Here is a 72089-nt window from a genome sequence, read left to right as displayed (position 1 = left end):
AAAATGCCAAGAGCAAGACCAAACATGTTGTATGTGAAGCAGACGGAGACGGAGACGGTGACGCACAGCGGAAAGCGGAAAATGTGGAAAATGTGGAAACCCAAGCAGGCCACACGCTTGGCTGACTCTCCTAGAGGCGAGAAGAGTCGCGTTCCTGCCTGCCAGCTGCCTGGGGCTTTGGGACCATAGATGGCGACTCAGGTAGCAGCAAAGATCATCTCGCATGCAGGGAAGGCCCAGCCCCTCGGCAGTCGGTAGCCCAGTGCCCATAGCTCAGGTAGGTACGAGGAGGGTGTCCCTTCCCGGCATCGCAACACATCGTACCAACACACACCGTATCGCGATTCGTGAGCCCATCGCTGGCGGCAGTATTTGTAGCCACTAAAAGGTCTTCCATGTCCATTCACCAGGCCCAGGCGGAGGCCCAGGCCCAGGCCCAGGCCCGTGCCCGTTCCATTTGTTTTTCAAAACTCAAAGCGCGATCATAGCCAGCATACTAGGTGGCGTGAAAAGTAACCTCCAAGTGCCTTATAGTCCATTCCTTTTAGGCAGACATGTCAGATTTCAGCGCGATTTTTGTCTGCGTTTCGTTCGCTCATAAAAACTTATTTTTGAGAGACAAAACGTCGAAGGAAAAATAAATAAAATTTGTATAAGTCTTTAGGGCGCCTAATGCTTCTTCAGGTTACACCGGGAAATATTGCTATCGAAACTCCACTGCCAATGAAGTCCTACGTGGCAGGCCCTCCGATAAGGTAACACAGGAAAATGATTATCTCTTCCCAAACATCATAAGTTGGCGCATTAATAAATAATGTACCTCCGTATAGTCCCCGCCATCGGACAACCGACCCGACCAGGACACCAGAAATAACTCAGGACACCACTCCCAAAATAACACTGTGCAACATAGTTTAATACACACCAGTACGGGTAGCAAGACATTCGCAATTATAATCGAATCGATTCGATATTCGATATTCGGTTCGTTCCGTCAGTTAGAATCAGAGTCTCAGCTTTCCCATTGCATCGAATAATATATATATATATGTATATATACATATATATAAATACTTTAGTCGGTGCAAGTGGACCCAGTCAGACCCAGTCAAAGGAACTCGCCAGTTGTTTGGGGATTTCGCAGCTGCACAGTGCGTACAGCGCGGTGCATAACTGTAAGACTGCATTTGTGCAGTCACAGTTATACCTAGTACTACATTTAACAGTCAATTAAGTCAATCGACTCTCTTGAAGAGAATATCACACAAGGTTCAAACGTACTGAGAGTTGATTCTCTTTCTATCGGATGTCCATGGCATGTCCGGATCGGATGCCTCCTGCAGAAGATAGAAAATAGAGCGCGAGAAAATTCGGAAGATTTGAGAATTGCAGTGCACTTAATGACATTACCTCGTACTCCGCTCCCCGTTCGATACATATTTGAGGCATTCGCTTGGTTTCATATTAGGCCCAGACATATTATGGCATTCCAAGTTACTTAATTAGCCGAGTTAATGCCCTCCCCTGCCCCTGCCCCTACCCCTACCCCTACCCCGTATCTAACCTAACCTACCCCTACCCCTTCCCCACCCCCTCCCTACATAGCTACATAGCTAGCTCTGGCGTACGTCTCCCTTCCTCCTTGGGGACCTTATTTGGCTGTCACTTTTGGACTTATGATTTATTTCATGAGAATTCTCCTGCACACATACTACATACATACATACATACATACATATGTACACTTTATTTTAGCCAGGAATTTATTTGCATTTTGTATTTGTATTTGCTGACTACAAAGTTTTTCAGTTTTTCTCGATCCTTCCTTGTTGAGAACGTTCCGATATACAACAGATCCTTCGATCCACAGAAATACTCGCGTACATTTCCGATATATTGTGATATCAATGTAATTCCATGTAGATCACTTAACGGCAGCAGACCAAAGCAAACGAGAAGAAGTAGAATTGAAACAGAAATCGCCAAAAACAGCAACCAAAGCAATAAGCTAAATCGAATTCTTGGTGGGATTTTTATGCCACACTTGACCAAGGGTGACGCAGATAGTCCTGACTTCGTACTAAGTCGACTAGAAACTACGCACCTTCGTTCCTTCCGCTTTGATTATTATTCCTGATTATTCCTTGCATGAACCGTTTTGGGTCTTAGGCTCGGCTTGTAATTGCCTCTACCATGCTACATCGACTACTAATTTCCTTCCTTCCCCTTCTTCAAAATTCGAATAATAAAATAAGTTTCCGTTGATCAGTATAAGTATCTGAAGTATAGGTTTTGAATGCATACTTAGCCCTTTTAGTAGGGTTTAGCTATAATTTGTTGCTTGATTGGTAGTCTAACATCTAGCTATCTCTATCAAATTTGCGCGACCGGTTCGGTTACACGCGTCGCACGTCATACAGCAGCGCCCCTCGGTCGGTTGCTGTTATGCCGGGGATCCTCGCGGAACAGGCTGCAACTTGGTGTCCCCTGGTCCTCTTGATGACGCAGTCATTCCATATAAAGGTCCCAATGTGTTACAAAAGTTCAGCTAGTCCGGGGATAAGTCAAGGAAACGACACTTGACACTTGAATACAAGACATTCGCAATGAAAATAACTTTTAGCGAACCGAATCGTGGGAAAAACATGAAGGACGACCCAAAACTGATCTTTCTGTGACTTTCTTTGTAATCTAATCTAATCTGCGTGCAGCGACTCAAAATCGGTTAATAAATATAAATAAATCTGTAGAAAAAAATCTGTGTGTAAGGGGATATCTCCGCAACGCGTGCACCAAATTGCATGCGGTTTTTTTTAATGATATCCAGCGAATGTTCCCTGGTTTGCACAAACAAATTTGTACTTTTCTATGAATATGTTCCTCAAGAATTTAAAATGAATCAAAAAAATCATAAATTTGGTCCAAAAGTGTGTGTTTGAACGCCTATTCCGTTTCATTCCTCCGCAACGCGTGCACCAAATTGCACGCGAAAGACAGATGGAGAGAACGATAGCGAAGGAAGAGGAAAGAAAGAAGAAAGCTAGATGCACATATAGACCGCGATTCGTGTTTATATATGCGACGAAAGAAAAGTGCGAGGGATTGCAAAGTCATGCAAGTGCCCATTGCGAAGGTATGTTAGGGCCGACGGACCGAATTGCCCGTGCCCTACGCGATGCTACGAATAGGGGGTGCTCGAATAGAGAGCGAAAATGATCGATAGAACGAAAGAGCGACAGAGCGAAAATGATAGAAAATTAAAGGAGAAAGGCGCGAAACGAAGGGACGAAAGAACGGTTGCATAGGCTATTACAGTGAGGGGTACATTTAGATACATTTAGATTTTAGATGTAGATTACAATTAGGTACAGTAGGCAGTGCAAATAACGAACAAATAACAGGATTTACTTTACGGCTGCGCCACTGACTATAAATACCAAATAATGCTCGGCTGGGAGACCAAACACCAAACATTAAATGCATTTAGTAAGCAGCGAAGCGCGTGGGTCTGCTAGTTAAATATAAAATTGTACTCCAAGCTAGTGATAGAATAGTAAACCGTTTTATTTCGAAGACACATTAATGAACTGTATTTAATTAACAAAAAAGCAACCTCTGCTTTGCAACAGAGCAACCCCGTTGCATCGGGGACGAATAAATATGAATAAAAACATGGCTCGTAGCGAAAATGGATAGTTGAACAATTTTGTTTAAAGTAACTTAATAAAATATTTGACAAAAAAATGTTGGCGGTCTTTGTAATGAAAAAGAATTCAACCGCTATTTTTAGTGTAACGTATTAGTCACAGGTTATGAAAAGTTTTTGTTTGTTTTTTTCTTTAAGCATTTTTAGCCTACTTTTGAAATAAAACATTAAATCAGCATTATATTCATTTCTGTCTTTGTTCTGAGACGAATTATGGATTTTTTTTACTCAAAGATACTTCTCATGCTTAGATAAAAATAAACAAGGCTCAAAAGAATAAAAATTCGGTTATAAAATCGACTGGAACTATTTTGCGACTTCCCACGGGAAAGGTATTGGCGCAACTACCAAAATGATTATGGCGAAGCATATATTGTCTCGTGAATGCATAGTCAAATGTGCTTTAGACTTTGTAGCTACTTTAAATCGTTCAGTATCGAAAACCACCATCGAAAAGGCTACTGATTGTGACTTTTCTGATATGAATTACATTTTTAACACACCTGCGATGATAATAGCGCGAAAAGTGTCAATAATATAATCAATTAATGACTTTAATACTTTTAGTCAAGGATACAATCTATCATTTTATTTGTTTTTCAGTTTAAAAATAATTTTTCGTGAAGTTAATAAACGAAATTCGCACATATAACGTAAAAGTCTTTTTATGCAATGTAACAGTCCGGACCTTTTTGATTGTCAAAAAAGGAAAAAAAAAAAAAAAATAGTTTTTGGAATAAATAAAATGTAATTTCTTACTTCCATCCTTAAGCTACAAAATGTTGTAGTACTCCTTCAAAATAGTCAACCAGAAGAGCAGACTTTTTCGAAAGTGTTGCGCAACTTGAAGCCCTACTGCCAAATTTTTAACGTAACAGTAACATTTGATACGTTCATAACTCTTAAATAACAACGCGTACAGAAAATCTATATGAACATAACATCTCAATACAGGTTTCAAATTTTGAGTGCAAATACAATAAATATTAAAAATACACGGTTACATGTGTTTTTGCGACGATTTCCGTCAAAATATGCGTGCGAATGTAACGAAATAGTCGGCGATTTTTGCCATATCTACATACAAATTTACATATGCACGCCACCGATTGTTGGCCGACGGGGGGTGCTGGATGGAGGGTGGAGTTCGGTTTACGTTTCAGATCGGTTCGATGGCCAATGGGAATGGAGGCGGGGGTAATATAATTTCCCATAAATCTCTCCTTCAATTAAAACTTTTAATTGATTTACTCACACACATGCGCGCACTTGACTTGAGCCACGAGAAGAAGCCGTCCGTCAACCATTGTGGAGACCGTCGAGTCAGCATCCGCATACAAAAATCCATAAGCATAAGCCTGTTGGCCAACGAGTCAATCGCAGGTTATTTCTGCAGCAGAATCCCTGCACCCTGCACCCCTGCACCCTGCACCATGCACCCTGCAACATTTGATTTGATTTGATTTCAATTTCAATTTCAATTTTTTCGTTTGTTCGTCATGTTTAGTCCATCGAGGCATTAAATCATGGCAGACATTAGCCTACAGACCACAGCCCATACACACACACGCGCGTGGCTTAGCTAATCCCGACCGCAGTGAGGTGTGGGGTGGAGCCAGGAGCCAGGAGACAGGACCCACTTTTCCGGGTAACTATTCCGAAAGTCTCCATTCAATCTCCGCTCAAGCAATTGAGACGCCTCGGATAACCGAGCTGTTGGGGTGGGGCCGGGGCTGGGGGTCCGTGAGTCGGCGGATTCTTTCGCACATCATTAATCTTGCGGGGGATTGGAGGCAGGACGGGATGGGATGGGACGGGACACGCGCTCGGCTCGTTCATTAATTATTCGCTACCCCTGCCCCTGCCCCTGCCCCTGCCACTGCCACTGCCCCTGCCAAGGGGACAAACAATTCACTCGTGGAGCGACAATTGAAGCACCCGCCAGGGCAGGCCGCGCTGCGCTGCTGGCGTGATTAGAAGAGAGCCCTAAGGACAGCCCCACTCGTAGCGTAGCCCATGGCCCAACCCCCCTCCCATTCAGGCACTCCCAATAGCAGACGTGAAATGAAAGCGACAGCGACAGCGACAGCGGACAGGCGTTCCAAGTCCAAGACTGGACTGAGTGGACGTGCACTGTGGAGCGTAACTTGTGAGGGTTGGGGTTAGGGTGCATGTATACATACATACATACATACATACATACATACATACTGATGTACATACATCAGTTTGTGCATAAATGAAATCGTTTTAAACAATCCAAGTTTACGTCGAATGGGCCCACCGTGTCCACAGCGAAATCTCGTCGGCGATGAGCGCGTGACACGAGTGCCACAACACCCACCCACAAGCTATGTAGTCGCTAGTTTACTTAGCACGTGCCTCCATACTTGTGTGTGTGTGTGTGTGTGTGTGTGTGTGTGTGTATGTGCCTAATCGATCTGTTGCATGTTGCATGTTGCATTTGCTATCGAAACTGCTTATGTATGGGGTATATGATGTGGTACGTTAAAGTACGCCACACATACATATGTATGTATGTATGTATGTATGTATGTATGTATGTATGTATATATGACCCTGCCACCCATTGCTCTGGGGCAACCAGCGCCAGCCAGACGCCCAAGAAAAAAAGTATAGAGGAGAATGCCCGACAAGTCGTGCGTGGACGCAGCTGCATCTGGTGGATGCTTTCGGGCGTGAAAATGCAAAAACAAATTCACACAGGGACTGGCGCCAGAGCGCAAAAGTTGACTGCTCTTTGTTGTTGTCGTGGGACTCTGGACAGCTTTCAAATGCAAAAAGCATGTACATACATACATATGTACATATATGTACATGCATACATATGTATGTATGTATGTATGTATTTATGTATTTATATGGGATCCTCATTTCGTGTCACACACCCGTCTCGAACATACATATCGTTAGGCTCGGGACATGGGGGACCGGCCCGGACCGGCCCGGACCGGACCGTACCGTACCGTACCGGACCTGACCGGCAGCTAAGCGCCATGATAAATTGGCTGCGTGCTCCTTCGCTCCCGCTGGCAAAGACTCCCCACCAGAAGCAAACAGCTGATATCGTATGGTGGGAGTGGGAGTGGGAGAGGGAGAGACGCGCTCACACTCAAACATCTATGTATGTGTAGCTGTGTGTATGATAAATTAACAGATTAGCGATCAGCAGTAACGGTATAAAACAAACTAATGGAGAAACGAGAAAGCAAAAATTAGCTCAGCGCACACACTGTCGGTGGAGGTGTGTGGGGATGGGGGATGTGGGGATGTGGGGATGTGGGGATTGTGGGGATTGTGGGCTGGAGGAGACGGGTAACATACATAAATGAATAATGTGCACTAAGCGTAAAGCCCACATGGGAATTGAAATTAAAAGGACAATAGATAAAACACACGCACGGCACAGGAGGCACCCCCCCCATTACCCAGTTCCCTCTCGCCATCCTCCTCCGATGCAGAGCGGCGTTGTGTCGTCGCATATCCTGCGGCATTATGAGTGAACCATTGGTATTTACATATGTATGTGGGTGTGTGTGTGTGTGTGTGTGTGGGTTTGCTTGGGCGTGCAGTTCACGGCTTGAGTAACTTTACGACTCCCGGATACCCTCTCCACATCAGAAGAGTGATTATTTTTGATTTGTTACACATTTGTACACACTACATTATGTACATGCATACATACATATGTACATACATATGTATGTATGTATATTTATGTATTTTCACCGTTCAAAGCATTTTCTCGCTCCTGTGGCTATGGTTACCTTACACACACTTCCACGAGCTCACACTATCGCGAGTACGCGATATGGAGGAGAGCTACATACTCCCAAAGTGTCGCCAGATGCCTGGCATGGCGGGGGCCAAGGGGCCAAGGGGCCACTGTTAAACGAGCACTCCCCCCTGCCCACATACTAGTCGATACAATCGAAACCTACTTTTTCGGATATATGGATGTATTTGGGGCTTTAACAATTTTCTATGGCAGGGATTTGGAAAACTTCTTTTTTCACACAATTATCTTAATTATCTTACACCTGCCTTTGTTAAGCCTTGCTCTTCCCAAAAGCTGATTAATGAAGCTATAACTTGGATCCAAACACTTTTGCAGCTTCCTCTTGCCGTCTGCGAAATATGTATGAAGCTTTCAAATTAAAGCTAGAATATTTTTTCCAATGTATTTAAAGTTTAATAACTCAGGAAACTGTAATTTATAGCTACATTTATTATGAAGAATTGCAGAGTTCAATGCAACCCCAGATGTTATTAAATAATTCCTTAATGTAATCCCATATATATATGTAATCAAATAAAATTTTAACTCATTTTTTTTTATTGGATTTGGACTACGTCGGAACGGGGCAATAATTAAAAACTACCAGAAAAGTACATATGATTTACGAGTAGTGGCACAAAGCAAAGTAGTGGAGTGGCACACTCTGACAAGGAAGAAGGGGCCGAATCCGTAATATTTATAGTACAATGTAAAGAAATTTTCTATTCAGTTTAGTTAATAGACATATACATTGCAGGAGATTAAGGAAACAAATTTAACTCAAATAACTCAAGGATGCGTTGTTGAAAAGGGATTTTCACAATGAAAATTCATTTTAAATGGGTGTGGTCGCGAACGGAAATCGACGAAATTCTCAAAACTCAATTGTAGTGTCCTTTTCAAAGGATCAAAATCGAAAATAAACGAATTAAGGGCAGTAGGTGCCTCTTTAATTTAAATGAGTAAAGTCAAATAATGGGAGCACATTCAAAACCGAACCAAAACAGCTTTTCCCGTGACTGCTATGCGATCTATTCTGCACGCAGCATCCAAAAACACGCGACTCAATGTGCTGAGCAGTGTTAATTCCAAGACTTTAAATATTAAGGGACTGTAATTTATAAAAAGAACCTCACATTTGCTACACCAGCGGCTGACAAAAGTATCCCAACGTTTGCATGTCCTCATCCATGCACAGCTGCAGCGTTCAGGTCCCTGAATCCCATCGAAGTTGGAGGATTTCTTCGATATCATTTATCCAAAAATATGCATTTCCGGTGCAGTTTTTGGCTGCAACAGACAATCTGTCTTAGGATTAATTCTGTTATTAATGAAGACCATTCGTACAGCAGCTGCAGCTGCAGCTGGATCTGCACCTGCACCTGCACCTATACACCCACAAACCACTACGCTCCCTCCGCCATGCATGCATTACAGTTGATATCCGATTTTTGTCATTGCTGGCTTCATTTACTTGTCCTATTGGTATTCGCCAGTTAAATCACATTCCCCAGAAACGAATCTGGCTTTGGGCTCCTCCAAAAGTCTTGCCAAAAATAAATAAATATGCACCTATCTGCCAGCGGGAAAGTTTTCGAATGCAGGAGACTCCTGGGTTTTTTGTCAGTTTTGTGACCGAAAGCCAAGGAATCTGCTGTCCACAGTCGACTGGTCTATTCGAGTACGAGAGTTATTATAGTACATATGTAGTATGTATGTACATACATATATTCGAGTATATTCCAACTTTATCTGTTCCATGTCTGTATCCGTTATCAGGTCTGTGGGAGCGATAAACACTTTATTTAGTTTGTGAAATTGCGCTGATACTTTTGACTGGGGGGGGGAGGGAGGGTCGGAATTATTGCCAAGAGGTGAGTATACGGAATCAAATGGGGATTCATATCCACTCACAGACAGACAGACAGACAGACAGACAGACAGACAGACAGACTGTCTGTCCCATCGCTTGGGGATAACTGCGCCAAACAGCAATCGAAAAACGTCGACACTCGAAAGGTACGCCCGACAGCCACCTGAGGGGGATGGTGGGGTGGATGGGGGGGGTGTGATGAGACTACAGCCGCAATTTCCACCTGGAGGCGCGTAGTCGGAGCGTGGCGCTCCCTCTCATAAATGGCAACTATTGACAACGTTCACACACACATTCATTGCCGATGATAACGACGACGACGACGACGACGAGGAGGTGTTGTGTGGAGGAGGAGAGGGGGAGAGAGAGAGGGGGGGAAGTGGTGCATCACACTATGGGGAGGATGGTCCTGCGCTGCATTTCAGCACAGTGGGGACACGAACACTTCAATAAAACATACATACATACATATGCATACATACATATGTGCATACATGCATACATGCATACATATTTGACGATGTACAAATTTGGGATCTTGGAGACGATCCTAATAGAAGGATCGGTAAGTGGCGCATCCGCATTCCACTGTCTACCCGCTCCCTCCCCTCTTCTCAGTTGTATGGTTATGATGCTGATGCTGATGCTGATGCGGCGGGGGAAGAGGGAAGAGGGGAGCGGGTGTTGCGGTGTGGCGGGTTTCGGCTGCTGTCATCGTTGCCGTTTAATGTGGAAAGGTGCCACGCTGCCCCTTCCCCTGCCCCTGCCCCTGCCCCTGCCCCTGCCCCTACCCCTGTCATTCCAATGGTGGCAAGAACATTTTCATTGCGATTGTCACTTGGAAAGCGAACCCACCGAACGGAGAGGGACGCAAACGTAACGTAACGGGAGCATGTTTCTTGCACTTTCGTGTTGCCGATATGGCGTGGTGGTGACGGGGGGAGAGCAGGGGCAGAGCAGGGGCTTATCAGAAGGCAAACAACACGGACGGAACGCAGAAAGACACAGAGAGATTGGGAAAGGGACAGAACTTGCAACAGAGACAGAGACAGAGAGAGAAAAAAAAAATAAGAGAGGGAGGGAGTTGGTGTTGGTGTTGGTGTTGGGGTTGGGGTTGGGGATACGTTATCTTATTACTTATTGATTTTGTGTTATCAGCTGAGTGTGGGCAGGGGGCAGGGCGGAGGAGGGCAAGCAAACAAAACAAAATCCCACCACGAGAGCGAGCCACACGAGCGCAGACACAGACACAGACACAGAGACAGAGACAAGCGCTGGTCGATTCAACTTCGTGTTACCCATTACACTTCGAGTTACTCGTATGTGTGTATAAATGTACATATGTATGTATGTTAGTATGTACATATGTACCAAGCAAGGGAGAAAGGGAGAGCACGTCGCTCTGCGCGTAAAAACTTGACGCGCGGTGCTCTTGCTGCATGCCACAAACTTGTAAGAGCAGAAGCAGAAGCAGAATCAGAAGCAGGCGAAAAGACAGCAGGAAGGACACAACGACTTCAAGCACTTACTCTAGCAACAAATAACAAAAGTTTGTTGCTGATGACGATGGAGCTGCCGGCAATGTCTTCCTCGGGGTGCATGAACAAGAACAGACACAGACACAGACACCCATACAGATGCTTCTGCACAGATGGTGAAAATGAAAAACATCTACATATTTATGTACATACATACATACATACATACATACATAAGCCACTGCCCTGCCTGCAAAGTGTACTTCGCATAACGCAAAAACAACAACGAAATTTTTTTTTTTAACTTTGTACATAAATATATGTTTCCATTTTACAAATGTATGTACATACATGTATATATGTATCTATGTATCTATGTACATATGTATGTAATACATACTATGCATCGTTATACAGGCGATCCACATATTGCTCATCAGACAGTTTCGACTTGTGGAGACTTCGATTGCAAAGAGAGTAGCATCTGCGCCCCCAGGGCTCGGTCGAGGAATGGTCAAGGAATAAATGCAGCATCCTCTCACTTATTGCACATACATACATATGTACACATGCATACATACATACGTTCTTGATCAGCATCAATAGTCGAGTCGATACGAGTATAGCCATTTCCGTCTGTCGGTCTTGTTTGTCGCCCAGTTCTCAGAGACTATAAGAGCTAAAGCAACCAATGTTTGAGTCTAGATTTCTGTGATACGAAAATACGGACGAAAATCTGTGTCATCCACAATTTTAACGATACGGGAAAACACAAAAATCATAGGGAATGAACATATGAATCTACCAGATTGCAGAATCTGGATCAGATCAAATCATTATTATAGCCAGAATGAACAAAAATAATATGCCATTTCAAACCATACCCTTCTTCCCATACCTTTGATACTCTACCTCCCCTTAGATGTATTTGAATTGATGTACAGGTATAAAATTAATTTCAGTTGCTTCCCCCGCCTCCTTCAGCACGAAACCCGCTACTCATTCTCTTTCTCGCTCGCACACTCTACCTCGCTATGTACACGAGCGCCTTCTAGCGGAGGAGATTTATAATATACATTGTAGGTGTAGATAACAGATGTAGCAAAAAAATTTAAAATGTAAAATGTTTTTTTAATTCTAAAATTCTAAAAAATCATATGCTCAAAAATGTATATCCTGACTGAGTACGCGGGTATAAGTAGAGTCGCGTACCCAGAAGCGACTCACGCGTTCTTTCTAGTTTTTCTTAGTTTTTTGCGTTTCCGCGCTCGGCGTGAGAGAATTCGGTTATGCCGTCGGCGTCGACGACGTTATTACAATTTTGCGGTGAAAATTGACACGCTGCTTTTGTTATTTTGTTATATATGTATGTATTATTATCAGGTGAGTGCAGTGTTTCAGTGTTTAAATAAAAATACGTGGGTTGTATGTATGTTGTAAAAAATGGAAATCAAATGTATAAAATGTAAAATTGTCGAAAACTGGGCCCACAGTATCGTTTACTAATGTATGCTTTTGCTTTTATGCTTCTTTATGCTCCGACTAATACAAAAGAATAAAGAAATTCACACATACATACATATAATGTGCAAGCCTCTAGCGAATTTTATCGTAGTTATTTTAATTTAGTACGAAATTTCCATTTGCAAGCAGTCCAAAAGAAAAATCAAACCCAAATGCCATGCACCTAGCAGATACATATTTTGGCGGGTGCTTTGTTCTTGGAGCAAATGCACTGCTTGATCCACCACAGCTGATCTACAGAGAGCATTGTTGATACAACAGTTTTACAAAGTGAACAGATTTTAAGAATTTCAAATATTCAATATGCATAAAATATACACCTGGGAACATGGAAATAGTACCTCACCTCACCGCCCCGCCCCGCCCCGCCCCCCGCACCGCGGCAGTCTTTCAACTTGAACAAGTGATACGTTAAAAAGCCTGGAATGTCAGCATTAGAAACTTGAAGAAACCCCATTGCATTTGCATTCCATCTTCTTGTTCTTGTTCTGCAGGACTTAAGACAAATACCCCTGAAGTACCCTGTTCATGGAAATAGTAGTGCTGGATGTAAATACTAATACGATGAAGGTATGACTTTTTCGTGAAATACGTCACTTAAAAATCGATTAATGCTAGATGACGATGTCATCGCCTGGCCTAGGACATCTCCATGATAACATGGAGGTCAGGTCAGCGTATGGCAGGTCGTCATCCGCCTATGTCATCTGGTGACACATCGATGGCCCGTACTCCACGGTACATATATGTATGTATGTATAAATACATACATATGTATGTACACAAATGATGTCCCGCATATTTTGGCTCCGAAATGTTCCGAAATATTCAGCTATTTCACCCCAAACGGATCTATTTCCGCCGCTCCAGCACAGGAGGCAGATTGAGGCGGAATTGAGCAAGATTTCTATCGTCATGTATTGATGGACAATACAGCTTGGATGCTTGGATGCTTGGATACGGAAGGATTCCCTTGCATTTTCAGTGTGGAGCATTTCCTTTGTGCAGCGGAATGGGCATGGGGAAATGATTAAGGGCGACAAAGCACTGCCGCCAATGTCTGGCCAAATGCAAATTTTCACAGGGAACAAAGCACAAGCTGATGGCGCGAAGACCGTCTGGCTGCCCACTGGGGGAAGGAGAAGCAACATTGTGTCTGAAGGATGCTCGTGGCTGAAGCTGTGGCTGCCAGAGGCCCGCGGCCCTTGCCCGCTTTCCACTTGACACAACGGGTGCTCGCCGCTCTTGTGGAGGACGCGCAGCACAGACTGCAGTTTTGTGCACTTGATTTATGGCCGGCAGCCGGGAGTCTTTACGTCTCTGAGCCCCTGCGCGTGGCGTGGCGTGGCGTGGCGTGGCGGGGCGAGGCAACGAGAGGGCGGGCCAGAGGTGCTCGCTTGGCAGCAACAAGTGTGGATGAGGGGCGTAGGCGTAGCGATAGAACTGATGGAGGGGAGCGGCCAAATGGGTTGGTTGACCCCCTAATGGAGAGAAGTATCAATGTGGTGCTGCGATTCCATTGCTCCCCACTACAAAAGAATGGATCGAAAAGTTTTAATGTTTACATTCTGATGTTCAGATGTTCTGATGTTCTGATGTTCAGATGTTCAGATGTTCAGATGTACATGTACGTTTCTTAACAGAGTCTACGACTGTGGCTTTGGTCCCTGACCCTATCCCTGTTTCCCATAGCTCGCTGCCATGGAGGCAAACTTCAGCCACCAAACACTAGTTTGGCTCAATTCAAGTATGCCGCTGCAATTGACCTGGATCCCATGTAGAAGCAGGAGCAAAGGGCTACGCGGGAAGCGAACGCCGCCGACGAGGTCTTCGTGGACTACAATGGACTAGTTCTGCGACTAGTTACAAGGAAGCAGACGGCGACCAGTCGAGACAGATTCGAAATACGAAGCCACCTTCGTTTGATAGCCTTTTCACACTGGCGACCAGCGAAGACAATTGCCAAATTATTATCCATTCTAGATTTTAAAATGTTTAACAGAGCGACTGTTGGAATCAATAAATCGAAATAAATATATACTTTCAGAAACTCTACAATAGGATATACATATGTATGTACTTATGTGTGCATGTCACGATTTTGTATTCTATTTATTAATTGAGCAACCAGATACTGGTAATCGATCGGGAACCAGGGAGTGGTTACGCACTAGGTTAAATTATAAAAATAAAAATATAAAATTAAATTATCCGCTGAAATACATTGTCGGGGAGACGATGCGGAACTAGGGATGTGGTTCGGCACCGGTGCCGAACTAGTTGCCTGGTACTAGAGGGTTGGTACGTATATGTACATCTCTCTCACTCTCTCTCTCTCTCTCTCACTCTCTCTTCTCTATCAGATCCCCGTGTTTCGTGTCCTATCCCAAGTTTGTTATTATATTTAAACATTATAATGATTGTTGTCTCAAAGAAAGAAAGCATCGTGCTCCGGCTGCCTTCCTTCCTCCGCACGCCTATCGTGGCTCCCTGTCCCTGTCCCTGTCCCATGTCCATGTCGACCGTATTTCGGGTGACGCCATATTTGTCAAATGACGTTTAAATTTATGGGCAAATGATATATGAGTAAGGTATACACACAAACACACACACACACACACAAAGCAAGTCATGCGATTGCCCTGTTGGCACAGTGGGTCGAATGGATGAATAAGCGAATTAAATCGAATTGATACAGTTTATAGCAAGTTCATTGAAAAAACACATATGTATGTACATGTGCATGTACATGTACATGATCTACATAGTTTATAAAATGTGGGTTATATTCGAAATTTTCTATTAGTTTTGGATGGATGTATGTATGTATGTATGTATGTATTTACGGAACTTCGGATGAGTGCAGTGCTGCAGTGCTTCCTGGTCGACCACAACGGAATTGCCCCACTATGCCTTTCTTGAGCACACTCTTTCCCCTCTTGCTCTGGCTGGGTCAGCACTTATGCACTTCTCTTGAGTGGATGTGCATTTCTGTGCAGTGTTTGTGTGTCTGTCGCTGTCGGTGTCGGTGTGCGTCTCCACATTGTGAAGTTCAACAGCCGCAAAGCGCTTACACATGCACACGCATGCGACACATTCGAATGATATACATTTGTACATTTATTTGGATCAGGCAACAACATTTAGCGTCATTTGATATCCCAAATACACAAACACACACACACACACACACACTTGTGCCCCCTCTCTCTCTCTCTCTCATAACAGATATGCTATTTTTTCCGTTTCTCTCTCTCTCTCTCTCTCTCTCTTTTCGCTCCCCACTCGACCGTATAAAGATCGTTCAGTAGCTAACAGCGAAAATATTTGTGCTCTTTTTGTTTTTGCTGTCGTAAAAAGCAATAAACGCCAACAACAAAAATGAAATTTAAATCGATGTGAGCCGATCCCGGCCGAGCCAAGCCAAACCGAACCGAACCGAACCGAACATGGTATATCTAGGCAGGGTGGGGTAGTCGTGGAGTGTCTTATGACCTATGACTTATGAACATATTCATAGCTTGGTATGATACAGAACCTAGAAAGACAACGTTAAGCAAGCCTTCACTAGGGATTCCTGAGATAAGGAAGAGGGCAATGATTCTTCGGGGGGGAACTTCGTGGCTTACCTGATAAGAATTCTGTTGCACCACAGCTACAGTTCATGGATGACCCTGTGATTAGCCCATCGGTAAGTGCACGCCGATGTTGTGCCGCTGTCGGTGGGGAGCTGTAAAGAGCGAAGCAGGAGAGAACGGTAAGAAAGCGTATTTTGGTCAGAAGTTGGTCCAACTGAGTTCGATTTTGAGTTCGATTCATACCGAACATTGATCGAATCGAATCGATCCGATCCGATCCCCGCAAACCAAGGAGAATTTACTTATAAGGTGACGTTTTCAGCAACATCTAAATCTGCTCTCTTCGGGAGCATCGGTTTGTCAGCATGCATGAAAACATCAACAGACAAGGGGAAGTATCTGTTTCTAGCGCCTTGTTTTGGCATTGAATATTGTTCGTGCGGTGAACTTTTTTTTGAAAAAGGAAGAATAACTTTGTTTTGGGTCTTTATATCTATGTAATTCCAATTTTGCTTCATGTATAACTTCAAAATGCTAAATGCTGTGCTAAGTGATAGAAAATCAACCTTTCAGATATGTACATATTAGAATAACCCGAGGAACAAGTGGCTATAATTGTTGAGATTCTTCTGTATGAGGATGTGATTTTCTCATCCATGCCCACAATATAATTTTTGTCTCGTGCACAGTACATTCAAGGTTCACTTTCATTTTTAGACAAATTGTAAGCCTGGTTTTAATATATAGAATAGATATTGATATGGGTTGCGCTGAAATTTCAAATTGCCATCGCACTATTTACAAATGTACATATGTATATATGTACATATATACATATGCATATTCAATTTCAAAGTTCAAAGAATAGTATGTTGTTATATGAAAGGAAGGAAAGTTGTTTAGGATTTGCATGATTTTCTTAATTTGTCGCTATTTAAATAAATGCACTGAAATAAAAAAGTTAAAATTTTTGTGGTGTATTTATTCCCAGCCTAATTTGTAGCCTATTTTTTTCTTCTGATCTAGCTTGTGGTGACTCTTTAATTCTGTATACAAAACAGATGCAGCCGAAGAGCGGGATAGTAAAGGAAAATCAATAACAGCCAGCCTTTACAGCAAAACATCGGAAAGGCAATCAAAATTAATACGAGTCCCGCAGTTTAGACAATTATACATATGTATGTATGTATGTACATATGTATGTATGCATGTTTGTTGGCTTCCCTCAGCAAGAGGTGCGATTCAGTCTGGATAATTGTGCCCATATTCAAACAGCGAATTGTGAAGTTTACCAACAACGAAACTGGGCACACGTTAGGGACCGGAGGGACACAGACACACGTTAACGTTAAGTCTTGGCTGATCTGAGCGTGAATACCGATGCGAACGGCCACTGACTGTTTTTTTATGTGTGTAAAAGTTTCAGATTCTATGGTCCGTCGTTCTGCCCCTGTCCCAATTTTCCATGAAAGCGTTTTGAAGTTTGAGCCACAAAGAGATTGGCACTCAAATACTCGAGTACTTCCTATTTGGTGTGGATACATAAATACATACATATGTATGTACATAAGTAAGTAAGTATGTAAGTATGAATGTATGTATGTATGTATGTATGTATGTGTGTAGGTACATGGCTTGCTAAGTGCTTTCTCTCTTGCCTGAAATATTCTACTGTTATCGGATCGCATTGATCAGGAAACCGAAAGACGGGGCAAACTGTACCGCTGCCAGAACTCATCCAGTCGAAGGTTGAGCCTCAGCCCCAGCCTCAATTGGAGTTGAAGCTGCGGCTCCAACTTCTTCGTGTCTCACTTTGGCTCCAGCGCCATTCTCAACTCCAACTTCAACTGCCTTTCCGCTGGGGCAATAATATGAACATGCAAACATACATACATACATATGTATCTATGTGTGTATGTGTGTATGTTTGTATGTATGTACAAATATGCGAAAACGAGTTTTGGTTGTGTTTTTTTACTGTTTTTATGGCTGCTGTCTGCGTTTGGCTTAACGAAAGCTCCAAACTCCAAACTCCAACTCCAAACTCCAACTCCACTCCACTCCACTCCTCAAACGAAACCACAAAAGAAGTGATCGACACTGGAGAGAGATATCTGATCATGATGTTCGGGACAACGCTCGTGAAAAAAAGCTGCAAAACTCTGGCTAGTCATATATAAATACATACATATGAACATACGTATATACATATGTATGCATGTATAATACTGTACATATGTATATGTATTTCGATCTCATCGGCATTTGAAATTTGTTGGTGGCATGTCTTTTGCCGCCAAGAATTCAATCGATTTTTAACATAAATAAGTATTTGTTTGTACACATGCATGTACAGACCTATGTACATATGTATTTACATATTTCTATAATCACAATACAACTCAAAGGTTTCCTTCGTGTATCCTAATCCCACTGCAAGTCGGAAGAAATCAGAGCTGCTCAAAGTACGACTCTTCAGCATCTGGAGCACAGAACCCCTACTATTTGGTACTGTACATATGTATGTATATATGTATGTATGTATGTTAAAAATATCTTGGTTCAGCAAAGGAACAAAGACATACATATGTATGTATGTGCGAATGGTTTCTAGCTTCCTTTTTTCAGGATTTATAATTACACTGAAGAAAAACACAGTAGACATTGGCCCAAACCGGATCATAAGCTGTATCCCTGGTGGACACATTTATAATCAGAATCGTATCGTTTATTCTATCTTATGCGGACATGCAATGACGATACTATAGCCATATGTAAACTCCGGAGCACGCTGACGGTGCCAGATGCATACTCTCACCCTCACCCTCACCCTCACACTCTTGTACACCCTTCCAGAGCGAAATATATGCAACTTTTCCATACCATACAGGGCATACATGCATATGTACATATGTATGCATGTATGTATGTATGTATGTCTGTATGTATGAATGTTCATATTATTATTTACATTTATGTATGTACGTGTTTCAATCAAATAAAATGTAAGACTCTCCGACCAGAATGCACACTTTAGGAGAAGTTGCACTTATTGATCGATATACACACATATGTATGTACATACATATGTACATATTTATATATGTATAGCCCATTGTGAAGGGTATATGCAGATGTAAGGTATGTCGAGTCTTTCTTGCTCTTGCTGGCTCCCATATTCCCGTTCCCGTTCCCGTTCCAGCTCAGCTTCACAATTTATTCTTGTGCACAAATGCACGCATACGCAGACAACCGAGTAAGGGTGTGCGTGTGTATTTTCTATAGGCTGCAGGCAGCGACTTCTTTTTGGCATTTGCTTCTCAGCCGCCACCACCACTACCGCACCACCACCACCGCTTTGCCGCTCTTCCAACAGTCATCATGTTCGTATCTGGTTTTCCTCTCAGCAGGAAAACGCTTGAGAGCCGCTTAAGCTCTGACTGAGCCCGAAATTACTACGCACACAACTGCACTCAGAGACTGTGTGTCAATGTGTTTGTACACTTGGACATGCTCAGTGCCCGCGAAAATTTAATTAAGAAGTGTGAGAGAGAGAGAGAGAGAGAGAGTCACTACGTGGTAAGGAGAGGAGAGTGATCGTAATAATCTCCGATTGGGAGCATCTTTGACACAACGTTACAGGGAGGGGTGAGGTACAGGCACAGGCCCAGGCCTAGGCTTATGGTCTTGCTCACTGCTCTTGAGTTAAGTGTCTTCACCTGCCTGCTTTTCCTTTCTTTGCGAGAAGATAATTTTATTAACAAAATAAAAAGTTAAACAAAATATGCAATAGATATGTATGTATGTACATACATACATACGCAGACGATCACCCACATAAAGACACATTGAAGGCGTCGTTCGTTAATGACCAACTGTACTGACAGGGGCTCTAGCTCCCAACACTCCAAGAGGAAACTTTCGGCATTCAAAGATTTTTTTCTCATATTTGGCAAACTTAAATTTCAATGCTCTCCGCTTCCCACCACTGACCAAACAATGCAATTTTTTCTGGCGTTAGTTTTGCTGCTCCAAACCGAGTGAACAACTGGAAAAGCGGACCAACTGCCGGACTGATCGCCATAGCGCGGTAAATGGTGGGTCGATATTTCGTCACCGCAGATGCATACCATACCGAACGACGGAACTGTTTGCTCTCGCTCATATTGTTGTTGTCGTTATTGTTCTTGTTTTGGTGACTGCTGACTGCTGATTCTTGAGTTTCCGTGCACTTTTTGTTGCTGCTTGCAGGTAGGCAGAGGTTAGACTCAAAACCGGTTCAACGGGTTGCGGTGCATTCTCCACCCTCCCCTCCCCACCTCACACACACAAACACACACACACACTGTATTTTGAGTTCTGGATTGCTTTACCTCTTCGCTGTGTCGATCCACTCGGTTCGTTCTCAACGGCACCGAATTAATTCCACTCAGCACGCTGGCATTGAGTGTTTCAAAGGGACTTGGTTTCGAGTGATTATTTTCGATCGAAAAGGGTGGGTGGTAATGGAGGCACAGATAAAATCACGCTCACTGGCAAATAACTATAAAAAAATACAGACTAAGGGGAAACACGTGCGCGATCTGCGTTTAAAATCCAGGTACAGCTGGATTTGGGCTACGCGGCGGGACGCGGCAACGTGACCAAGAGGAACGGCACCAAACACTCGAATCTCGCGCTCACAGGGCAACCTCGACCGGCGTTTGTATCAACGGAAAAAAATCAACAATTTCTTGTGTTCCGTCGACCGCGAACCAGACAAAAGCTAAATGTTGACTAAATGTGACGTCAGTGTTGCTGGTATATGCACATTGTTGCTCATTCCGTGCCAAAGTTGCACAACAATGCTGCTACTTCATTTCCCCATGTTGCTGAAATTTTTCCCATACAAATCAAATGTATCATACGGGAACGCGTATGGAATGACGCAGCAATGAATCTTCATTCCATACGCGTTCCCGTAAGATACATTTGATTTTGTATGGAAAAAGTTTCAGCAACATGTTGCCACACCACGAAAATGAGGGGAAAGTCTACACAAAAACACTATATTCTCCACTGAGAAGAGAGCACTCTCCACGAATTGAGAGCGAGTTTTGCAAACTCTCCACGAATTGAGAGCAAATTTTGAAAACTCTCCACGAATTGAGAGTGAATAATATCGATATTTTTATGCGATAAATGGAGTCTGGCGGTCATTTTGATCCAATTCCTCAATGAATTTTGTTCAGGATTGGCTAGTTTTCAGAATTCTTTCTCATTGGATTGTTTACATAATAAGGTTCAAAACAAAAACGGCCAAAGCATAAAACGTTAATGTTGACTAAATGTGACGTCAATGTTGCTGGTCAACCAAGTATCTTCTTTTCTAAGATTGAGATGTTTTTTTTACCTATTAATGCATTTGTTTTGTTTTTATCAATACATTTATACCGGTTCTGATACCTAATTTTGGAACCCTTGAGCTGCAAAATTTCGTTAATATCTTTAAAACAGAGACTGAGTAGTTTCTGCATTGATTGGAGCATTAAATTACAAACAATATCTCAAGTACATAATATCCATTTTCCCAAGGTATGCAGACTTGTTGCTCATTCCGATCCAAGGTTGCAGAACAATGCTGCCTATTCATTCCACATGTTGCTGAATTTTTTCCCATACAAAGAGAGCACTCAAAACGCTCTCCGGACTCATTTCTGCGTTTAAATTGTGAGCCACTATCGATAGCATCGATATTTTGCTGTTTGTTTTTGTTTTTTCAAAACATTCAACGTTGATATTCCTCGATTTTGATATTCCGTTTAATATTACTAGCTAGCTGGGACTCTCAGCCCTAAACAAATAATTTTATCCGATAGATACATAAATTTTCTACAAGATTGGCAAGCACATTCCCCTCGCTCCAATTTCAATTCAGTGGCCCACTTTATAGACCAGGCCCATAGCATTTAAAGCCATTGAATTTTGAATTTTACTTCCCAATTCCTGTGCCTCAGTTACACCGGTAGTGGTAAAACAACCACTTTACACTAAGACCGACCGAAATTCTATTTTTATGTTTTGCTAAAAATGCACACCATCTCTAGCCGATTAAAACTGTCATTAGAAGAAGCCTACTTTCAGGCTAACGAATTGCTGCACAAACATACATAGATTCTTGCATACTTACAATCGTATAAATTATAGAGTAAAATAAGGAAACCTGTAAAAAAATATACATATGTACATATGTTTTTACTGTTAGTTTCGGCCAATATCTCAGTTCAATATATTCTAATCTGGGCGTGGCAGAAGAATCGCCAGAAATCAACTCAGAAATGTGTCATCTTTTACAGCAAGGGGTATAATATTTTACGATCTTCAATTCCATCCCATCCCATCCACACTCGATATTCGATTCGATTCTTAAACATAATAAAGCATCATTTTGCTCCCAGATAATTTTCATGATTTCTATGCCGAAAATTGAATGAACGAATACGAATAAATGTTTATATCCATACATTTATGCATATGTATGTATGTACATATGTGCATGCTCGGATTTTGGGGGTGTGCATCTGTGTGGCCGTCTCATCTCCAGAAAGAAACGTATTGGCATAGAATCCCTGCAGTTTCAGAAGTCATGAGTCATGACTGTAACAGCCCGATGGCCAAGTTATAAAACTCGTGTGACACATCAGTCGTTTCTTGTACCAGTTTGTCCGAATTTGACTCGCAAACAAAGTTGAAACGAGGTCGCTTGTGAGACAATGCTCGGTACTCAGTTAGCATACGTACAATATGTACATACATATGTACACATATATGTTTTTTAGCCTGTGATTTATAATTTGCTTGCTCTTGTAATGAGAGAAAGAGAGCGCAACCGCTAGTTACGTACATATGTATGTATGTACTCAAAACGACGCCCAGAAGAGCTATTGATAGATGGGTATCGACTGGTGATCAGAGGGTTATATAAAGCCTAGTACTCAGATCCGAAAAAACACCTCGCGAACAGAATCAGGGTTGATATTCGTATTAAGCCGATACGAAATTTTTTCGGGCAAAAACTGTTTTCTAGGCTCTGTGCGGAAGGCAGTACTCAGATCAACAAAAAACGAGAAGGAACGTGTGAGTCGCTTCTGGGGATGCGACTCTACTTATACCCGTACTCAGTCAATATTTACATTCTTGATCATAAGATTTTTTAAAATTTTAGAATTAAGAACAAAAAATTTTACATTTGACATGTTTTTGATAGGGGTTGCTCGCGCACTGAACGCGACAGAGTGTGAGAGCGAGACAGAGAATGAGTAGTGTGTCTTTGGCAGGGGGAGGCAGAGGAAGCAACTGAAAATTAATTTCTTGATTCTGGCTATAATTATGATCCGATCTGATTCAGATTTGGCAATCTGGTAGATATGGGCATTCTCTACGATAATGCGTTTTTAGTTTTATCGTATCTTTAAAAATGTGCCTGCCACAGATTTTCGTCCTTTGTGGTGGCGGAAGGGAGCGGGGCGAAATTTTTAAATACATTTGTGATATCACATGAGTCTTGAAACCAAATTTGGTTTTTCTAGCTCTTATTGTCTCTGAGATCTAAGCGCTCAGCAAGACGGACAGACAGATGGACATGGCTATATCGACTCGTCTATTGATGCTGATCAAAAATATATACACTTTATTGGGTCGGAAACGTTTCCTTCTCTGCGTTACACACATCCACTTTTACCAAAAATACAATATGCCCCTTAACTTTTTTTGAGTACGGGTATAAAAAGTGCACCTTTTATGGGCGGTAGGAGTGGACGTGGTCGGATCGGTTCAAAATTGATCTCAGTTTTTATATACATATATCATTAGAATCAACTGTACCTAGTTTCAAGACACGAACTTCATTTTTTTAAATTTATGCCGACATTTTGTCTTTCTGGCCCAATGTGCACTCGATGGAAAACCGTAGTATTTCATACTCTGAAGTCCATAGAAACAAATTGGAGATCAGATGGGCAAAATAGTGTATTTAAAATTAGCAGATACATATATATAAGGTCTATTATAGAAGTTTTGTCCCATTTTGCAAATGCATCTTAGAAGGAGAAAATTATCCCACACTTTATTTTGCAATTCTCCACATACATGGGCTGAAAAAAGATTGCTCCATTCAGATCTCTAATAAAGTGGGGGAAAAATAATGAAAAATGGCTTGAATACTACTATAATATATCCAAATACTACATATGTATGTATATAAGGACGTAATCGGAATCTACGAAGAATGCTAAGAATCTTTCACAAAGAAACTATGTGTATAAAGTCAATTCCTAGCTCCCGCTGAGAAGCATGAAGATTTCAGGTTTGAAGATTACCATTCTGGTGGACGCTTTTCACGTTTTTTTTTTAACATACCAAATTGACCCGCCCTAATGTATGTACTTACGGAGTACGGGTATAAAAGTAGAGTCGGGGCCACAGAAACAACTCACAACGTTCCTTCTCCATTCTGTATGATATATTCACGAACAATTTTAGAAACCGGATCTAATCATGTAGTGGACTTATCCCTAATTTCAAAGCTTCAATCTTTGGTGTAAAGGTTTCTGAATCAAAATGTGTAGTTTCCAATATTTTTGTTGGGGTGACATCACAGATTGGAAAACATTGAGTAAATTTAGTTCAACTTAATACATTTATAAATTTACCTTGAGAACTTTCACTTGAGCTTGAGTAGTTTGAGTAGTTGAGCTTGAGTTTCTTTAACTAATTCAATTTTTAGCGGTCTGCAAAATCGAATGGACTGCGGTGTTCTACTTATGCAGATGTTCCGATGAAAGGAGTCTATCATTAGTATGGGTATAACAGAAGATACAAATAAAGAGTGGTCTAAAAGCTGTCCGCCAAGGGGTTTTAGTTGTTTTGTATAATACTTGCGTACTATGTCTAGTTGAACCATCAAATCTTTGGCTGAAAATTAATTTGAGTCCATAACTATCCGGAAACCGATTGAAAACATCGGATTGCAATTAAATTATTCGATGTGCAGTGAGATTTAAAAGATTTTGTAATGACTCCTGAGCAGTAGCTTGCATTACGTCTGTACCCACAGGCCTGCGCTGTAATTTAGCTTCCATTATATCTTGGATATACATACATATGTCGCTGTGATGACTTCTATTCAAAAGCCTGGTGTTTGTATATGGCTATTTATTAAGAAAATTTTCCAGGAGGTCAGCTTAAGCTTGAGTTTTATCCCATTTGTGTAACAATAAGCTTTGGCGTCCCATTTTCTGTAGTGTCTTACTATTTTCATTAACATTAACGTACAGCGTAAAGTCTTCGTGTGGTTTCGTTATTCTGCCCTGCTCACGTAGCGGCGGAGAAACAAGATTCGGGCTATGCACAAACGGCTTCATATTCTGCTCGCCTGCCTCAGCGGCAGAGAAGCATTCGTGTGCCCTATGCACAATTGCTCGGCTTCAGCAGCGGCAGCGAAATAAGCAACGTACTTGCCTTCGTGTCTGTTGTCTTCGCACAAGCGCACCAAAAAATGTGTGAGTCTGTGTGCCGACCCCTGCTTTATACATTTTATACTCAGTCAGTATATAAATTTGTGAGCTTATGATTTATTTGGAATTTTAAAATATTTTACATTTTACATTTTTTTGCTACATCTGTTATGTACATCTACATATACAATGTATATTATAAATCTAACATGTAGATTCTACATGTACCATTTAGATTCTACATCTTCTCCGACATCTTCTCACTGAACGAGGCAGAGTGTGCTAGCGAGAAAGAGAACGGTAGCGGGTCTCTTACTGGAGGAGGTGGGGGAAGCAACTGAAAATTAATTTCTTCATTATGGCTATAATATTGGTCCGATGTGATCCCGATTCGGCATTCTGGTAGATTGTGCCTGCCACAGATTTTCGTCCTTTGCGAAATTTTGAAATACACTTGTAGTAGTGGGATATCACATGAGTCTGGAAACAAAATTGTTGCTCTAGCTCTTATAGTCTCTGAGAACTAGGCGCTCATCGGGACGGACGGACGGACGGACGGGCGGACGGACAGACATACAGACAGACATAGACTCGGCTATTGATGCTGATCAAGAATATATATGCTTTACGGGGTCGTAAACGTTTCCTTCTCTGCGTTACACGTATCCACTTTTAGCACAAATATAATATACCCCTTAACTTTTTGAGTAAGGGTATAAAAATGACATTGGAGCATAGTGCAATGTATAAATCATACATATATACTCAAGAAGCTTATATACATTTTTATGGTAAGGAATTTCTCTAAGATTTTTTGATTAACCAGTTCCGGTTTGTATTTCACTATCATTTGCAATTAAGAACACAACAAATTCGAAAACAAATATTATTATGTATTTAAATGTATTCGTTCCCCTTTATAATATTTCGTCAAGAAAAACAACGCCATTCACTTTATTTGACGCGTTGGCTATCCAAAAGGATGGCAATGTAAAAGGCTTGCATTGGCAGAATTGGTCTTATGATTTGATACCTATGATACACAGATGCAAAGATATACAGATAAATCACCATAATTCAACCCAAAGCATTCTTCATTACTGGTATCTGTATAAATAGATTTTTGTTCATTACAACAATTTCTCGACTAACGTAGTCTCCAATTAGAAATTTTCTTCCAGGCCTTTGCTGGTCTCTGGGTAGCGTTTGTGGTGGAGGCGGGTGCGGGGGCGGGATGTTTTACTCCCTCTTAGTAGATAAGAATATTGTTTGAACGGACCCCAGTCCAGCAAAATGTGGCAGGCCTATCGGAAATTTGCTACCGGAAGCTGTCACACAGCTCGGCCCGGTGCACGAGCCAAAAATTATCAGGAGCCGTTTGCGTGGCACTCTAGCCAGGACCTTCTTGGTATCAATGTCTGGTTTCTTACCGCCATTTTACGCCCAACGCATCTCCGGAAATTTGGTACTTCTTGTCACGTCGATGCCTTCCTGCGATGCATTGCGACGACGCTGTGCCTATTGATGCCATAAAATTTGTCAATTTATGTAAATGTGCAGGAAAGTACCAGCAGCAGAACATTTAGCCCCATGCCTTTTGAGGTTTGAATGTCTGTGCGACAATGCGGCCATCCTTTGGGCCTGGTACTTGGCCAGACCCCTCTTACGCAACCGCATCCGCATGATTCAGCTCCTCGCGATTCCGGGAGCGATTTGTCTTGTGGTTTTAGTTCTTATGATGTAACGCATAGATGAGAGCATATCTGAGCACACATATATATTTATGTATGCATGTGAATGAAAATTCAGCATAATAAGCCAAGTAAAATCGATGCTTGTTTTGTGCATCATCTATACCAGGGATATGTATATTAGGCCGGAGTAAAATTTTTTTTGGTTAAATTCGTTTCTCCTGTATTATTAATCGATGATCCCTACTCTTAAACGTATATGTGCAGTTTCAACATAAAAAAAAGTATCTTAATGTTCCGCATTCGACTAATTTTGAGAAACAACCCAGTATGAGACATAAGCATAGTATCCAGCACCGCGGAATCTAAAAATTCCTGTCAAACTTCATATAAAAACGAGAAGGAACGTGTGAGTCGCTTCTGGGGACGCGCCTCTACTTATACCCGTACTCAGGCGGTATATACATATGTACATGTTTGAGCTTAAGATTTTTTAGAATTTTAGAATTTAAAAAAAAAGTTACATTTTACATTTTTTTTTGCTACATCTGGTATCTACATCTAAAATGTATATTCTACATTTAACATGTAGATTCTACATGTACCATTTAGATTCTACATCTCGTCCGCTAGGGGCTTCTCGCGCACTGAACGCGGCAGAGTGTACGAGCGAGAAAGAGAATGAGTAGCGGGTCTCTTGCTGTGGGAGGCGGGCAAAGCAACTGAAAATTAATTTCTTGATTCTGGCTATAATTATGATACGATCTGACTCAGATTTTGCATTCTGGTAGATTGTGCCTTCCACAGATTTTCGTCCTTTGCGGATGCGGAAGGGGGCGCGGCGAAATTTTGAAATACATTTGTAGCAGTGGGATATCACATGAGTCTGGAAACAAAATTTGGTAGCCCTAGCTCTGATAGTCTCTGATAGTCTCTGAGATCTAGGCGCTCATCGAGACAGACAGACAGACAGACGGACAGACAGACATGGCTATATCGACTCGGCTATTGATGCTGATCAAGAATATATATACTTTATGGGGTCGGAAACGTTTCCTTCTCTGCGTTACACACATCCACTTTTACCACAAATCTAATATGCCCCTTTACTATTTTTGAGTACGGGTATAAAAACTATGACACTATGTTTACGTTTTCCTGGAGTGTGTATCCAGCAACATGACCGGAATCCACAGATTTAAACCGATAGTTGCCTATCGGGACCGTGTGTGGACTGCCAGAACAGCTGATGCACAGCTCAGCAATATATACTTTACAATTCTTCCTGGAGTGAATGGTGCAAGATGTAGTCAAAAACTGTGCGCAAAACAAAAAATAGAGATGCAAATTGCAAATTATTCTTTTATGTTGTGCAACAATATATGCCGCCACCACACAATCACTTGATCGTCAGAGTGAATTTTTTTTCCTTTTTTAATTTCAGTTGAATTTCACAATTGGCTCTGTTAAAAAACACAGCTGATTCATTAACCCTGTTTTAATTATGTTCCACACACTCACGGAATAACTATTAAATTCCTGGAAGGAATTTTCCGCGGTGCTGGAGACAGGCCTATACTAAAAATAATGTGTTTCATGTGTTTTTAATGATTACACTAGTCAACACGACATTTAGGCTGTGGCCCAAAATAACTTTTTCATATAGATTTCGGGGTTTAAAATTGTTTAGCGAAGTATGGTTTTTTTATGGTTTAGTTTTTTTTTTTAACTTTTTAAAATCTGGTATTTTTTTCATGGTTTTTTTCAGAGGCAGTGCTTGTATTTTTCACATAACTTAAGGATCTTATAACTTTGCAGTTCTGAAAAGCTGACAAATACAGCTATAAATCCCACCCAGATACTTTGTATCTGCAGCTTAACGCCTGGAAGATATTAAGCTTTCAAATTCAAATTTCATCATTTTTTGTTTTAGATAGACGCATTAATTAAGCGTCGTTTAAGGTATTGTTCATTAAAATCTATGGCTAAAAAATGTGAAAAATAGAAAGCACTAACACTGAAAAAAAACCATGAAAAAAATACCAGATTTTAAAAATTCTTAAAAAAAATAAAGTATTACAAAAATTTTTAAATCCCGAAATCTATCAGAAAAAGTCATTTTGGTCCGCAGCCCAAAGAATAAAATCAATTTTGTTGAGTAGTGTTATTTTCGTGTATTTATCTTAAAGTAAATTAAATGTAAATTAAATCAGCGTAAAGTACTCAATATTCTATATATTATTTTAGTTGCAAAATTGAGATTTTGTAGCAAACAGTGGTAGTTATTTTCTTGCTTTTATTCGGGTACGACTGAACCCATCCATAGCTTCTGGTCCACAGACAGACAATGAAGCCTCTGTCACAAGCTTCACTCATCTTTTTACAGCTTGAGTGTGGCAAGGAAACTTATCAAATTGTAGGAAATCAGTACCTGATGCTATCCAGCTTTCAACTTCGCTGTCTCTATACATAATTGTCATTGGAGGCTCTGTTATTTTTCCTTTCGCCCAATCTATTAAATTATAATAAATTGACGCATGACCTTGGGGTTCCGGAATATGAAAATCAGGAATTTTAATTGTTTTTGCCTCCTTCCGTACCTTCAATATCTTTCGAATAGGCAGTTCCCTTATATGAGACGCATCATCTAGTAACATGGCCAATAAAATATTTTCTGGATGTGCAAAAAAGAAATTTCGTTTTATGGTTTTCAAAACAATGCTCTTTAGAACATCTCTCAAATATAAACACCTTTTAACCATGTTAAAAATGTGGACCGGGCTATTTACAAGTAGACTTTCAAACCGGTTTTTGCTGTTTCGATATATGCACGAAGAATCCTGTTTGCGAAAGCTAGCCAAAACGAATGTGCCATGATCCCTGGATCTGCTGAAACTGCGGAGCAAATGTCATACATATATATTTGGTCGCTGCTTAATCAACCACTATCAAGGATTGGCAATTTAAATGATATGGCATCAAACGTTTTTAATTTTAAATTGGGACATTTTTCGAGCATTTTGCCAATGCTGCCAGTAAAGCTGTTAGGGCCTGTTGTAGTACCGTCCACAGTAATAAATAAAGGGCGAACCGGTAATTCATTCGCATGCAACAAGAACACAAGCCACTGCAAGGGCCGATTGAGATGTTTTTCCAATAAGGAAATGACTCCATTTTTATGTCCACTGTTAACATCAGTTCCATCACATCCAATTGCCACAAGAGAAGAACGAACGAATGAATGATTTTTCTAAAAATTCGAAAAATTTTTTTTTCCAATTGTGGCTGCTTTTCCCGAATCAATAGAAACATGACCAATGTCTTCTGAGCCCGGCTCAGATATTATTGATATACATATGTATGCTCTTCGGTGATCGTTTTTCGAGAAGAAATATTTTCATAACAGGTCATAAATAAAGTTTTCTCTTTACGACCGTCAAAATAAATAGCCATCATAGATTTTTTTCGTTGAACACTTTGCAAATCTTTGCAAACTTTTTCGCGCTTTCGACAATTCTTACTTCGGTCTATGACATTTGTTGAGTTGCTGGAACTAATCATATTCATGTCTACCACAGCAGCGTTTATTTTAAAAGCAGCAGATCGATCAGAAACTCCAGTTCTATCACATGCTGTAGCAAGGTTTTGCAGACTCAGTCGCATCTGTTGGTTGTCTGTTTGAGAATTTTTGTTTGTTTTTTTTTCATGGGATTCCGAAGAATCACTGTTGCACGGAAGATGTGGCATTCAAATTTTCTACCGTTTTCTTAGCAAATTCGTCGTACTTACATAGTTGTATCCAAATTACCAATATACATTTTCCGATTGCTTCTTTGGTCAATTAAAAATATTTCCTCTGATGGAGGGCATTTATTTCTTAGCACCTTGATACTTTTGTGATATAGAAGTAGCCTGTTAACAACTTGTTGGTGACTAATTGTGGGTATAGAAGACGTTTCCCATATGATTTAGATGTCAGTAGCAACCACGGCATATATTTCCTTTACTGCAGGGTCTTTTCCATTACTCAACTCAAGAAACTCGATTCTTGTCCACAAGTAATGTTTTATAACATTGCAATATGTTGGCACAGTATTTCCACTTAGTTTTATTGGATCGCCAAATACAAGGCAACGCACGTCTTGTCGAGTTTTAGGCATTTTGCGTTTGTTTTAACGAATTGTATTTATGTATGTATATCATATATCAAATGCCAATCACCTAAACGGTTAAAAATGTTAGATATTTACGTTAAAATATGATTAGATTAACAAATAACTTACCAGTGCGTGGGGTAAAAAAAAATGCGTGCAAAAACGCGGAAACACATATACAATAGTTTGAACGATACTTATTTTGATCAGCTATATTTATATGCGATTATTATTCAAGTTTATGTTTGTTATATGTCGTTCCTACCAAGAGTACTACTTATAAATTTGCTTTTTGTTTTTTCCAGAAGCAGAAGAAAAATTAAGTTTGAAAAACCCCTATTTTGGCATATGACATTCCAAACCATCTTCATGCGGAACCTCAAGGGATACAACTTTGATTTTTTGACCAATTTTTTAATTTTATGAGGTCATTGAATATAAAAATACAGGAGTTAAAAAGTTTCACTCCACCCTAATTTATATGTACGTATGTAAATATACCTATGTACATGCAAGTATTGATAGACATAGCACAGTCCGAGAAGAACAAACTTTCTGTTAATTGCAGGTCTACACTACCCCCTTCCAGCTCTGTAGCGCTAATCATTCTCTCCCTCGCTTATACACACCCTGCCTCGTGCGGCTTGCGAGCTCTGCCGGAAGAGATGTAGAATCTACATTGCAGATGTAGATGACAGATGTAGCGAAACAATTTCAACAAATACAAAATAAAAATTCCACATGAATCAGCTCATATACATATGTACATATGTAAATACATATGTACACTGACGAGCAAAACTGTAACACAAGTTCAGTACTCTCACTTCAACGGTCTGTATCTTGTCTTCTATTTTATGCATGCTAAAGATCTTAGTCTTGTTTTGTTGGTGAATCATTTAACTATATTTTTAAAAATATTACTGATCCTACATTTAAGTCCTTATGGATATTTTCATTCCGTATGTACCATGGGGCCCCAGTGATAGTTCTTAGTATCTTCGATTGAGCTCTCTGGACTATTTCTAAATTACTAACGCAAGCATTTCCCCATAGCTCGGAGCCGTATGTCCAGATGGGTTTGAGAACTGCTTTGTACAAAAGTACTTTGATCTCCAGTTTTAGTGGTGAACGGGTGTTTATTAGCCAATGTAGATTACTAGCTTTAAATTTGAGTAGATTTCCCTTCGCTTCGATGTGTTTACGCCAAGTAAGCCTTCTATCCAGATGAACACCAAGGTACGTTACTTCGGTGGTTTGTGGAATGTTGATATTGTTCAGATATACTGGAGGGCAAGTTTGTCTGGTTAGGGTAAAGGTGATATGCTTGCACTTTTGCTCGTTTACGTGTATGCGCCAGTCTGCTAGCCATTTTTCCAAGGCCACGAGATGAATGATAAATGTTCCGTTGCTTTAGGCGGGCACTTGGAGCGACTTAGTATGGCAGTATCATCAGCAAATGTCGAGAGTTGTTGTTAGGCTGCTTGTCGGTAGATCTGCTGTGAAGATGATGTACAGTGTCGGTCCAAGTACGCTGCCTTGGGGTACACCAGCTTCAATTGGATGATATGCAGAAAGGAAAACTCCGAAACTTCTTTGCTGTAGGTATGACTCCAATATTCCATGGATGTTCTGGGGAAGTAACATTTTGATTTTGTGGATTAAGCCATCTAACCAAACGCGGTCGAAGGCCTGGGCGACGTCCAGAAAAACAGTGGAGCAATACTCCCGTCTTTCAAATGCATTTCGTATCTCAGAGGTTATACGGTTTACTTGTTCAATGGTTCCGTGTTTTTCGCGAAATCCAAATTGGTGCATCGGGATGGCACCGCTTGATGTGTAGGTGTTGTTTGATACGATTCAGGAGCAAATTTTCAAATATCTTTGATAGGCAAGGCAGTAGGCTGATAGGTCTAAATGATGATGGCTTGGACTTGTCTTTTCCGGCTTTATGGATCATTGTGATGACTGATTTCCTCCATTCTTGAGGATAATAGCCCCATTTCATCATGCTGTTGAATATCACAGTAAGGAAATACACTGCACAGCTCGGCAATTCTATGATCATTTTAGGAGAGATGAAATCGTGGCCCGGAGCTTTCTTTTGCTTTGAGATTTGGTCTTTAATGACCCTTGTGACTTCTCCTGATTGGAATATGATAGGCGGAGTAGCTTCGGGATTGTTGGTTGGTGGGAGCACAAAGCTATTCGTTACTGGGTGTGGTTTGAAGACGTTTTCTAGATGGACGGCAAATTTTTTCCAAAGTGGGAATCGTTTACTAGTTGGGGAGAGTTGCTCCATCTTCTAGGTCTCTGCGTAGTAGGTGGTTGGCTATTTTTAGCCGCTCTTTCGAGGCAGGTGATCTGTGTGCTTGCCACTCTCGGCGAAGCCTTTTTTTATCGCGTAGCAGCACTTCAATGTGCCTAGAAATACGACTGCTGTTGGAAAGTTTATTAGATGCTAATATTGGTGTTGAGTGTTTTGCCGCCAGTGACATTGAGGAAACCAATGCTTTGACTGACCTATCAATGTCATCTTTACAATTAATGTTTGGGCAGCTATCAATATGAGAGCTTATGTACTTCCTGTATTTGAGCCAATCTGTTTTGCTAGAAGTTAGAAAGTGTGGGCGTTCCGAAAGCTGTGGATGGTCGTAAAGGTGAAGTAGAATGGGCGAGTGATCCGATGATAGATCTGTTAAGTGATCTACATTAATCTGAGATTGCAGCACCCTTCGTGTAACTGCAAAATCAACCAAGTCGGGTTGCTTGTTTGGATCTGTGGGCCAATATGTGGGCTTGCCCGGAGAGATAAAGTCTAGCTTGTTTCGTGGGGTTATTATAGCGTTATATAGTTGTCTTCCTTTCGGGTTGGTAAGTCTAGATCCCCAATGGGTGTGCTTGGCATTGTAGTCACCAGCTGCTATAAATCGGTCACCTAGTAGGTCGAAGAATGTTACAAATTCTGTTTCGGAAATGCAGAAGCGTGGTGGGCAGTATACTGCGGCTAGGTTTAGGTAGCCGCTCTGAATTTCAATATGAATTGCTGTTGCCAGTATTTAAGGTGTAGCAAATGAAGGCAATGGATAATGCCTAATGCGATTCTTGATCAGAACGCCAGTACCTCCATGTGCCTTACCATCGGGATGATTTGTCGCATAGAAGTTATAGCCATCGAGGTGAAAATAGTTTTTATTTGTTAGGTGAGTCTCTGATATGAGCATGGCGTCAATGTCGTGTAGAGCGAGGAACTGTAAGAGCTCGCATTTGTGCTGCGAAATGCCATTTGCATTCCAGAAACATATATTTAGACAGGACATTTAAACAGATTTCTGTTTGATTAGGAGCTCCAGGAGGAGATTTTGGTTGCGCATAAGCTCCTGCATCGTTTGTTGTATTGCTACCATTGTATTTGTTATAGTTACCAGCATTGACTCAATTCCACTAGGCAATTGGGATGGATTAGCAGGGGTATGTTGGGCAGAGATTTCTGGGATCTGATTTGATGCCTGATTCTGCATTATTCCAGCTGTGGTTGGTTGAAGTGTCGGCTTAGAGACTGAGGCGTACGACCCGTTGTTGTTCGAGCTGCAGTTATTTGTTGGTTTAGGCGACTTTTCAATTCTTTATAGACATGACAACCGCTATAGTTGTCAGTATGGTTTCCCCCACAGTTGCTACATTTTTTGGCAGATGGGTCCTCCTTATTTACGGGGCAGGCCTCAGTGAGATGATCATCACCACAGGCAACGCAGACTGCCCGTAGAGTGCAATAGGTTTTCGTGTGTCCATATTCCTGGCAATTTGTGCATTGGACCGGTCCATTTCGTTTGTGTGGTTCTTCAACGGTGATCCTACGGTGCAGTAGGTATTGAAGCTTGTATATGGGGTGAACTTCATTTTTACTTATATGCATACTTTCAGGTGTCAGTTCTACTTTGAACATTGGCTGGGGAATTTTATTTCCATTTATTATGTTCATAGCCATTTTGACTTCGAAGCCCTTATCGTTAAGTCAATCTATTATCTGATTGATTGGGACGGTTGGTTCGATTCCTTTGATAACCACTTGTAGTCCTTTGCTACTTTTAAGTTGGTTGGTGCAGTAATTCTCTTTTTCATTTTCGAGGTATTTCTAAGCTGATCGATGCTGATGCTGATTGTTCGTCATTGACTTGTATTTTGTGTTTCCTTTATGTTAACTCTTTTTATGGACGTGACATAGAATGTGTTTGCGCCAATTGTACCAGTTCAGCACAATTTGCCTGACGAATATAAATAGGTCATGGCGGTCTTAATTTGTTGGCCTTGGGTGTTTGGGCGATCTCATCTTCATTTGGGACACTTTGTATCGCCATTCTTTTGTTTGCTAGTGCCTTATGTGGCACAGTGCTCTCGGTTATTTTAGTTATTTTAGCTGCATTATTATTGATCGAAGTTTGTGGGTTCAATTTTCTTTTGTTTTGCACATAGCGATCGAGCCCAGTCTGAATTAACGCTCCGTTAGCGTTTTTCGAACTTATTGGTTGGGAGAGGTTGTCGCAGTGGGTCGACAGTACCGGATGTGTGGATGTGTGTAACGCAGAGAAGGAAACGTTTCCGACCCAATAAAGTATATATATTCTTGATCATCATCAAAAGCAAATTAGGTTTCCAGACTCATGTAATATCACACTGCTACAAGTGTATTTCAAAATTTCGCCCCGCCCCCTTCCGCCCACACAAAGGACGAAAATCTGTGGCAGGCCCAAACGATAAAGATACGATAAAACTAAAAACGCAGTATCGTAGAGAATGCCAGATTGCCGAATCTGAATCAGATCGGATCATAATTATAGCCAGAATGAAGAGATTAATTTTCCGTTGCTTCCCACGCCACCACAGCCAGAGACTCGTTACTGATTCTCTTTCTCGCTCGCACACTCTGCCGCGTTCATTGCGCGAGCAACCCCTAGCGGATGAGATGTAGAATATAAATGGTACATCTATAATCTACATGTTAGATGTAAAATATACATTGTAGATGTAGATAACAAGTGTAGATAACTGATGGAGCAAAAAAATGTAAAATGTAAAATTTTTATTTTATTTCAAAAATTCTAAAAATCATATGCTCAAAAATGTATATGCTGACTGAGTACGGGTATAAGTAGAGTCGCGTCCCCAGAAGCGACTCACACGTTCCTTCTCGTCTTATCTAAACTATACAACCTTATCCCAAGATCGAGTCATCAGTCACCAGACCAAATAAAAGTCACCGTCAAGTACGGTGACTTAAAAAAAAGCTTATTAAACGAAGCTACCAATATAGAAGGCAAGAGAAATACATAAAAAATTTAAACCCAAATGTCCTTGTTTACAAAAGAATCCTAAAATCAATTAATAGTCATTTTTGTATTCATTCTCATATATTTACAGAAAAATTTCGTCTATGTTTTTGAAAAGAAAAGAAAATTGTTTTGCGATTACGTTTGATTCTATAAATTTTGAAGTTTTGCGTCTCTGCTTTCATATAATTGATGATATGCTAAAGTTTCGTGATCGCATTGCACCATTGCTAATAATTATTTTTCCTAAAAAAAACCCATCGTTTAAAAAATAAAACTTTTTGCATAAATCATAATTTAATAACAAGGTTAAAACAAAAGGCAACAGTACGCGGATAGTACTGCTCATTAGACGGAATGCGGATTTTCTCATAAAATGTTGTACGGTACCGTGTTTACCTATCCGTCAATTAATGGAAGATACCTATCCCCATAGTATACAAAAAATCCCCAGACCATCCTGCTGCATAATTCGTCCTACTATTTGAACCAAACAAAAATTACATTTCTCCAATCGTTTACAAGTCAAAGTTTCGTTGATTGTAGTTATAGGTACAAGCATAGAGACCGAAGGTTACGAAGATCAATTCCATACTGATGGCAGGGCCAACGGGCAGAATGCCTGCCTTATGCCTAAGCATAAGGTCTTAAAGAGAGCGTTAGAGCATTATAGAACAGCTCCGCGTGGCTTCTAAGCCGAGCACGAGCGGTAGATGAAGAGCGAGAGAATGCTTAAACGCAGCAGGGAGACATAGCTGACAGAACGGCCGCTGACGGGCGTAGGCATAGGCGTTATGCTGCCTGACCCGACAGTTACCTACCGACTAGATAAAATTCCTTCTAATTACGAATACGATTGGGTTGGTTTTTGGATCAAGCATGATCCCTGAGCTGAAGCGAAACGTTCAGCCAGCCGACCAACTTTCTTATAGGGCCCAGTAACATTAATACAATTAATTAATTGTAAAATAAATTAGAATAAGATATGATTAATTATAATTATTGTTAGTCCCTTACTAAGATGTGGAGATGCAATAAATACATAATAATTAGTCCTATGAATGGTATTAAGGTTGATTTTGGTTTATATTTTGGCTTACAAATAAGTTCAAGCAACCATTGCTCGGGACACAAGCAGAAGAGGTTTTCAGGGCCAAAGATTGAAACGTCGATTTAAGCGAAACCTGAGGCTATATTTTAATTGAACTAATTTCAGAATGTTGTGCATTGATGTCTCTAAAAAATATACCTTAAGCATAGATCACTACTGCCATACAGTAGCACTAAATTCAGGCCCTTTTATGGTATTTTTTGGATATATTTGAACATGTAGGATCCCCCTTTTTTTTGAATGGTCTTTTAATGGTCATCTTTCGTATATGAGATAATAATAGTAATACAATAGATACTAGTTTTTCATTTCGGAGCTCAATAAATTGGATGTCAATGTCAAGTGGGAGAATAGGTAAGTTTTAATAAATTTGGAAAATTAATCGGGTATTCAAAGCTATGGCTTGGAGTTTGAGTCTCGACATAAGGGTACAAAAGATTTGATGCATTTAAATGCTGCTACTTTCGTCTGCTTTTTCACGCTTGTTTGTCGTTAACGCCGCGGCGTTGTTGGCATTTGTAAAACAGAAAAACACAGCTCGCTTGCCACTGGTTTTATATTTTTCATTTTACTTTTCCATGCGTGTGTGTAGTGTGTGTGTGCGCGCTTTTACGCTTTTTTGCGGTCACATTTATTGCCTTTCGACGCACTGCCAATGCAACAACAGCAAAAAAGCGAAAGAAGAAATGGCAAGGGAAACAACCATCACCCACAATGTGTTTGAAAACTGCTGGCACAGCAGCAACAGCAGCAACAACAGCAACCGAACCAGCCACAGCACGCAAATTGTTTGCCTCAGCGATTGGTGTGACACTTTTTACAATCCCCCTGATGGCATGGACATGGACCTAACGCATAGCACCCACCAGAGCCATTCCACCGACCCACTCAGTCGCCAGCCAAGGCCGACCTGCATTGCTTTCTTTTTAAATAATCCCTTAAAGTATGCAGCAGCGCAATTTTTCAATTACAGCCCTGCCATTTTCACTCCTGCAGAGCTGGCAACTCGCCGAAAAAGTACACACTTTATCGCTTTATTCTGATTGCGCCAAGCATTCGAAGTGGATGTGTGTATCGCACAGAAGGGATGGAAACGTTGCCGACCCCATCAAGTATATATATTCTTTATCAGCATCAATAGCCCAGCCTATATAGCCATGTCTGTCTGTCCGTCCATCTGTCCGTCTGTCCGTCTTGTTTGTCGCCTAGCTCTGAGAGACTTAAAGAGCTAGAGCAACCACATTTTGTATTCAGACTCCTGCTTAATACATATGTAATACTGTTGCAAGTTTATTTCAAAATTACGTCCACACAAAGTACGAACATCTGTGACATCCACAGTTCTGAAGATACGAGAAAACCGTGAACTCAGGATCATAATAAAAAACCATATCTACCAGACTGCTGATCTGGATCAGTGCGGATCATTATTGTAGCCAGAAAGAACGAATAAATTTGCAATGGCTACTGGCGGAGGTAAGCGAATTATAACAGTTGGTGTTGACGGAGCGGAATAAAACATAAGCTACATATGTATGTTGTTGTGAATATTTCTAAATTTTACGATTGTATCATTGATCATTCAGATCGTGAACGTCAATCGGAAAACATCTGATCTCGTCGAGTGTGACCAAAGTCGAGAAATCTGCATATGTTTTTGATTTACGACCAGTTGACAGTCCTGATCTAGATGCCGTTATTTTTGTATACCTAACTTAAGAATCTTACATCTGGTTGTGAATAACTTTGCCATTCTGAAAAGCTAATAGATCCAGCTTACCGTCTGGAAAAAAGTTCAAATGCAAAATTGATCATATTTTTGCGGTATTATTTTTTCTTCAAAATTTTGACTTTAAAAACTCAGAAAAAGTCAACAAAAAAAGGATATCCTGTTTTGTGTATAGGTGCATTAATTAGGCGTCCCTTAAGGTATTTCCCATAAATAATTATGGATAAACGGCTGGGCTGAATTTGGCGGACCAGCCCTTCGAAAAAACACATTTTACCGTTTAGAACGACCACAATTATTTTCCTGTTGCTTGAAAGCTTTTTATTTTATTTGCCAACAGATTGCAAACAAAAAAAAAACAAGACAATTTTGGAAACAATTTCAAGTCACCACGCCCATCGGTTAGGGCGCTAACGAAAGTTACCTGTGGGCAATGTTGAGCCATTGTGAAAACCGTTAGAATTTTTTGTATTTATTTGAAAACATTATGTATGATAGGAAAAAAAACTGTTTTTATTGGTTTTAAAGCAAAGATTACCCTTATATTTAACGCATTGTTATTGGAGTTCCTATCTTAACCAATTTGCAACGCTCTTTTTCACCAAATACCACCCAATACTCTAATTTATCGTACCGCTGCAGAGTACAGACGCCCCGCCCCCATAAAGAACGAAAATCTGTTGCCGAATCTGAACCGAATCAGATCGGATCATTATTATAGCCAGAATTAAGAAATTTATTTTCAATTTCTAACCCCACCTCCTCCAGCGCTGCATCACTACTTATTCTCTTTCTCGTTCGTATACTCGTCCTCGACCACTGCCGGAGGAGATGTAGAATCTACATTGTAGATGTATAATATACAGTCTAGATTAGTCTAGTTGGCTGGGCCAACAAATTTTTTTTTTCGACACCCCTAGTTTTGTTACCTTTAATTTTTTAGAGATTGCTACCGAATTTTACCAAAAATTATAATCAAGAACATTAAAAAAAAAATTGTTTGCTGAATGAGTGGGATAGTTTGGTGGAATCTATTGCATATATATTGCTACCATTAATATCTTCATTAATCAGTTATTGGCAGTAAAAAACATGCACAAGTTTTTACAAACTAGTTAACTAGTTAACTATATATACAATTCTTAATTTTTGCATTGCGTTATTTTAACTGGGACTCGAATAGAATCTTGCCACCTTATAAATCGAGGCTACAACTTTTAGACCTCCCTTCATTGCGCCATCGCAGAATTTGCAACGGCGTTATGTTTGTACACAAGCTCCTAGTTGGGCTTTTTGACTCAGAGTCACTTCTTGGCCAGCTTGACTTCTCCGTTCCCCTTAGACCTTTTCGTTTACCCTTTACCCTCGTCCTTTTCGTTTACCCTTCTGTAGGTCTAATTACGCTCAACAGGACCCTTTTCGAATTTTATGCTCTAATTATAATAATCTTTATCATAACCTATCCCCTGAATTATCCCTTAAAATTAAAGCCAGTAAGATATACACACATCCACTTTTACCACAAATCTAATATACCCCTTAACTATTTTTGAGTACGGGTATAAAAAATTGAATTCGTCGGTTTTTCAAATAATATTGAAACTTAGAAACTAGTTTATACCCGTACTCAAAAAAGAGTTAAAGGGGTTGGGGTTAAATATGTGGTTGTTTATACCCGTAAAAAAAAAAAGGGAAAGGAAAATTAGATGTGAGAGAAAAGGGGAGGAACGCAGAGAAGGAAACGTTTCCGACCCCATAAAGTATATATATTCTTGATCAGCATCAATAGCCGAGTCGATATACCCATGACTGTCTGTCCGTCTGTCTGTCTGTCTGTCCGTCTGTCCGTCTCGATGAGCGCCTAGATCTCAGAGACTATAAGAGCTAGGGCCACCAAATTTGGTTTCCAGACTCATGTGATATCACACTGCTACAATTGTATTTCAAAATTTCGCCCCGCCCCCTTCCGCCCCCACAAAGGACAAAAATCTATGGCAGGCACAATTTTGAAGATACGATAAAACTAAAAACGCAGTATCGTAAAGAATGACCATGTCTACCAGATTGCCGAACCTGAATCAGATCGGATCATAATTATAGCCAGAATAAAGAAATTAATTTTCAGTTGCTTCCCCCGCCTACTTCAGCAAGAGACCCGCTACTCATTTTCTTTCTCGCTCGCACACTCTGCCTAGTTCAGTGCTCGAGCAACCCCTAGCGGAGGAGATGTAGAATCTAAATGGAACATGTACAATCTACATGTTAGATGTTGAATATACATTGTAGATGAAGGATGTAGATAGCAGATGTAGCAAAAAAATGTAAAAAATTTAATTCTACAATTCTAAAAAATCATATGCTCAAAAATGTATATACTGACTGAGTACGGGTATAAGTAGAGTCGCGTCTTTAGAAGCGACTCACACGTTCGCTTTGGTCAGATTTTGGCCCAGTCTAGTGTAGATATATAATATGCATTTAAGTTGTATAACACAAGGGGAACAAAATTGAGCTTTTAGTGTGTTCATTGAAAACTGATTGAAGTTTTTTACTCATTTGAGGTCGCTGATTTCAAACCTGATCTCCATTTCCTTCAGATCGTGTTTTCAAGCTTTTCATATCTTTACTCCTCATTAAGCGAAAATTTTATTGTATAGCTATTACGCCTTTTTAATAGCTCTAGAATGTTAAAGGCTAGTGTAAATAAAAGGTAGAGATGATTCGATTTAAAATACACAATTTATTGATGGAAAGCGAAAGTAGGAGTATGTATGTACGTACAGTTGTGTTCAATGAAATAGTAGTGCCACACCTCATCACTTTCAAAACTCTTTTGAGACACTTCCAGTATTCCAAATTTAACAAATTATACCTTTTTAAATAGACTGGACCATAAGAACTAGAAACCCGAAGAAATATCCCTACATTTGAGTTCCATCTTATTGTTTTACATGACATAACCCGAATACCCATGAAATATGCTGTTCAATAAAATAGTAGTGTTTTTTTAGAAAATTAAAAAAAAACAACGAAATCTAAATAAATGCATGTATTTCATGTTCTTCATGTTTCTTGAGCTTTAATATTTAGTTTTTAATCAATTTGGTTTTCATTGCGAACTTACACCGGCCGAACATGGGTCATTAATCTCTTGCCAACGCCTCAATTGGATTTGAACCAATAATCCTTGAACCACTTGCTAAAACTTTGCTCTGGGTGACGGATTTGCAGTTGCAACAACGTATTTGGTATTCCAGCATAAGATTCCGATGAGATTTATATTTAGTTGGACAGTTGGCCATGGCAAAACGTCGATCAAGTGATTCAAGTCATTATCCGGCTAAAATATCCTTTTAGCAGAAATTTTTCAACTTTAATATGATTGTAATGTATTCTAAGGTATGCCTACATACACAGTTTTGTTCAACCCCATACTATATAAACGCCAGGCTAGAAAATACTACCTCATATGAGCTGGGCCCCACATGATTTTAGGTGGTAATCGGATTTTCTATGTATGCCAAACATATTCTTTTGTGTCTATCTTACCATATAATACAACTTTACTTTCATCAGTCAAAAGCATATTTGTCACTGTGACACAGTCGTGCACCCATGTACTCTCAGACCCAAACGCGCAGCTTTCTGGGACTTCTTGCATTCAAATAATGATTAATCAACCGTCTACAAACTGTCACATCACTGGCAGAGCGATTTAACATTTTTTCATACTCTTTAAGGATATTGAAGCATGGTCTTGCATGGTCTTCGACCATCGTCGACCATCTTTTAAAAGAGAAGTTTTTGTATACAAAATCGATTTTCAGTCTACTTCTTATAGTTAGATGGGTTAAATAAAATAGTGAGAGTGCATACAACTTAGTTTTCAATCTCATTATGCCTCCTGCCTTATGTTTTTAGTCTAACTCTTAGGTCTCCTTTTCTGGACCGAGCAATGATTTCTTCAACGCTTCAAAATCAAAAGTACCGCAATGTCAAAAACTTTCTTTCATCAAATTATTCGTTATCTGAATTAAACTTGCAAATGGTGACTTATTTAAATTAATTTGCTTTGTTTTTCATTTTTTTATAATAATTAAAGCCAGCACTACTATTTCATTGAACAGAAGATATTATGGGTAGTTGTCTAAAGTCATGAAAAACAAGAAGATGGAATGCAAATGTAACGGGGTTTCTAATGGTTACATTCCAGGCTTTCCGTAAAGGTATCACTTGTTCAATTTGAAAGAGTAGAACCATCTCAAAAGGAGTTTTGAAAGTAGTGAGGTGCGGCACTACTATTTTATTGAACACAACTTAAGGTAATTATGTTATGTAGATGACGATGAGCGCGAGACTAACTGCAGGTCAGACGGGCCGAATCGCCCGTGCCCTAGGCAGATCATCTTAGAAGAGAGCGAAAGAAAGCGATAGAAAGAGAGCAGCTCGGTCAGATGCTAAGCCAAGCACGAAAGTCATATGGAGCGCGAGAGGCCAGCTTAGATGCTGTGACAGCAACAACAAAGCGAAGATGGCGGTATAGACCTACGAAAGAACGGCCGCTGCGAGAACAATGTTTATGTAGAGTGTGTTGTGACAAAATAACTAACAATGGTGATGATTTAAGTTAGGCTATAAATTAGGGCTTAGACGACTGAATATTGCGTTAGGAAATCCGAAATTTATTGTTTTGCAAAGGTAATAGTTACATCTTTAAGAAAAAAAAACAATACCTGTAACTTTAAAACGCGACCGACAGATTTGAAATCAGCGAGCTTAAATTAGTAAAAAAAACATTAAAAAAGTTCTAGGAAACACGGCTGAGTAATGGTTGTTATTTTTACAATGTCAACGTAAAGGGCATGAACAAAACAAACCGATCTAAATGGATTTATCGTAACGTTTTGTCTATTTCCCGATCAGTCCTGTACTCTATTGATGATTCAGAACCACAACAATCTACATTTACCATAGACAAGATAATTATAATTTAAGAAAATCTTTTCAAAACTGCAGCGATTTCTCTGAATCTGTTGGGCAAATTCAAAACCAATGTAGGGACGGCTTAAAGTCAGTATTGTTGGCGAGTTTCCTATTTTTTTGTTTATCTGAATACGGTTTCCATTTCAAGTTAGTCCACTATATGTAGCGGAAGTGCCGGAAGCGGAAGTTTTAATATAGCTATATATCGAGAAATCTCGATATGATAGGAAAAAACCAAGTACAAGGTTGGATTCAGCGTCTCCAATTACCTTAAAAACAACATTCAGTTCTTAATCAACAAAACCCTTATTCCCTTGCGTAAACTAGATTTTAGATGTAAATTTAAACTGATAAAATATTTAAAAGTTCCACATAAATCATAAGCTGACATACATATATGTATGTATATACTGACCGAGCACGGGTATAATAGTAGATATAATAGTAGTAATAGTAGATATGATATGATATGTATGATATACGTATGATAGAGATACAAGTTTAGAGTGGTTATTATAAAATACCAATATGATGGCTTATATGGATATGAGAATTATTCCCATATAGAGTATGCCCATGATTGCTTGGGATTGGGATAATTATACAGAGCTTGTGGTGCAGCATACATACACACATATGTACATACATATGTACAAATTCGAGATCTACGTGGCTCCATTCGAAGCAAAACTACTACAATGTACATACTGTATGTACACTTGTACCCACAAGACAATCAATGCATAGGGTACCTCTGATTTTGGGAAATATTATTTAGCAACAAAAGAAGTAAGTGTCGGGTTGCTGTCTGGCGTTTGTGAATGGTGGCAAGCCAAGGTAGGAAGAGGAGCCAGGAGCAACGATACTGGAGCTCTTATTTAATTAAAATTTCATTAACATTCTGTGCTGTCACCGTGCGTCGGGTGTCGACTGGATCCATTGCAACGCGTTGGCAAAAGCCAAATGCAAAGTCAAACCCAGACCCGAAAGGCGGGGGCTTTGCTTACCTTACCCCTGTTACTCCTAGCAATTCGCTTTCTAACCGAGTGCTGCCGCTCCTCCTCCTCAACCATACAATACCATTCACAAGGACCCTGCAATTAAAATAAAACAAATAAATGTCGCCAGAGTGAAATGTGAAAGAGGAACGGGCCGCAGTGAGACATATTTCAGCATTGTAGATGAAGGTGCAGCAGCTAGAGCACCTTTGTTGCGCCTTCCCTGCCCCACATCAACAACAAAATCAAGAGCAGCAAGAGCAGCAAGAGCAGAAGCAACGAGACGACAAAAGCGAATTGTTGCTGAATCGCAGAGTCAAAGAGAACGACGAGGCGCGGAGGGGCTGGGCAGAGCGGGGCGGGGCAGAGCGTGCGGGACGACAGTCAAATACCAAAGTGCAGTTGTTTTTATTATCTTTTGACAACTGACAACGACAAATACTTGATATGCCGACCTTCACCCGGAAGTCTCCCGCGGCCTCCTTAACCCAGAGCAGCCCCCAAAATGTCCAATCCAGGCCAAAATGTCCAAACTGGCCTTCCACAATAAGGACATGACAACTGATTGGGCTCCATCCAACCCATAGTTTCGTGTCGTTTCCGAACCGTCAAGCGTGAAGATCGATGGAAAGCAGTGGTAGGAGAAAAATCAATTGGGTTTTTTACGGAACGATACGGTGGTTGACTCCTGCATGACTCCTGCCCAGCAGCCCTTGGTGGCTGGTAATCTCCAATCGATCGAAAATCAAAGCGACACCTCGATGTAAATTGTGAACCAACCACCAAATTTCTGTATTCAGCAATTCAGTTGAAAAGTTACTCCATTGAGCTCGCTCGTATGAACGGGCTGAGCTGTTCAAGATGCGGTTCTGCTCCCAGCTTACATCTTTGAGCTACTGGAACTGAGTAGCATTAGATATGAAACCTTCATCTCTTCTGCTTATACGAGTACATATGTAAGTTCATATAATCACCCTTACTTCCTTGAAGGCACCGATTAAGTGCGCCATAATCCGTTTGACAGCTGCATTCATTAGCCTTTCAGAAACGCAAAGATAAAAAAAAATACTAATTAAAAAAAACCAAATCAGAATTCATTAAAACGTTCTAGAGCCCCAATTTCATCCGAAAAAGTTGGTCTGACTCGTTCTGTGACTGTAGAGTAGTGTAATCAATCAGGACCGAAATGCCTAACGGAAGAAAAGGGAGTGTCCCCTTAGAAATTACAAAGTATAGGGACAAGCTTTTATTAGCCAGAGGCTTGGTCTGTGCTTGTCTGGGATCCCTTTATCCCGCATACGAGTCATCAGCAGCTGAAGGTTTGGCTCTGGGGGGTCTGGCCACTGTTTAAGAGTGAGGAGTAGCAATTCTTCGCACTGGCCAGGACGGGGATGGATGGCTAGGCATACGTATTGGCTAAGTACTTGTCGGTTTTGTCATAGTCACTGTCCGTGTTGGAGGACAGGAGGACAGGAGGACAGCAGGGCAGGCAGAATGGGCTGGCGGCTTGCCAGCTGAGGCACATTGAAAATGGATGAAAAGGATAAGTGGGCAAGTGAAGGGCAGCACTGTCGTCCTGGGCAAGCGATGCCCACACTGTACGAGCCCTAGCCTAGCCACCCGCACTCTCCGGGCTTAATGCTCTTTGAACTGGGAACAAACAACTAAAATAAAGATTGCACATGAGGTGGTGCTCAGTTGTGGCTTCTCTGTAATTGAATTAGCCGGAATACTTTCGACGTCGGACTGAACTAGGCTGCTGCAGGTAAGCGATGCAAGCGAACTCGATTAACGGTCTGGATCTTGTCGTTCCAATGCCCTGGGCCAGGGCAGGACAGGAATCCATTCGATTCCATTGGTCACCCTGCTCTGGAAAGCACTTCGAAGCCACTTCATAGCGGTCAGGTCAAAACGTTTTTTGGTACACAGCTAGTACATAAGTATACATATATATGTACATAATACATACATATGTATGTAATCTTAGCTTATGCAATATATTCAGCAGGGGGGTTGTGTCCATGTCATGTCATCAGAAACAGACACAAAGGTATTGGGGAAACCAGAGGGCAATTTCCTTTGGATATCACACTCTCTCTCTCTCTCTCTCTCCCTCTCTCTTCTCCCACCAACGAATTACCATCAGCCGTCCTTTCTCTTTCGCTCCGCCGAAAGGCGTGTGAACTCGGTGGGTGGGGGGACTCGTCAACCCGAAATTTTTTTGTTCATTTTGGCTATACAAATTATCCGATCAAACCCAAATCTGGTAGTTCTGATCGTTCTCTTAGTGGAACCCCAAAGCAAACACCGTTTCTAGCTGTAGCGGATAGTGTAATTGTAGATAGTCTATGAAAGATTTGAGGTTCTAATGGTCAGAATTACTGAATAGGGCCTTTGGAATCTCTTTGGGCCAGGCGTCAAGTCAAAGTCAAACGGACAGAGAGGTAAAGATCGAACGGGTCCAACTGCCTTGACTTTAGCGTATTTATGTGTAGGGCAAGGAGGCTACGGCTACTTTGGCCTACGATACATCCGCACCCCATCTATTTCGTCCAGACGCTGCCGCAGAGCACGTTGAGCAGCAGACAGCGGCACAACAGGCGGCCGTCCATGTTTCGAAACCACATAAATTGGTGCGGTGCTTCCAGCCAGCAACTCAAGGCCGCGGTTGAGTGGCACGGGCCGCCGTTTATCCGCCGCACGCGCCACCCAACGCTGCCAAGCCAGCTTTGACTGACGACCGCGCTCTGCAGCGATTTCTTGGAGCTCGGCTTCCTCACGCTGCTTGACCGACCTCTGTCGCTCTTGTTCCCTCATCTTCTTGAGATCCCACTGCTCCACCCGTCGCTGCACTTCTTCCGGCGTACGGGACGGCTTGCGCCCGGACCCTCCCGCCAACGTGCTGCCTCGAGGAGCGCTCTTTACTTGGATGAATGGCATGTGCGCCGATGTAGGCGTCTTGATCGAGGTCATAGGCTTGGAAGGAACGCCCGCACCTGAGTCGTCGCTCCCGAATGCAGATTTGATGCCGGGAATTCGAGCACCCAGATGACGCTGCTGCTTAGACGCCAGCCAGTCTGAGTAACACTGGTCGGACATCTGCTTGCGAACTCTCACGGCCACTGTCAAGCGATGAGCCTCACGTCGTTGGAGACGTTGTTGCTGGTAAGCCTCTTTTCTGTTACATAAATGGTGAGGTAAAAATGGTAAAAGGGTTAAAGAGAGGGTCGTTATAATTTTTCATTGAGGTACGCTCCGGTTTTCACATTCACTTTGCGTGTTCCTTTTCAGCAAAAAGTCATACTTTTCATTTTAAGGCGCTCTGGAATCCACTTTTGTGAATTTGTTTACTCTCTGTACTGTTAAGCGCAAAATTTACTCCTGTTATACCCACGCGTTAGTGCCAGCTCATACAAAAAGGCCTCTGTTAAGTTGAACAGAGATTTATCGATCGGGCTGCCACAGCTGTTAAGATGCATTCACTTTTTCTTTTGACCTGACCACTTTTTTCAGATCTAATTTAGAGGTTGGTTTAAATAAAAACTATTTATAAAAAGGGCACAAACTCAATTGCACTGGTTATAATGTCAAATTCATGTCAATGCATCATTAAGTCATCTATTTTTTTTCCTTTTGCAATTAAGATTTGTTTAGTTGTATAAAAAGACGTTTTTTTTTTCATTTCAGCGAGGAATTCGTTGCCTTTTGAAAACGGAAAAGTCTTGCGTTTTACGAGTGCGGGAGGGCCTGACTTTTCGTTTTGAAAAGTAAATCACAGTTTTTTGTGAAAGTGAAAACCGGAGGTTGCCTGATAATGTAGTAATTGTGTTTAATGTTTATTGCTGGTACTCAAAAGGTATAGGGAAGACGGCGGCAACCTCTCGTGCCATGCTCAAATATTGGCAATTGTGTTGTTTTATTTTCAAAATTAAAACAAGCGGCCACGATACTCAGTCAATTAAAATTTAGAATACTCGAATTTGATGTTTCCATTTTTTCGCTATTGTTTTTAATTCCGCTCTTTCATTACCATTAATTTGAAAAATGTTAAAACAAATACATCATGAAAATGTCAAGCCAAAATATGACGTGACGCAATGCTACCAGAAATGGGGCTAGTTACAAAATTGCAAGACTCTGCGAATCGGGTAGAACTTGTTGTTTTACCCACTTTGGGACGCAATGGAAAAAGCTCATGATATTAACTACATATTTATGATAACTGATAATGTTATCACAATGTATTCATTATTTGGTTTACCCTCACTTAATACTAAAGTCTATAGCCAGATATACTCATACGCAGGGCCGTCCCAAGTTAAATTTGCGCCCGCAGCGAAGATTTAAAGCGACGCCTTCAAGCTCCCTTTATATTCTTTATTATATTATTATCTTTATACATATTTGTGTAGGGCTGTTTTTGGAATCAACAACCCACAGCCTATATCGTTGGCTCTAGCGACCTGATTTTTTTTAGATTGTTCCTTTTTAGCCAATGATTTCCGCTAACGAACCGATATTTGATCCTCCCACCAGAAGTATAGAAAATTGGTAAGAGGGGAAGAGGGCAAAGGCAAGACTCAAAATGCAAAACTTAAAAGCACGAAGCAAGAGGCAAGAGGAAAAAGGGCTAAATTATGTCTACGGTAATCCGATCGATTGCAATGTGGTCTGGTGAGATAAGTCAAGCGTTCCTATCCGAGGTCCCTAGGTTCAAACTCTGGGCAGGATTACTTTTTTTGTTTTCTTAAACAAATCTTTTTATAACCGTACTCAAAGAGAGTTAAGGGGTATATTTTATTTGTGGTAAAAGTGGATGTGTGCAACGCAGAGGAGGAAAAGTTTTCGACCCCATAAAGTATTCTTGATCAGCATCAATAGCCGAGTCGATATAACCATGTCCGTCTGTCTGTGCGTCTTGATGAGCGCCTGGATCTCAGAGACTATAAGAGCTAGAGCTCCAGACTAATGTGATATCACACTGCTACAAGTGTATTTCAAAATTTCGCCCCGCCCCCATAAAGGACGAAAATCTGTGGCAGGCAAAATTTTAAAGATACGATAAAACCAAAAACGCAGTATTGTAAAGAATGGCCATATCTACCGGGTTGTCGAATCTGAATCAGATCAGATAATAATTATAGCCAGAATGAAGAAATTGATTTTCAGTTGCTTCCCCCGCTTCCTTTATCAAGAGACCCGCTTCTCATTCTCTTTCTCGCTCGCACACTCTGCCTTGATATGTACGCGAGTGCCCGCTGGCAAGGAAGATGTAGAATCTAAATGGTACATGTATAATCTACATGTTAGCTGTAGAATATACATTGTAGGTGTAGATAACAGATGTAGCAAAAAAGTGTAAAATTTAAAATTTTTTAGAATTCTACATAAATCATAAGCTCAAAAATGTATATACTGACTGAGTACGGGTATAAAAGTAGATTCGCGTCCCCAGAGCCGACTCACACGTTCCTTCTCGTTTATTGTTAAATTGTTTCTTTTGGGCCAAAGATGCTCCCAACTCGGAATAAAATCAGCATTATGCCTAGCAAATCAAACAAAGCGTGGTTCGGTGGGATAAGTCGAAACTGCCGATTCGGGGGTCCTCGGTTCGAGGCCTGCACTTTTTATACCCGTACTCAAAAAAGAGTTAAGGGGTATATTAGATTTGTGGTAAAAGTGGATGTGTGTAACACAGAGAAGGAAACGTTTCCGACCCCATAAAGTATATATGTTCTTGATCGGCATCAATAGCCGAGTCGATATAGCCATGTCTGTCTGTCTGTCCGTCTGTCTGTCCGTCCGTCTTGTTGAGTGCCTGGATCTCAGAGACTATAAGAGCTAGGGCAACCAAATTTGGTTTTCAGACTCATGTGATATCACACTGCTACAAGTGTATTCCAAAATTTCGCCCAGCCCCCTTCCGCCACCACAAAGAACGGAAAATCTGTGGCAGGCACATTTTTAAAGATACGCTACAACTGAAAACGCAGTATCGTAGAGAATGCCCATATCTACCAGATTGCCGAATCTGAACTAGATCGGATTATAATTTTAGCCAGAATGAAGAAATTAATTTTCTGTTGGTTCCCCTGCCCCCTCCTGCAAGAGACCCACTACCTATTGCTTTCTCGCTCGCACACTCTGCCGCGTTCAGTGCGCGAGAAACCCCTAGCGGAGGAGATGAAGAATCTTAATGGAACATGTACAATATACATGTTAGATGTAGAATATACATTGTAGATGTAGATCTAGATGCAGATGTAGCAAAAAAATGTAAAATGCAAAATTTTTTTTTTTTTAATTCAAAAATTCTATAAAATTATATGCTGAAAAATGTATATGCTGACTGAGTACGGGTATAAGTAGAGTCGCGTCCCCAGAAGCGACTCACACGTTCAGTCTCGTTTTTTTTTTTTCTTAAGCAAATCTTTTTTTTAGGCCACTTTTGCTTTATTATCCACACACCAGAAACTTGCATTTTAAAATTGACCAGCCAAACTATGGTTAGCATGTTGTCTGCATTGTCTCCTTTCAAAGCATGATTATGTATACATTTTGTAATGTTTGAAACTCTATTAAAAAAGAACCATGAACCATTACCGGCAAATACTTTCTGTGCGTGAATTCCTGACAAATCGCGGTCCATAATCCATCCATCATAATCTCTGCCCCCCACCACCCCTAGCTTTAAATTGGTATAAATTATCTTTGTATAATATGCAATTGGTTATGAGGAAAGAAGAAAACGGTAACCACAACCAGGCCCTCTCCCTTTCTAGTATCCCGCGCCCGTACCATGAAGCGTGAAACGGAAATTGAATGGGAATTTGTTGCTGATGCCATATCTTGATGATTGTATAGAGTTATAGATTTATCTTTTTTTTAACTTGAGTAATATCGGATCCCAGACTTACCTTTTCAACGTTAGCCACTCCTCATAGGTCCTGGCCCCCTTATCATGAGTCCTGACGTCGCAGGCCATTTCAAAACTACTCGCTCTCTCGCCAGCGCCCGCGATTCTATTGTGGTTCCTGGAGCCATGCGGCTCATGTACATCCCAAAAAGAGCTGGTTCCAGTTTCTGTACCAGATACCAGCGACATCTCCCGCTCCGCTGAGGGCAACGATGCTACAGAATCATAATTGTCGGCTCCCGCATCTGTCTGGGAGAGGCCGCTCTGGTCGGCCTGGTGATTAATACTGGTACTGGGCTCGAGCTCCAAGGTCCATTGTTCGGAGAAACGGGTTGAGCGGCGCGGCTCAGTGACCACCCGGGGGGTCTCAGCTCGTCGGGGACTGGTGACTGCCTGGCGCATATTCCTTAGCCGCGTTCTGGAGCCCTCCATCTGCAGGCCCTCTTCACCGGAAATTATTCTCTCGGAGTTCGGGTACTGAGGGCTCCGGAGCTGCAGCCTGAACACACTATAGCTGGGTTTTTCAGAAGAACACGGGGGGGACGAGGAAGATGGAGCACGGCTGCAAATGTTTGATTCAAGCTCGTCCTTTCGCTGATCCATGGTGGGGTAAGCCTCCTGGCTAAGACCCGGACTAAGGTAGCTGTAACAGATGATTGATAATGCTGTGATCTGCGACATCCTAATTGTTGACGGACTTACCCCAAGCTATGTGCGCTTCCTAAATTAACGTATTTCGCTGGCATCGCGGATTCGCTTCCCAGCTGAACGGGGACTACCGTAGATTCCGTTGCAGTCGGGCCATCCGTACCCACGTTGCCGGCGATGCCGATACCTCCGAGATGGCTGTACTCGCTTTCGGGACAGCGACAGTTCTCAGTCAGTTGGTGGTCACTGCCGCGATTCATACTGAAACTTGAGCTTCTAGAAAAAATTTTGGTCCTGAAAAACAAATTGAAATCCAAATAATAATTTTGTTCTGTTGCCTTACCGATTCTAGATTCACTAAACTTTAATTTCCAGCGGCCTACTGCCAGCATAATTTCTCCTTAAAATATAAAGTTGAATTTTAATTTGCCTTCAAGAGCCATTGCACTATCGGAGCGGGGGTGACACTGACTGACATTCCAACCTAATTCTAACAAATTCTAAGTGTCACAGCAGGGTCTAGAGCAGCGATGCCCAAAGTCAGCTTACGGCAGGGCACTTACCAATACTCCCAAACAAAAACACAAATACGAATAAGGGAACAGTGAAATCTCGAAGAAAACACAACAACAAAATCATAACAAAAGTCGGGTAACACCAATCAGAGAAGAGACAAAACCGGTTTTTGCTGGACGGATCGCATACACACAAAGTTGTCTGCATGTGTTGGGCTGGTACACAGCACAAACTGTGTATGCACACAAGAATTGATTTCCTATGCTGAGGGCAATTACAAAAACAAAAGGGCTCGGAGGGCAATGGGCCTGGGCATCGCTGCTCTAGAGATTTAGAGAGAAGAGATTTGGTTAAATAAACGGCTACAACACATTTCACTCGTAGAAAGCGTAAAAGTGATAGAAAGGTTATTGAATTTCAGATTATTCTGATTTAATATTTTAAATATGGACATTTTCGCCGAATGGCTAACCAGGACCGAAAAATAAAATGGTCATAGGGTCATCATCGTATTTTTTTTGTGTACACTACTCGACAAAATTGAACTTTTTATTTACGCTTTGATCCAAACCGACTTTTTCTGATAGGCTTTACATTTTGTTTAAGAATTATTATTTTGTTTTTCTATGGCGGAACTTTTTTTAAAGAATTTTTAATAAATGGTATTGTTTGCTTATGCTTTTTTTCGGAGGTCCGTCATAGAACATTACATTTTTTAGCTGCATCTTTTATCTACATCTACATATTCAATGTATATTCTACATCTAACATGTATATTCTACATTTATCATTTAGATTCTACATCTCCTCCGCTGGGGGTTTCTCGCGCACTGATCGCGGCAGAGTGTGCGAGCGAGAAGGAGAATGAGTAGCGGGTCTGTCTTTGGCTGGTGGACGCGGGGGAACCAACAGTAAATTAATTTCTTCATTCTGGCTATAATTATGATCCGATCTGATTCTGATCTGAGATTCGGCAATCTGGTAGATATGGTCATTCTCTACGATACTGCGTTTTTAGTTTTATCGTATCTTTAAAATTGTGCCTGCCACAGATTTTCGTCCCTTTGTGGTGGGGGCGGGGCGAAATTTTGAAATACACTTGTAGCAGTGTGATATCACATGAGTCTGGAAACCAAATTTGGTTACCCTAACTCTTATAGTCTCTGAGATCCAGGCGCTCAACAAGACGGACATGAAATGTCATTACTTTGCATTTCGAGGCATTTAGGTGTAACATATTTGCACAAAACCATGACTGAAAGTTATTGAGATCGGATTGCAAGCGAGAGTGAAATGAAATGTCCTTATACTGGACACAAAGTTTAACATCATCCGCATACATGAGTACTCGAGAGTTTGTTAATACTGAAGGCAGATCATTAATAAAGAGTGTGAATAGTAGGGGGCCTAGATGGCTGCCCTGTGGTACTTCCGAAGTAACCTTAACAGGTGAAGAGAAGGAGTTTTTGAAGAGGACTCTTTGAGACCTAGAACGAAGGTAGCTAGAAATCCATCTCAAAAGATTAGGTGGAAACCCTAAAAGGTCAAGTTTTTGTGCTAGAAGAAAATGGTTTATAGAATCGAATGCTTTACTAAAATCAGTAGGATGGTAGGAGTCTTCAGGTATACTGAGCGGAAGGGCTCGGGTTAACAACGCTATGGTCGGATCCGAGACAAAGCACAGATCAAGCAATCGACCCAAGGAATTTTTCACATGGTTGACTTGAGACAGGGATATGTCTAACCTGCCGTCGATAAAGTCATGCCGTGACATGGGCACAAGGTTATTAGACTCGTTTACGGAAGACCAACCAGTACCTGGCAAATTGAAATCACCAAGAACTATCATATGGTCTTTATCTGATAGCGAGGAAGAAACTGTTTTTAAAGCGGACATGTGATGCTCGTATATTAAGATATCCGAGGAAGGTGGAATATACGAGCAAAGCAGAGCAAAGTCAAAGCTTTATTTTAAATCTTCTAGACAATGTAGCACCATTTTATCTTATCTGCAATGATGGTCTCTTGGCATTTTTCTCTTCTTAATAGATGGCAATTAAGATATTTGGAAGAAAGAGTGCAAACATAACATATGTTTTGCATGTGAAATATTTAAATATAACGAGAAGGAACGTGTGAGTCGCTTCTGGGGACGCGACTCTACTTATACCCGTACTCAGTCTGTATATACATTTTTGAGCTAATGATTTTTTAGAATTAAAAAAAAAAACCTTTTACATTTTTTTGCTACATCTGTTATCTACATCTACAATGTATATTCCACATCTAACATGTAGATTGTACATGTACCATTTATATTCTACATCTCCTCCGCTAGGGGTTGCTCGCGCACTGAACGCGGCAGAGTGTGCGAGCGAGAAAGAGAATCATAAGCGTCAGCAGCGCTGGAGAAGGAGAGGGAACCAACAGAAAATTCATTTCTTCATTCTGGCTATAATTATGATCCGATCTGATTCAGATTCGGCAATCTGGTAGATATGGTCATTTTCTACGATACTGCGTTTTTAGTTTTATCGTATCTTTAAAATTGTGCCTGCCACAGATTTTCGTCCTTTATGGGGGCGGAAGGGGGCGGGGCGAAATTTTGAAATACACTTGTAGCAGTGGGATATCACATGAGTCTGGAAACAAAATTTGGTTGCTCTAGCTCTTATAGTCTCTGAGATCTAGGCGCTCATCAAGACGGACAGACGGACGGACGGACCGACGGACGGACGGACGGACAGACGGACATGGCTCTATCGACTCGGCTATTGATGCTGATCAAGAATATATATACTTTATGGGGTCGGAAACGTTTCCTTCTCTGCGTTACACACATTCACTTTTACCACAAATCTAATATACCCCTTAACTCTTTTTTGAGTACGGGTATAATAAAAATGCTTTCAAAAGTATCTAAAAGTGAAGAAAAACACTTTTTTCAATTTTCAGTCAACGATACGATTATATTATACAAATTTGGACATTTCTTTATAACACTACCCGACACCATTTTTCCGCTTCGAACTTTTTATACCCGTACTCAAAAAAGAGTATTGTATTTGTGGTAAAAGTGGATGTGTGTAACGCAGAGAAGGAAATGTTTCCGACCCCATAAAGTTATATATTCTTGATCAGCATCAATAGCCGAGTCGATATAGCCATGTCTGTCTGTCCGACTGTCTGTCTGTCCGTCTGTCCGTCCGTCCGTCTGTCCGTCTCGATGAGCGCCTAGATCTCAGAGACTATAAGAGCTAGGGCAACCAAATTTGGTTTCCAGACTCATGTGATATCCCACTGCTACAAGTGTATTTCAAAATTTCGCCCCGCCCCCTTCCGCCCCCACAAAGGACGAAAATCTGTGGCAGGCACAATTTTAAAGATACGTGTTTGAGCTATTAAGCGTTTTTAATAGCTATTTTAATTAAATTTAAGAACAGAGCCGATAAATTTATTACAATTTTATTTTATTAGTATTTAGTAGCGGCAGTACGCGTATTTAATATGTTTGCTTAAGGTATATAGACCGAACGTTCTGAATATCAATAATTGACTGATCGCAAGGCAAAATGGGCCGACTGCCCGTGCCCTATGCATAACGAGAGCGTGAGAGCATTATGGCATAGTTAGGCTCGGCGTCTGAGCCGAGTAGAGCAAGAGAGCTGCTTAAACGCAGCAGGTGCAGCAGCAACACGAAGGCAGCGGGAGACAGCCGCCAGAACAGCCGCTGCCGGGCGTAGGCATATGCGTTATGCTGCTTAACCCGACATACTCCCCCCGTTGGAAGCCTGACTTTCAACAGCATCTTTAAGGGGAAGCAGACACAGCTTGTTAACGGCTCGCTTGGTCATTCCAGATGCAGTCTTCAGAACAGCGACTCGGGCGACGCCATCTCTTCCGGGTAATAGTTCGACCACCCTAGCTAGTGGCCACTTCATGGGAGGGAGATTCTCATCCTTAACAAGGACCACATCTGCGACTGCCAAACTAGGCTTCGGCGTGCGCCACTTTGAGCGCTGTTGCAGTGAAGTGATGTATTCTTCCTTCCATCGGGACCAGAAGATCTGCTGCAAATATGAAACGCGCTGCCATCCGTTCAGGCGATCGAATTTTAGCTGAGTTACGTCAGGCTCAGCGAACGAAGCAGGAGGTCCGCCATTCAAGAAATGAGCTGGAGCTAAAACGTCCAGATCGGCATGATTCTCTGAAATGGATACTAAGGGTCTTGAATTAATAACTGCCGTGATGTGGAATAACAGCGTAAGCAGTTCTTCAAATCCAAGCACCGAGGTGCCTATAGCACGATAGAAGTGATACTTGGCCGTCTTCACTGCAGCTTCCCACAGGCTTCCAAAGTGCGGGGAGCGTGGCGGTATGAAGTGCCAGTCAATAGCCTCAACCAAACAAAATTCCAGGACCGCCTTCTGATGGTCGTCGCTGAGAAATAGGCGCTATAGATCCAAAAGCTCATTCCTGGCGCCGACAAAATTGGTTGCGTTATCTGACCAAATTTGTCGCGGCCTTCGTCTTGTGCATATGAACCGCTTTAGGCCGTGCAGAAAGGAGACTGTAGACAAATCCTTGATCAGCTCCAAATGAACAGCCCTAGTCGCAAAGCAAATGAAGACGCAGACGTAGCATTTGATTGGAGCCTTGCTGCGTGCCTCTGCCTTGTAGAAAAAAGGGCCACAAAAGTCGACGCCTGTGATCTCAAAGGCATGAGAACCATCTAGCCGCTCCTTCGGAAGATCCGCCATGATGTGCTCCAATACTCTAGGCTTCGTTTGAAAGCATCTTACGCACTTGTTTACGGCCTTGGTTACCGTTTTCCTCCCCCCAATAGGCCAATATTGGGATCGGATTAATCCAAGCAGAGCTCGAGGTCCAGCGTGCAGATTCCGTTCGTGAAAGTGAGAAATGATTTCAAACGTAAACGGATGACTGCTGGGCAGGATGATGGTATGACGACCATCAAAATCCAACGACGAGTTCTTCAGCCGGCCATCAACTCTGAGAAGTTCAAAATGATCCATGAAAGGATTCAACGATACGAGGGAACTAGATGAGGAGACCACCCCCTTAGCACGCAGTGTCTTCATGTCTTCCCATAGTTCAGTACGCTGGACTAGCCGCACCAATAACTGAGTTCCATGTTCAATGTCAGAAACAGTGAGTCCGGGATGCCGAATCCGGTTGACAAACTTGTGAATATATCCAAAAACGCGTTGCATGGACGCAAAAGAGTTCGCATACTTGGACTCAGATACGATGTCTACGTAGGGCGATTTTACCAGGAGAACCTTCCGACGAAGCTCCAGGGTTGGCTTAACAGGTAGTACAGTGGGTGGCCAGTCATCAGAGGATCCGCAAAGAAAGGGAGGTCCATGAGCCCAAAGAGGTGACTCGCTCAACTCTACTGGAAGAGCCCCTCGCGAGAGAATGTCAGCCGGGTTCAATGCTGTGGGAACATAGTGCCATTCCATTTGAGCAGTAAGCTCCTGTATCGTTGCCACTCTATTTGCGACAAATACGTTGAATCTGGACGGTTCGTCCCGAATCCAAGAGAGCGCAACAGACGAATCACGCCAACAGTAAAACTTCCCTTTGAATACCTTCATTCCGGCTATCTCAGATATGAGTCTAGCTAGCAACTCCACTCCACAAAGCACCAGCTTTGGTACAGTCAGTGTTTTCAATGGAGCAACACGAGATTTTGCACAGAGTAAGTGGCTGCTGAACCGCTAACCCTTAGACACAACATAAATGCAGGCACCATAAGCCTCAATGCTGGCGTCGCAAAATCCGTGAATTTTTAGCTCAAAATTCGGAATAAGCACGAACCGAGGAAATTCATAGCGTCAAAACTGTTACATAATTCCTGCCAGGAGGTGTTCAGTCCTGATGGCAAGCTTTCATCCCAGGACATCTTCTCCTTGCACAACTGCTGGAGAAAGATGTTTGCCTTTGTAATGACAGGTCCAGCTAGTCCAAGGGGGTCGTAGAACCGGGCTATTGTAGACAAGACGGACGCCTGCAGGGATGCGAAGACGAATGTACGGCAGAAAAGGAGAATAAAAGTTGATCAGACACAGGATCCCAGGCAAGTCCCAGTGTTTTGGTAAAATCACTGCCATCGTCGAACTTCAAATAAGTTTCCTTGTCCTCCTCAGGAACCCCATCGAGGACAGCAGGGACGTTCGAACACCATTTCCTCAGTCGGAACTGGCCTCTACTCAAAATTCCTGCAGTTTGCTCACGAATGCGGATAGCCTCCTCCGGAGAGCTGGCTCCAGATATTAGGTCATCAACGTAGAAGTCACGGCGAAGAATCTCAGTCCCAATAGGAAACGCTGTCTGTTCATCCATTGCCAGCTGATGCATCGCCCGCACAGATAAATAAGAGGCAGGCTTCGTCCCATAAGTAACGGTGTCCAGCTTGAACACACGCAACTCCTCTTGCATGGAATTCCTCCATAGAATACACTGCAAGTTACTGTCCTCAGATGAGACCCTGACACATCGGTACATCTTGCAAATATCTCCCGTAATCGCAACTGCATGTGACCGAAATCGAGTAAGAATATGGAAAAGCTGCGGTTGGATTAAAGGACCGGCCATTAAAACGTCGTTCAGGGAATAACCAGATGATGTTGATGCAGATCCATCGAAAACGACCCGAAGCTTGGTTGTAGAACTATCTTCCTTTGTGACGCAATGGTGAGGCAAAAAATATCGGCAGGAGCTGATTGACTCGGCAGGAACCAAGGACATATGACCTACATCAAGGTAATCTTTTATGAAAGCAGCATACAGAGATTTTACATCAGGACGGCGATCTAACTTCCGTTCAAGGGATAAGAACCTTCGAAGAGCTTGATGGTACGATTCTCCCAAGAGATCCAGATTGTATTTTGCGGGCAGCCTAACACAATAATCGCCGGTTTGCAATCGGTGGAAATGCTGCACAAAGTGAGCTTCACAATCTAGCTCTTCTTTGGTAGAATTTACTATGGGTTCGATGCAATTCTCTACCTCCCAAAACCGTCGCAGCAGGAACTCAAGTCTCTCGTCTAGGTTATCCTCCGCAGCTACGGCCGGGGTGCACGAAACCATTAAAGAGGACCCCTTCTTTACCCGGGAACAATCTCCAGATATGACCCATTCCAAGCGATTCTTCTGAATTAAGGGCAGTCCTGGCAATAGCTTGACCTGGCCAACACAGAGGAGTTTGTAAAACAAGCTGGCGCCAATTAGAAGATCAACACGCTGCGGTCTATAGAACTCTGGATCAGCTAGTGGCAGATTTGCTGGAATATTCCAGTTGCAAGTGTCTATTCCGAAGCTCGGCTGCCGGTCGGTTATGCTAGAGGCTACGACAGCGGTGATGAGAGTTGAGTATTCCGATGAGCGAGAGTGCGGACTGACGTTGACCGAAACTCCATCCGTGACAAAGGTAGAATCGCCTATTCCTGATACTGACGTTGATGATTTCATTTTTCGAAGCTGAAGCTGATTTGCGAAGCGAGAAGTAATTAAGTGTAGTTGAGAGCCAGAATCAAGCAACGCTCGACAGGGAACAAAAACTCCGGAACGATTTTTTACCAAGACTGTTGCCGTGGCTAGCAGAACGACATCATCACTGAGACCCTGGGCAATAAGAGCAGAAGAGGTAGATGCTGGGATAGATGGTTCAGTGGTATGAGTAGCCGCCGTGGACGCTGAAGCAGAGGACTCAGCGATGGGATGAGATGACGCAGACGGAGACGAAGTGCCAAGTGGAACAGATCCACCTTGGGCTGCAGTAGCATCAGGGCCACCGAAATGCAAGAGAGTGTGGTGCCTACGTCCACAGGTACGGCATTTGCTGGAGCTACATTGACTCAATCGATGCCCTGTTTTGAGGCAATTTACACACAGGGATAGCCTTTTGGCTTCCTTATGGCGATTTGCGGGAGACAGTGCTATAAAATTGGGACAATGATTGATTTCGTGAGCGCTTGATGTGTTTTGATTAATGGCAACAAGTGTGGATTTAAAATGGTTAGGTTTTCTACTCCTGCCCACCTGACTGCTTGGCGCATATGTTGCCATAGCGAAATCCACTGTTTCCAACGTCCTGCATCGCTGCTCCAAAAACGAGGCCATGGACTCCCATGATGGAATCAAGTTGACGAAGGCTGAGTCCTCTAAACGTTCCTCCCACTTGGCTTGAGTCGCCGGGTCCAGTTTACGAAGAAGCACCTGCACTATGATCTGCTCAGGCGTGCCCAAAGCCTGCAGCGCCCGAATATGAGCGTTGAACTTGTCAGAAATCTCCCGCAGCATCGACACTGACCCATTCTCAACTGCCTGCAGCCCCAGAATCTCAGTAATGTGCGCCTGAAAAACTAAACGACGATTATTAAAACGCTTTTCCAATAAATCCAATGCTATATTATAGTTGCTGTCCGAGATTTCCAGCGAACGAACTGTCTCCAACGCCGAGTCACGCAGGCAAGATCGCAGATGCTGAAACTTCTCAATGTTGGATAGGTCTGGATGATTGTCGATGATGGTCGTGAACATCGAGTAAAAGTCCGTCCAATCCGCATATCCTCCGCTAAACCTTGGCAATTGTATGGGACGAAGGGATGATCCTGGCCTACGACGAGGTGGCGGCTGAGCACCGGCTAAACCTGCAGTTGCATTTGCTCCAGCAAACGTAGAATGCAGCGGCATGTATCGAAGCCTTGAGAGCACTGGAAATTGTTTCAAAGCTGTCGCACAGTCCACTATGAATTTCGTTGCAGTCCAATTCTTCAAGCTCGTTGTGCAATGTTTCAAATTGCCCATTCAGCTTCTCGATCTGCTCCAGCTTTACCAGTAGCATGTAATAGTCACAGACAGCAGCCTCATCTTCCCAAGCGGTAGCCAATCTTTTCACTTTCTCACATAGTTCCGTTGACTTTATCCTCAGAAAAGACACCCTGTTTTGCTCCCTGGGCACTGGAGCGTCGTTGGCAGCATCCATAGCAGCAGCGGTTCCAAAAACGTTCGTAGCGGGAAGAGGAACACAAATTGGAACTTCAAGCGCAATTTGTGTATGCACAGACGGCCGGTGTATATGCTTGTATGGCAGCTATGTGGTCGATGGCACTGGTTATGTGGTCGATGGAACTGGATCAGAGCGGCGAGCAAAGCAGACGAACGAACGGCAATTAAGTGTTAATTATTATGTTGAAATGTAGTTTGTGATATGTACCAAATTGCACAAATCACGTCGGGGTCACCAATTTAATAGCTATTTTAATTAAATTTAAGAACAGAGCCGATAAATTGATTACAATTTTATTTTTGTGGTTTGACCTGGGGGCATCACAGGGGCCACTAGAGGGGGCGAGTTACACGGACCCCGACACGGTCGATAGCCGACGAAACCACCCGAGCGCGTTGGAGCGGGCGTCGACGTGTGGAGGGTATATAGGGCCACAGAACTTTTACGGAACTATTACACCGACCGTTTACCACCACTATCGATTATTCCACAGGGGGCCCCGGGAGGCCCGGAGGCACTAGTAGGGCGTGGCGACGCTAGACAGGCCACATACAACGCGTAAGAAGGTCACGAACGGAGTCACGGCGCATACTAGAAACGTTTTGTGTGCACCGACTAAGCGGCGACAGTACAGTTAGTATGGGTGACGGAGACACGAACGACCAGCACAGAGGCGGGGACGTTGGGACGACTCGGACGACACGAAGCACGAGCAGCAGGAGGCTGGGGCGAGAGTTGACGACTATAGTGTCGCATCCGCGTCAGAAGGTTGCGCTGGAATTACGTGACTGGAAATTTGCGGAGCTGGTCTGTGAGAGGCGTTGGCGAGATTGGCAGCAACGGGCGGCGAGCGGTGCAATCAGAACGTAAGCGACTGGACAAGGGCGGCGGGCGAAAGGGGCGAGCAAGAGTATTGCGACGCGGCGGAGTGCCGAGCAACGACGGCGGCAAGCATATTTTGGACGACGTCGGCAGGAAGTGCCGAGCACGACAAAAGGCGAGTCAGCAGTATTTTTGGACGGGTCGGCAGCAAGGGCCGAGCAACGAAAAATCAGACGAGAGAGCAGACTTCTGGAAGGCGTCGGCGCAAGTGCCGAGCAACAACAGGAGGCGAGGAAGCAGTCTTTGGAGGGCGTCGGCAAGCAAGTGCCGAGCAACAGCGAGGAGGCGAGTGAAGCGTTTTCTGGTGGGCGTCGGCAAGCAAGTGCCGAGCAACAGCGAGGAGGCGAGTGAAGCAGTTTTCTGGTGAGCGTCGGCAAGCAAGTGCCGAGAAACGACAAGCAGACGAGAGAAGCAGATCTTCTGAAGTGCGGTAGTAAGTTATGCATGAATTAGAACTTTGGTATAATTAACTGATTAACCTTTGTTATTCGTAGTTATCGATAAGCTTTATTACATTAACCTTTGATTCTTGTATTTAACGTATCGTATTCAAATGCACTAGGGATCATGTTAATGCGAGTTGGATCTGCGCTTGAAGTTATCTGAACTTAATTTGTCCACGACTGGTAGAAACGCGATTTACAGGTAGACTCTTGCTCACTTCGGCATTCGGGATGATGATGTGATGGGGTGGTTCGGTGGAGATGAGTCGGTAGTTACCGCAAACGAATTTCCAGGGATTGCCATGCCACAGACCCGATCTTTATTTACCCTGAATGTAGAGGGTAGTGTTCCACTTTCTTAGGAACGAATAGCCCAGATGTAGAGCAGTGGGTACAAGAGTTAGAAGAAGTTCGGTCACCGTGCAGTGGAGCTCACTACAGTTGTTTATCTATTCCAAACAGTTGCTTGATGGAGCTGCAAATTATTTGTACCAGTCAGATATTGGGACTGGAATTCACTAAAGGAGTCATTGCGGCAGGAGTTTACAGTTAAAATATCTCTGGGAGTACATAGGAGCTAGGGCAACGTATGCACAGAAGGGGGAAACTTTATACGATTCTATACGCTTTGTGGAAATAGCAAGCCAGTGTCACTGGATGAAGAAGTTTGTAGTTATTTCGTGGGGCATACCAGTGTGACAAACAAAATTATGTTGTATCAGGCTAAACAATCAAAGGTTGAGGTACAATAGAAGTGTATTTAAGTTCGTACTTCGGTAGGTACCGATTGGTATGAAACCCGTGCTGGTGATACTGATAGCCAGAAAGGTTTTGAACCAAAAGAGAATCAGTACGAAAATGTTTCAAGTGTGGTGATACTCTCACTTGAGAAAGTTGCAGAAAGGGATTTCAATTGTTTTCGCTGTGGTCAGGAGGACATCGGGCATCGGTGCAAGGTAGATTTGGTTGTTAGGATGAGAAAGGTGCCAACACTGTTCATGAGGGAAAGACAGGACCGTAAAGTGAGTTTACAGCGTCCGGTCTCGGACTCAAGAATATTGTGCATTCTGTGGTAACTTTTAAAGGCCTAGAGCACTGGAGCTGATCTCTGTCTAATGCGTCGCGTGTTTCCTGAAACTGGGTAATGAGATGCTGACAGGAGGAAACGTTTGACAGGAATAGGAGAAGCCTGGTACTGACTTTTGGGAGCTTTACCATACCAGTGAACATTGACGGAATCCCAATGAAAGTCGAATTCCACGTGTCCTGACGAGGACATGGGTTTGACGCAATTCTAGGCAGAACGATTTTAGTACAGTCGATATGAATGTGACTAAAGGCGGGCTGGCTCGTACTGGGACTGAAATGAGCCAGAATAAATACCAGTAGGGACAGTTCATGTAGCGATTTACTGGCGGTTCGAACATGTGTCCGACAGTTGGATGTGTGCTCTAGGTGACTTGTCTCATTTAGGCCAATTAGAGCAGTCGGAGGTGAGAGTTGTAGAGATTACGCACCCATTCGCAACGCTAATGCGCCAGTGGAGTGAAATCATCATGGAGTGGGTTCCAGTATACCAACATCCACGTCGTTTCCCAGTTTGTGAGAGCAAACGATGACGAACAAGTTAAGGAGTGGCTAGTGGAGAAAATCTACAGCCGATCCCGGAGTATGCACTCCAGTTGTTTTGGTAGCGGAAAATGGAGAACGCCGTGTGCGACTATCGACTGATGAGGATATAAGAGACAATTTTCCAATGGCTCATATGGAGGTGTGCTAGACAAGCTTCAGGGTTCCATGGTATTCACGACATTGGATTTAAAGACGGCTTCTTTCATGTTCCAGTTGAAGCAGGGTCTCGAAAATATACTTCATTTGTTACGCAAAGTGGGCAGTATGAATTCTTATATGTTCCATCGGCATTGTTCCTGCCATTTCACCAGGTTTATAATGTCAGTTTTTAGGGAGCTTGTAGCAAGCAACGTTGCGTGTTTTTGTGGCATTACTAGCCAAGATAATCAGGGGTTGTTAATGGTTTGGGTGCTGGGAATGGTTTGCGTACAATTGGGGTGCCAATGCGGGGTAGTTTGGGCTTTGGATGGCAATACACCAGAGGGTTCGCGTGGATTTCCCTACCAGGTGGGTCAGTTTTGGTTTGTCTATTTTTCTAAACGGTCGCTCGCGCCGGCCTTATGGTTTATGATGGTCGTCGGTTTGGGCACAAGTGGCTTTCGAGCTTAAGTTGGCTTTTGGGCCAGATTGAACTTTACGATCCATTTGGCAACCGATCCACTACGCATCCAAGTATGGTTTGGCGCTTTCAGGATCGTAGACGTAGTTTCACCCTGTCATATAGGGGAACAACACCGTTTGAGGTCGCTTATGGCTGGTATTGGGTCTAGGGCTTGTTGGGCGGTTTACTGTTAGGCTTAATTTTACCATCGTACGGACTGTTGCTTCAATGACCATGTAAAGGAGTTCCACTCAGGTAGCTCGTTGGCTTATTTGCTTCATTTGTGGACCGTGGGGTTGAGGCATGCCGTGCGTAGCGACTGTCTTTTTTCGTGATTGCACATCGTTTAAGGTGCTCAATTGTGCGTTGGTGGCAGTTGGGCCTAGTAGGAATGGGCTTGAGTTTTTATATTCCAACGATATCTTTTGGGTCATCGGGACTAGTTGTTGTGCCATCGTAATGGGAACGAAATCATTTCGAATGCGCTGTCAGGGCACTTTTCAACTGGACGTGTTTTGAAGTCTACTTTATTCCGAAGCTGATAGGTCGACGAATCGTTGATAGTTGTGTTAGGTGCATCTAGTTAATGCAAAGTCAGGGAAGGGGGTTTCTTCTAGACAAGGGAACATGCCATTGTAACCTACCAGTCGTCATGTCGGACCATGGACTAACTATAGCGTTATAACCACTATTAGTTGTGTTCGGTTTCTAATATGTTTGGCCTACCCAACTCGTATGGTAGTGGGCTCGTTTGGGACAAGCGGTAATTTGGCCACCGTTGTTTCAGTAGGGGCACTGTTCGTCACACGCTTTGGGTCTGACGACAATATTCACACCTACTGATTGCAACCGGTGTGCCACGCGGGCGGCAGGTTGGAGGCTGCTAGTGGTGTACCCATGTTGTAAGCTTAGTTATGACCGTCCAGCTGCCTGGTTGTCGTGGAGTCCAGCATCATTATAGTCTGGCCTGGCACCAAGTTACTCCATTCAGCTATTAACGGAGTGGTATGCGTTTAGCTGTGAGTGGCTAAGGGGTTAATCACGAATTTGTCTAGGGTTGAACGGCGTGCAGATCCGTATGAGCCCGCACTTGGACTGGGTAAAGGCTTTTGACTTAACGTGGGGTTAAAGTGCGATTTGTTGCCATTGAGAACCCAATATGGAGTGGGCCTGCTTAAGGTTTGGACCGTTAAGTGGTTGCTGCTGGAACATGGGGTATGGTAGGGGTTGGGTCGGGGGTCCTTTTGCGTCGCGGTGTCCGAGTCATGGCCATGGCCAGGTCCATTCGAGGCGAGTTCCGTCAGGAGGGCCGATTGTGGGTTTGAACCTGGCGGGAATCACAAAAGGGGCACACTAGAAGTGGTGGGTTAACGGACCCCGATCACCGGTCGATAGCCATGACGTAACCTACCCGGCGTCGTTGTGGCGGGTCGTCGTATCGTGTGGTTGAGGTATATAGTGGTCCCAAGAAATACTTTTCGGACTAATTTGCACAACCTGTATCACGTTTAAAACCTATCCTAAATACATTAAATAAACACTGGAATACTTTAATTTCCTACATTTTATTAGTATTTAGTAGCGGCAGTACGCGTATTTAATATGTTTGCTTAAGGTATATAGACCGAACGTTCTGAATATCAATAATTGACTGATCGCAGGGCAAAATGGGCCGACTGCCCGTGCCCTATGCATAACGAGAGCGTGAGAACATTATGGCATAGTTAGGCTCGGCGTCTGAGCCGAGTAGAGCAAGAGAGCTGCTTAAACGCAGCAGGTGCAGCAGCAACACGAAGGCAGCGGGAGACAGCCGCCAGAACAGCCGCTGCCGGGCGTAGGCATATGCGTTATGCTGCTTGACCCGACAATACGATAAAACTAAAAACGCATTATCGTAGAGAATGCCCATATCTACCAGACTGCCGAATCTGAATCAGATCGGATCATAATCATATATCCAGAAATTAATTTTCAGTCGCTTCCCCTGCCCCCTCCTGCCAACGAAAACGCAACTCATTTTCCTTCTCTCTCGCACACTCTGCCGCGTTCAGTGCGCGAGCAACCCCTAGTGGAGGAGATGTAGAATATAAATGGTACATGTATAATCTACATGTTAGATGTAGAATATACATAATATATGTACATGTAGATAACAGATGTACCAAAAAATGTAAAAAGTACAATTTTTTTTTTTTTAATTCTAAAATTCTAAAAAATCATATGCTCAAAAATGTATATGCTGACTGAGTACGGGTATAAGTAGAGTCGCGTCCCCAGAAGCGACTCGCACGTTCCTTCTCGCTTAAATTTTTTTGGATGGTTTAACGAATTTTTGCTCCAAAGTTTCTCCATAGATTTTAATAAACAATACCTTAAACGACGCCTAATTAATGCACCTATACAGAAAAAAATAGAGAACACAGGATATAATTTTTTTTCGATTTTTCCTGAATTTTTAAAATCAAAATTTCGTAGAAATTACCGCCCAAAAATCATAATTTTTGCATTTCAATGCAGTATATTTCCCAGACGGTTAGCTGAAATCACAAAGTGTTTGGGCTTAACTTCTAGCTGTTTTAATTATCCTTTCAAAATAGCAAAGTTCATTACAACCAGACGTAATATACTAGAGTTATGTGAAAAAGCTTTACAAAAAAATAACAGACTTAAAAAATCATTAAAAAAATTCCGCCATAGAAAAAATACCATAATTCTTTAACAAATTTTAAAGTCCCATATCTATCAGAAAAAGTCGGTTTGGATCCTTGAGGAAAAAAAAGTTCGATTTTGTCAAGTAGTGTAATCGATTTGATTTATTATCCCAAATGAAAATGCTTTTCCTGCTCTACCATCGAAGATGCCTGAGACAATAGATAACGATAAGGAACGGGCGAGTCGCTTCTGGGGACGCGACTCTACTTATACCCGTACTCAGTCAGTATATACATTTTTGAGCATGTGATTTTTTAGAATTTTAGAATTCAAAAAAAAAAAATGTAACATCTTACATTTTTTTGCTACATCTGTTATCTACATCTACATATATTATGTATATTCTACATCTCCTCCGCTAGGGGTTGCTCGCGCACTGAACGCGGCAGAGTGTGCGAGCGAGAAAGATAATCAGTAGCGTGTTTCATTCAGGGTGAGACGGGTGAAGCAACTGAAAATGAATTTCTTCATTCTGGCTATAATTGTGATCCGATCTGATTCAAATTCGGCAATCTGGTAGATATGGTAATTTTCTACGATACTGCGTTTTTAGTTTTATCGTATCTTTGAAAATGTGCCTGCCACAGATGTTCGTTCTTTGTGACGGTGGAAGGGGGCGGGGCGAAATTTTGAAATACACTTGTAGCAGTGTGTCTCTGAGATCTAGGCGCTCATCAAGACGGACAGACGGACGGACGGACAGACGGACATGGCTATATCGACTCGGCTATTAATGCTGATCAAGAATATATATACTTTATGGGGTCGGAAACGTTTCCTTCTCTGTGTTACACACATCCACTTTTACCACAAATCTAATATACCCCTTAACTCTTTTTTGAGTACGGGTATAATAAAAACGAACTTGTAAACAATATCATAAATAGTAACCTCGATACACCTCGATAGTAAAAAACACTTTAGTTCCCCCTCAACAAAATTTCAATCAGTTCTCATTACCATTTTATGCTCATGACACTTCAGAACATAAATTCTAATACCCAGTCAAGGAGGATGTAAAGTTTGCTGTTATATGTGCTCAACCTTTTCGCTTAATACCACCATGACTCAGATTAAGCTTTATGCGATTCCTTTCAAGATTTAAAAGAAAAATGTATAAGAACAGGCGAATCCAGTAGAATGTTTTTAGAGAAAAGCTTGAGTCAGAGCCAGAGTTTAAAACACATAATAATCATGTCAGTTAAAATATTGCAGTATAACATTCAATCGCTCAAAGCAAATAAAAATGACTTCGAGTTTCTGCTTAATAATGAAGATTTTGATTTTGCGTGTCTTTCTGAGATATTCTCCCATGGAGATGATCCTACGCTTAGAAACAATTAAGGAGGTATTATGGAGGTACTTCGGTACTAGTAAAGAGAAAATTAATTTCAAAAAAATTCCTTTCATTTCTACATCTGACATATCAATTACACTACTCGACAAAACCGAACTTTTTTTTTCCTCAAGGATCCAAACCGACTTTTTCTGATAGATATGGGGCTTTAAAATTTTTTAAAGAATTATGGTTTTTTTTCTATGGCAGAACTTTTTTTTGAAGAATTTTTGAAGTCTGGTATTTTTTTTTAAGCTTTTTTCAGAGGTAGCGATAGTTTTTTTCACATAACTTTAATATCTTACGTCTGGTTGTACAGAACTTTGCTATTTTGAAAAGGTAATTAAAACAGCTAGAAGTTGAGCCCAAATACTTTGTGATTTCAGCTTACCGTCTGGGAAATAAAAAGCATTGAAATGCAAAAATGATGATTTTTGTGGGGTATTTTTAACGAAATTTTGACTTTAAAAACTCAGGAAAAGTCGAAAAAAAATTATATCTTGTGTCCTCTATTTTTTTGTGTATAGGTGCGTTAATTTGGCGTCGTTTAAGGTATCGCTCATTAAAATCTATGGAGAGACTTTGGAGCTAAAATTCGTTAACCAAACCTAAAAAATGGAAAAAATGAACAAAAAATACCTTTTTGAAGGCGGCGGGCCCAACTGCCAATTGGGAACAAAGCAAACGAGCAAGGGTTGTACATTTGGTACCTGATCGCGTTCGAAATCGTACCCACAAAAATCATCATTTTTGCATTTCAATGCTTTATATTTCCCAGACGGTAAGCTGAAATCACAAAGTGTTTGACATCAACTTCTAGCTGCGTCAATTATCTTTTCAAAATAGCAAAGTTCTTTACAACCAGACGTAAGATACTAGAGTTATGTGAAAAAAAAAGCGTTACCTCTGAAAAAAGCTTTAAAAAAAAATACCAGTTTTCAAAAATTCTTTAAAAAAAAGTTCTGCCATAGAAAAAAAAAAAAATATCATCAAACCATTTCTAAGCCCCAAATCTTTAAGAAAAAGTTCGTTTTGTTCCTTGAGGAAAAATCGTGTTGACTAGTGTTATACAAACAACCAATTTATCCCGAAATCTCACGATAGATTCAGCTTATTGTGAGCCAAATGTCCTTCTAGATGATTGTAAATCAGACATTAAAAGACTTTTTGATGTATTCATATGTGGAGATTTTAATGCTCGAAATAGTGTATTCGGTGACAGTATGACCAATTCCAAAGGTCGTTTTATAGAAGATGTTTCCTTAAATGCTGGTTTCAAGTGGTTTAATGATGGGAGCTTAACCTTTAAACAGTCGCTAAATCTTGTGTTGGGCTTAGTTTTGGATTTGACTTCTACCAACTCTGATTTGCTTTTTGACTGGCATGTCCGTCCTCTAAGGATTGGGTGCAGCCATCATTTTCCTATATCAATTACAATCCAAAATATCAATATCAATAAAACCCAAATCTTTCTGTCTTAATATATTCTTATATGTCCATGAATACAGCAACTGCGTACATCTTTTGCTCCATTGCGTCCAGGGCGAAGTTGACCACACGGTGTAGTTGTTCCGGAGTACCATGGCCTTGTCGAAATCCGAACTGCCATTTCGGAATTGTTTGAACCACAGATTCAAGTTCTAGGATCCGGTTTAGGATCACCCTTTCCGTTATCTTCCCCATCGCTGAGAGGAGACTAATTGGCCTATATCCATCGACTTCCGTGTGCTTTTTTTCTGGCTTTGGCACCATTGTAATTAACGCAGTCTTCCAGCTGTTTGGGAAGTGACCTATCCTAAGTATGCTGTTAAGGAGCAGAACTAAGAACAGCAGGGCTCTTTTAGGCAGTAGCTTTAGTGTTCTGTTGTCCAGAAGGTCCTCACCAGGGAATTTTTAGGCCTTTAGATCCTTGATTTGCTGT

At 41.9% G+C, this 72089-nt stretch overlaps 1 protein-coding gene across 1 annotated transcript; it reads right to left on the bottom strand.

Annotated features, from left to right (window-relative positions):
- Window positions 1–47956: 47956 nt before the first annotated feature.
- On the bottom strand, window positions 47957–53358 carry LOC111072119. The gene is made up of 3 exons (XM_022363772.2): window positions 53064–53358; window positions 52363–53004; window positions 47957–48623 (listed from the first exon to the last, which is right to left on the bottom strand). Exons 1-3 carry the CDS (start codon window positions 53267–53269, stop codon window positions 47957–47959), a joined length of 1515 nt encoding a protein of 504 aa, XP_022219464.2. The 5' UTR covers window positions 53270–53358.
- Between the last annotated feature and the right edge of the window lie 18731 nt (window positions 53359–72089).

The sequence above is a fragment of the Drosophila obscura genome, unplaced genomic scaffold (assembly GCF_018151105.1).
Source record: "Drosophila obscura isolate BZ-5 IFL unplaced genomic scaffold, ASM1815110v1 contig_188, whole genome shotgun sequence".
In the NCBI taxonomy this organism is placed as follows: Eukaryota; Metazoa; Arthropoda; class Insecta; order Diptera; family Drosophilidae; genus Drosophila; species Drosophila obscura.
The sequence above is the reverse complement of the archived record's forward strand: the minus strand, read 5'-3'. Positions and strand labels throughout refer to the sequence as shown.

Bases quoted from the DNA above. Each gene is read 5' to 3' on its own strand.
- LOC111072119 (XM_022363772.2), bottom strand. From the start codon at position 53,269: ATGAATCGCGGCAGTGACCACCAACTGACTGAGAACTGTCGCTGTCCC. The intron at 53,005-53,063 runs GTAAGTCCGTCA...CATCTGTTACAG, and splicing joins GGAAGCGCACATAGCTTGGG to CTACCTTAGTCCGGGTCTTA. The intron at 48,624-52,362 runs GTAAGTCTGGGA...TTTATGTAACAG, and splicing joins GAGTGGCTAACGTTGAAAAG to AAAAGAGGCTTACCAGCAAC.